General features: G+C 39.2%; 1 protein-coding gene across 1 annotated transcript; it reads left to right on the top strand.

The window, feature by feature from the left end:
- The first annotated feature begins 35,369 nt into the window (after window positions 1–35,369).
- LOC143600279 (protein MICRORCHIDIA 7-like) lies at window positions 35,370–43,785 on the top strand. Its single transcript, XM_077078015.1, has 20 exons — window positions 35,370–35,764; window positions 36,987–37,061; window positions 37,145–37,179; window positions 37,267–37,345; window positions 38,535–38,627; window positions 38,713–38,797; window positions 38,907–38,982; window positions 39,377–39,505; window positions 39,617–39,715; window positions 39,798–39,899; window positions 41,215–41,376; window positions 41,470–41,565; window positions 41,654–41,705; window positions 41,798–41,909; window positions 42,026–42,090; window positions 42,170–42,438; window positions 42,514–42,590; window positions 42,686–42,773; window positions 43,001–43,123; window positions 43,520–43,785. The coding sequence occupies exons 1-20, from the start codon at window positions 35,422–35,424 to the stop codon at window positions 43,607–43,609; spliced, it is 2,250 nt and encodes a 749-aa protein (XP_076934130.1). The 5' UTR covers window positions 35,370–35,421; the 3' UTR covers window positions 43,610–43,785.
- Window positions 43,786–72,089: the final 28,304 nt, after the last annotated feature.

The following is a 72,089-nucleotide window of genomic DNA, read 5'->3' as shown; positions in this document are numbered from 1 at the left end:
GTTCTAGTAAAGTAGTCAATTCCATGATTGAAAATCAATTATGGTGGAAAGAAAATGAAGGTGAGGGTATAGGATATAGTCACGTACCCCCACCATACAATGACAACTATACTGGTCTTCCTCTTATCAAAGAGCAGGAAGAAAAGGTAAAAGACATGAAGTATGGTAAATTAGCTAAAAATGACAAAGTCGACTCAGTAAAGGCTACTGCGTCCGCTTCAGAAGTGAACGATTCTAATATGCTTGCCTCATGTGCAGATAAAGTAATCATTTAGGATTGGACTGATGAGGATGATGATTCATGTATTTCAATTAATTAAGACATTAATACTGATGTTCCTTTAAAATTACATGTTTTGAATTATGTTATTCCGACTGTTTGTGTGAGCCCTGTTTTTAAGAGCAAAGACAACTGTGTGGTTGATTCCGTTAAAACTTTGAATTCTAGTGATGTGGTTTTTAATAAGTTTAAAAAATCAAAAAATTCTTATAAAAACTCATTGCCTAAGTTTGTCAAAGAGCGATGCTCTAATGACAAACATGGTGATAAGCCAAACAAAGTGTCAAATAGTAAACACCAGGCAAAGCAAACTGGTCCACACATGTAACAACTCGGGTTTTAAAATTTATATTTTATTAAATACCCGACTCGATTCAATTTTCGGGTAATTTTCTTATTTCGTTGTCGAATTAGTATTTAGTTATTTATAATTTATCTTTATTGTTCTTACACTTTTAACCCAAAGTGTAGGTTTTAAATCCTTTCGTATCCAACTGCAAACTTCAAGGTCCAATCTATAAATATATTACAACCCATATGATAATCTGGATATCCTAATACCCAAACACAACCCATATTAGTTTTCTTGGACCCGAATTCAAATTCCACTAACTTGGACCTAAATTCTCGTTTAATTGATGGATATGATTTTGGAAATCGTTTACATATATCAATTTCGGCCTTAACCGACACCCTAAACGAGTTAACAATATCAATTTTGATCCGTCCTTCCGTTATTAACCAAACCGACAACCCTAATCCCCAAATCTATATAAACGATCATTATAATTCAATTAAACTCACACAAAGCTTCCTCTACCCGTCACCAACCAAAACCCCAACATTAATTTGATTATAGTCGTCTGTTTGATCGTGTTCTTCGTCATTCTTGCCGGCCACTGTTGAGCAATTCACCCTCGTCTGGTCATCAATCAAGGATTTAACGTTCACGTGAGACTTTTCCCGTCTTCTCATTATCTAAATCATCTTTTGTTAGTCTTTGAGGTGAGTACCACATTCCCCTATTTTACTTGTTTTCCACGTTTTGGGTACATATGCGTAAATATATTTCTCATTATATACTTATACTTAAAACTGCAACTTTGTCTTATGTGTTAACAACTTATACCTTACTTGTTTATGTGCTTATTTGCTTTGTATGCTTTCGCATTCGGAGAGGTTCAACATAATCTCAGTCTAGTATGATCATACGCGAGTCGTTATAGCTTTGTGCTTCTCGACATCTCAGTTATACTTGCTCATTTGGTTATTTTGTTATTCTCATATGACTTGTTGCAAATACGTATTTTTATTTATACTTTGAACTGGTGTGTTGCTCACTCAACCTTGTGTTGACAAAACTATATTATTTTCAACGCATATGCAGGTATTCGTTTGATGTGAAGTACAAGATCACTTAAGGATTTACGCTAGAAGAAAAACTTAATAAGATATATTGTTATTGACTGATATATGTACCCGTGTATTTGAATTTGTATGGATAATTTTTATTTGGAAATTTATTTAATAGATATCGACACTTTTAATAATGCATGATAGTAACCTTGAGAGATGTGATAATCAGTTCACGCCCCGACATTTCCGCCATAGGTTGGGGTGTGACAGATTGGTATCAAAGCCGAAGGTTTAAGATATGTCGTTAGAAATTGCATTAGACACATGTTTAGGAACCCTATACGTGCTATCTGTTTACCTTTATGTGTTTAAATTAAATTGTTTACAGCTTCTTAGATAATTATTTAATGATTATTTATTAGTTATTGTTATGCACACACACACACAAACTCCGAGGCTATGCCTCAACATTCAAGGAAAACTTTTCGAAAAGTAGATTGCTTTTATTTTCGGGAAATTCCTTAACAATTCCCACCTGTTGTTTTTGCTCGTTCTCCTTAGGACTAGGTTATATGGCATTGTTCCTATCATAAGAAAAGGGGAGAGAAACTGTGAGTTGGGCATTGGCAAAACGGTTCCAAGAACCAAAGGTAAGACGCTAATCCTTACCTGGGTGATAACCTGACCGCAGTACTCAACCCTATGGACCCGAGCGAGACCTATGAATGCCATATGACCGACACCCTAAGCTGTCAACCGTAACCACACTAGTGGTTGCATTCCTATATTTTTAAACCGAATCACGGTGATTCGTGGCTTAAATTCGGTAACTTTCTTATTATGGTTTTTACGTTATTTTAAATGGTTAGTCGGGAATCCCGACTATTCATTTTTCACTTTGTTTCACGTTTTTGTTGGAGTCATCATATTGGTGATTCACGAGATACTCCAACTACCCAAATTTTATTTTGATAGTTCGTTATTTAGTTTGGTCGGTTAAAACGCCATGTAACGCTCATTGGGCCGACAAACTCCATTGCATTGTTAATTCGTTAATTAGTTGGGACAATCAAATTGCCATGTAACGCTCATGGGATGTCCAACTCAGTTGCTATTAATCGTTAGGTTCGTTGGGCCATTCAAATTGCCATGGAAAGCTCATGGGAGGCCAACACACAATTTATATTTTGTTGGTTTAATCTAAATTTAACTTAAACAAATAAATTTTAAACTGACTTAACTCCTTATGTAGTCATCACACATTAAACTTATTCACTACATCATTTAACAACTATTTACGCAATGTACCCCCCTCATCTTATAATCTTTTACATTTAATCTTTGTGGTGAAAATCCTCTCACTTCTTAAGACAACATTATTATTTTTCACATAATTAAACATTTTACCATTTTTATGATTTCCTTAATTTATCCTCCATCTTACAAATCCTCATTTTTGATCCCTATAGAATGTCCTCACTAAGAAATCACCGTCGTCACCAACGTTCATCCGGTTCACACGATCGCCGCTTGGCTGCTTGAATCACAAAGGAATTTGCTGCTGCAATGCCCACAATCATCACTCAAATCCAAAGCCTTAACTCCAATGGATCTACTACTTCGGCCGCTTCAAACAATTCCGATTTCCGCAACTTCCTGAGCACTAAACCCCATCCTTTCTTGGTGAGGAAAACACCACCAAATTGCTACAATGGTTTGTAGAGATGGAAAATATTTTCATCCATTGTGAATGTCCGGACGCCAAATGGACTAAGTTCGCCTCTAGGAAGTTCGAGGGTCGAGCTGTCATATGGTGGAATGCCCTGAGGAATGACCAAGGGTCTGACTTGGTTGTATCCATGCCTTGGGAAGAACTTAAGGAGGCAATGAAGAAGGAGTTCTGCCCGGAACACGAACTGCAAAGACTTGAGACTGAGTTTTGGGAACTCAAACAGGTTAGTGGGGATAAATCTACCTACTCAAACCGTTTCCGTGAACTTAGCCGAATCGTACCTCACCTTGTAACCCCCGACAACCGCGGCATTCAGAAATACATTCGCGGTTTACCAATCATTTTCCGTGATGCTGTGATGAGTCGTGATCCCTTAACCATCGGTGAGGCCATGGACCTAGCTGCTTCCCTCACCGATAGTCATGTTAGGGATGGAACCTTGTCTCGCAAGGATTCCAAGCCTAATCCCGACAAGACTGAAACCGACTCAACATTTGATGCTAAAGCCGAAACCAAACCTGCTTCCTACAACAACAATCACCGCAACAACAATCACCACAACAACAAACACAACAACAAGCGTAAGGATTATGCCATTAACCAACCTAATAACCAACCTAATAACCAACCTCCACCTAACCAAAACCAAACTGCCCCAAACAAAAAGACTTACCTTGGTCCTCATCCCCTTTGTGCCAAACGTAACTTTCATCACTCTCCCCAAACCCCGTGCCGACTATGCACCCAATGTAACCTTTATGGCCACCTTGCTAACACTTGTCGTGTCCCGCATGCTCAAGCCAGTACTCCTAATACCCATGCTTGCTATCATTGTGGAGACCCAAACCACCTTCGTAATGTGTGCCCTCAACTTATCCATGCCCATCAAGCCCAAACCGTGACCACACCCTACTACTTGACACATGCTCACCAAGTTCAAACTCAACCACCTCATGTCCTTCAAGCTCCTCCTATCAATTCAAGTTAACCTTACTTAACCCAACACTATCAAGCTCCGCACCCCCAAGTTCAAGTTTACCAAGCCTACTTTGCTCCAACACCTGCTATGCAAGCTCAACCTATTCAAGCTATTCCAAGCCAGTCTACCTCAACTGCTCCTGCTCATGCAACTCCTCATGGTGCTTCAAGTCAAGTCAATTAAGCTACTCAGTGACCATGAAGACTTTTGTCGTTCTCTTTATCTATCTTGATCATTTTGTCCTTTTCTTAATTATTGTAACGCTTCTTTATGGCCTTGGATCATTTATCATTTGAACTATTTATCTTTTATAATCTATCTTATGAATAAAGTTCCTTTTGGTTCAATAGATTGTTTATTAATGTTTACTTTTATCTTATTTACCCTCATAAATGATGTCTTCTTCAAATACTTATATTTTGCGATGTCTTAAGAAAAATCCCACTGCAACTTTTGGAATCATTTTATACATTGAGGTTTTATAATTTAAAACTCCTTAAAAAAACTTTGTTCCCTTAAAAATCATGTTTTACATAAACGTTTTGTAACCCACACAATGGGACGAGCCATGTGGACCATCCGACGATCTAAGTAATTATGGATGCATACATAATTACCAAAGTCCTTTCATGGAAATCATGATCCGAATAGTTGTGTGTCATAATAAAGAACCGAAAGTAGTTGAGATAACGGTACGAATGCAAAGATGATAAGGACATGGTGGATACGCCGCTGGTACATCCTATATATAATTGCCCTTATCGGATTTTCATTTGAAGTGTTACTTCAACCATCTGAAGTTTTATATTATCTATTTTATTTCAATGGTGTTGTTTTAGTATTCTTTAATTTCGGGACGAAATTCCCTAAAGTAGGGGAGACTGTAACAACTCGGGTTTTTAAAATTTATATTTTATTAAATACCCGACTTGATTCAATTTTCGGGTTATTTTCTTATTTCGTTGTCGAATTAGTATTTAGTTATTTATAATTTATCTTTATTGTTCTTACACTTTTAACCCAAAGTATAGGTTTTAAATCCTTTCGTATCCAACTGCAAACTTCAAGGTCCAATTTATAAATATTTTATAACCCATATGATAATCTGGATATCCTAATACCCAAACCCGACCCATATTAGTTTTCTTGGACCCGAATTCAAATTCCACTAACTTGGACCTAAATTCTCGTTTAATTGATGGATATGATTTTGGAAATCGTTTACATTTATCAATTTCGGCCTTAACCGACACCCTAAACGAGTTAACAATATCAATTTTGATCCGTCCTTCTGTTATTAACCAAACCGACAACCCTAATCCCTAAATCTATATAAACGATCATTATAATTCAATTAAACTCACACAAAGCTTCCTCTACCCGTCACCAACCAAAACCCCAACATTAATTTGATTATAGTCGTCTGTTTGATCGTGTTCTTTGTCATTCTTGCCGGCCACTGTTGAGCGCAATTCACCCTCGTCTAGTCATCAATCAAGGATTTATCGTTCACGTGAGACTTTTCCCGTCTTCTCATTATCTAAATCATCTTTTGTTAGTCTTTGAGGTGAGTACCACATTCCCCTATTTTACTTGTTTTCCACGTTTTGGGTACATATGCGTAAATATATTTCTCATTATATACTTATACTTAAAACTGCAACTTTGTCTTATGTGTTAACAACTTATACCTTACTTGTTTATGTGCTTATTTGCTTTGTATGCTTTCGCATTTGGAGAGGTCCAACATAATCTCAGTCTAGTATGATCATACGCGAGTCGTTATAGCTTTGTGCTTCTCGACATCTTAGTTATACTTGCTCATTTGGTTATTTTGTTATTCTCATATGACTTGTTGCAAATACGTATTTTTATTTATACTTTGAACTGGTGTGTTGCTCACTCAACCTTGTGTTGACAAAACTATATTATTTTCAACGCATATGCAGGTATTCGTTTGATGTGAAGTACAAGATCACTTAAGGATTTATGCTAGAAGAAAAACTTAATAAGATATATTGTTATTGATTGATATATGTACCTGTGTATTTGAATTTGTATGGATAATTGTTATTTGGAAATTTATTTAATAGATATAGACACTTTTAATAATGCATGATAGTAACCTTGAGAGCTGTGATAATCAGTTCACGCCCCGGAATTTCCGCCGTAGGTTGGGGTGTGACAACACAACAGGTCAAGACAGGTAGTTGACCACAATAAATTCTCTATAAAACGTCAAACTTGTTTAATTGTGGCACTCCTGGTCATATTGCTAGAAATTGTCCACACCATCCATATGTCCCATACTATGGATGCTATCAACGGAATATGTCTCATAATACCTATCGACGAGATTTCAGTTATCACCAGACTAATCCCTCTGACGGTGAATGGAACAGAAACAAATCTGGTAGGTTTAGTCCTCATCATACCAAGCCTAACATGTTTCGTAAAGGCGGTAGAAATGGTGTTTCGGTCTCAAAAACGAACACGGTTTCTAAACCGAAACATGTGAGAAAGACATATTCATTTTTGTCTCCCACTTGCAAACCAGAGACCAAGTCATCCATTCGTACAAATAATGCCAAATATTACAATGGTATACATGCATGGTTGCCTAAGTCTCCGGTGAAAGAGGCATCGAATTCCATATTAGATGATCGGAAAGACATGTCATGGTAACCCGTGACAACTTTAGATGAATCAGGTTCACCCAGTGTAACTATGGACAAGGTTCTAGAGTCTAACTAATCTCACACATCGTGCAGGAACATCTATGGAGGAATATCATCAGACCCTAGTATGTTGATAATGGTTGTTCCAGGCACATGACAGGATACATTTCCCAGCTACATGACATTCAAATCTTTAACGGTGGGTATGTTTCCTTTGTGGGAGGAGAGAAAGGGAAGATTACGCAGAAGGATACTGTAAGTAATGGTGTCATAAGATTTGAGAACATTACCTTTGTTCCTGAGCTGAAGCACTGTAACGATTCCGATGAAACCAGTTATACCCTAACCGGTAGACAATAGTTACGTCATATTTAATGTCGGGTACATGAATTACCATAGTAATTATACGAGAATACATGGTTCACTGTATTGATTGTACGTGAATATATAATTCATCGTATTGAATATGCGATTAATCGATCGATAGTTATTGAAACCCAAACGAATCGAGGGTTCAATTATAGACGATATCTATAATATTTAGTGATTTTACGAAGCATTAATGCTTCGGGATAAGTAAAGTACGGCACAGAAAAAGAATTTTCGATTTAATGGTACGTCAGTACATTAAACGAAACCTTTAATACCAAACCGAGCAAGAGACGATCGATCAAGCCGAAAAAGATGTGCAACTATTAATAATATGATGTTCTAAGATAATAAATGCCATGGTTTAAGTTTTTAAAGTTTTTAAATCGGTTTTATATAAATTTCATTTTTTAAGCCGAAAACGACCGTTTTAACCTCGTTTTAAGCCGAATTAGACATTTAACCGAAAAACGAACTGAACCAGATTATCCAAAACATTATCCAGATTTCGGAAATCCAAACATGTGGCTAAGATTGGAGAAGTGGGTCCCACCCCACCCCCCTAACTACACCGATCGGACAAGGGGTATTCCCCCTTGTCTTGTTATTCTTTTTTTTACACAAACAAATCAACAATCTTCCTTTCCTCTCAAGATCATGAACTAAAAACCGAGAATTGTAGCAAGAACAATGAGGTAAAGATCGAGTTATCTACGTTTTCACCGTCCTTTCTTGAGTTTATTTGCAAGAAAATGAGGTTTCAAAGATGAAAACCGATTCTTGCATGATCAAGTGATGTATACGGGTCATACAAGGGATCTTGGTCCAAGAAAGGAGTTAAACGAACCAAAAACGAATTTTTACGGTTTAAACTTTAGTTTTGAAACAATAACCGAAACTATAGTGTAAGAGGCTTGATTGTGAGTGTAACTTGCTTGGTATTGTGGTATGATGGTTGTAGGTTCTGTGTTTAGTGGTAGATAAGGCGGAAAGACGAGTTTGTAGCTTGTAGTGGCGGAAAACAAAAGGTATATTCGGTTTATGTTCGGTTATGGATTTTTGGACAGATTGTGGATGGTTTAGAGTTAGGTCATGAAATTTTACAGAGGTGTTAAATACATGAAAATATGAGTTCTGTGAAAATTTGGTAATTTTTGGATAAAGGATGAATATTTGGTGAATTTAATGCTCGGTTTTGGTTAAAAATGGTGAAAAATAGTCAAATATCATGAAAAATTCTGGAAAATTTCAGATAAGTTTTTTATAACATGTAAAATTCACACACAAAATTTTAGGTCAGTTGGAGAAGTCTAAGTAGGCTTTTCGGTTAAACGAGTTCTAGGGTTTTCTAGCTCGGTTTTAGTGAAAATGGCATGTAAAAAAAGATTTTGGTTCTGGAAAAATTACAGGGAACTATGGAAATGGCAGGGGTCATTCAGAAAAAATTTGGGATTTTTCTAAGTTCGTTTGGTATTTACGACATATTTAGTGTTTAAATGGTGTTTAAAAATAGATAAATAAATTTTAAATATAAAAATTAATTCTGGAAATATTTTTATAAATTTCCCCACTGTCAAAATGTTATTTGTGCAAAATCTCAAGATCCGAGGATGAACAGATATTTATTTGGAATAAAAGTGAACTTTTATAATATAAAACGCGTAAACCAGCAAAGTTCGGGTAGACGAACTGATTGGTGTATAAAAACCCTAAAAATGAACAATTTTCATATAACTGAGTTAAACAAGTAAAAATAAATCATCCGAAAATAATTCGGATGATTTGGGTAATTTTAAACGATTTAACAGTTTCCGGTGCACTAAAGACGGAAACGGGTCCCGCGGCCAATCGGGGCGTCTAAACCGAGCTCTAAATTCACAACTTTAATTAAATTATCAATCAACAACTATTTTCGGGTCGTGTGTGACCAAACTCATTTTTGAAACGTAAAAACGGATAACCGTGCTAGGCACGCAAAACGGGAAAAACGACTAATAGTGATTTTGACTAGTGAACTCTAATTGATATCACAATCTGAGTCCGGAGAAGTGTTTCTGGGTTAACATTGCCCCCGGAACGGTTACAGTACTGGGTTAACAGTGTCCCCAGATGTACTGGTTAACACGGTTAAAGATTATATAAACTATAATTGTATAATAACGATCGTAGGGATCATATTACAGATTGGACGTGTTAACTGATAATGATTGTTGTTACCTGCTTGCATGTGCTAAGGTGAGTTTCACGAGCCCCTTTTTCTGAATTGTTTTTAAATATTTTCCCGGGGCGGAAAGCATGTTACTATTGAAATGTTTAAGTACATACTGAACGCATGGATTTGCGTGTATTTATAAATATTTGATTGTACGGGAATCGTACGGAATGGGTACAGTACTGGGTTAACAGTGTCCCCAGATGTCCCTAGAAGTGTTTCTGGGTTAACATTGCCCCCGGAATGGGTACAGTACTGGGTTAACAGTGTCCCCAGATGTCCCTAGAAGTGTTTCTGGGTTAACATTGCTCCCGGAATGGGTACAGTACTGGGTTAACAGTGTCCCCAGATGTCCCTAGAAGTGTTTCGGGGTTAACATTGCCCCCGGAACGGGTACAGTACTCGGTTAACAGAGGTTTCACTTGCGGGCTCAGCATAATTACATCGATAATATTATATTTTGATAATGATTTATCATGGTTTACTCAAATTGTGAAACTCACCAACTATTCGTAGTTGACCCATTTTCTCACATGTTTTTCAGGTACAATTAAGATGAAGTGATTGCTTACGTGCTAAGTGCTTGATGTGTGTAAGATTTGCGTGCGGGATGTTAGGATACATTATAATAAAAAGAATTATGTATCGTATTGTATTATGTGTGTATCACCTAGACGGTAATGAAATACGAGATAATGTAATTTGAAGTATATTAATGTATTCAGTTTTCTTTATAAACAATGTGGTTGATATCAGAGGTGTCTGTTGCATTCCGTTTACGTTTCCGCTGCGGTTACGGGGTGTTACATAACTTGGTATCAGAGCCATTGGTTATAAAGAATTATGATGTCTTTAAAAGATACCTTAAATATAACCAGTAGCTCAAGTATTATAGGATCTGAATATCAACTAATAATTGATAGTGACGAGATCTGGATGAACTTGGATGGACAAGTGAGTTATTATGGTCCGGAACATAATAACAGACTTGTCCGCACGAGGAAATTCAGGGGAAGTCACGGGGAACATTAATAGGTAAAAATGGCAACATATGTGCAAAGTATATAATATTATTTATGCGTGCTAATGTGTATATATATATATATGTGCATATATTGTGGGTACATGTATTGAGAAATAGGACCCGGATAAGGAACCGGGGGATGAAATAATAAAAAGTACCGAGGATGCTGAAATTTCTAGAGCATCGGTTGATGATAAGTCTGACTTATCGGGCTATAGTTATGATAGTACCAAGTTAGATCTCCCGTTTGACATTAACCAGAAATATCTAGTAACCGTCACTCCCAACCAAAATTGATAAATCCCTTACCCTACCAATACCGGTACCGTATATCCTAATAACCCCCTATGTTCGCCCGAACCGACGACCCTCACGTACGGACGGACCTGTACCTGAACCCATTCTTATTCCGTTAAGGTAAATAAATAAATAAATAAAATAAAATAAAAATAATAATAATAATAATAAATTTGATAATAAATGAGCAGATAAAATAATATATAGAAATATATAAGTGTATTTCTCACTCTTTAACATATGAGACATACCACCTCCAGATCGAGAATTACCGATTTTAGTGAACCTAGAACGCCTGAGAACATTGACTGAGCAAGTGATAGAGTTTCCCATAATAGTAATTGATAATATTTGAAGGCAACCCATGTTGCGCGATTACCTTGAACCTTGCAACTCCTTATGTTATCCTTACATCCGTTAGATGCCTATACCCATGCATACTCGAATAGAATGATTACCCATACACAAAGAGGTGTTGGAATCATTATAGCATAGTTGGTTGTTCGTTCGTAGGTGGTATACCGTGTATGCCGGGTATACAAATGGACACGGATATTATAACTCCGTGGTACGTAATCGTTTGGTGCTCACGGTGAGCATGTATCGGTTATGCTGACATGCAGAAGGATATTGAAATCAAGTATATTAAACAATAATCTTTGTTGAGAAAGATCTATATGTCAGTTGGTGACAAGAATTATGAAACATACTTAAACGTTAACCGACGTTAGGTTAAGTCCATATGCTATTATATTTGTGGGACATATATACTAGATACTGGTATGTGTAACATGTATGATAATATTTTGTGTGTATGTGTACCTGTTGTTATGATTGAGCTGGTAACGAGTTATACGGTGAGATTAATATTGATTACTGCGTACGGGATGAGTACGGCAGAATGACATAAAGGGAGTAACTCCAATGATGGAGATTGATATGATTCAGTTGATTGCTCAAAGATAGCAGATGATGATACCGAATGTCGTATCACAGATCACTGCTAGTGTTGATGCAAATGTGATCGCAGAATTATAGATCGAGCAATCACATGAATATGAATATTTCAATTCTTGGTGGTATTACTAAGAGTGATAATGTCCCACCGAATACTATTATGACTACAAGTATTAGTTATAAACTAAACATGAATAGTAGTCGTAATGAATTAGATCCGGTATGATGGATATGTTTGTGGTTGTGTTAAGGAAATTATTAATAGTTTACTGATGGTAAAGGGAGGAATAGATTAGCAAGTGGATAGAAAAGATCGAAATGGTTAAGGATATTGGTAAGAGTCTAGAACATTGTGTAGTGAAATATGCTACAGATGTGTTGGTAGATTATGTTGTATCGTGATGGAACACGATGGTACAAAATTATAGTTAGAAAATTATTACTCAGATGATATGGTCAGAATTTAAAATTCTTGTGCTAGAGCACTTTTATTCGAGTAATTAAGTTCAGAGATTGGAAACTGAACTATGGAAGATAGAAATGTTGTGTGCTGATCACTTAGAACACGCTAATCGTTTGAAGGAATTGTCATGTCTGGTAACATGGCTAATTACTCCTGAAACTAAGCGAAGTGAGCGCTATATTGGGGACTAACTCCATCGATAAGGAGTATAGTCAATCTTGTAAAATATACAACCTTTGGAAGGGTTGTGTCACAAGCCAGCATTGATATATTTGACTCTATGGGAAGCGGACTGGAAGGACGTTAGGTGAGACGTCGAGTGTTAAAGAAGAGAAATTATAAACGTATAGTGCAAGATAGGCTTTTGAATAAGTAGGTAGGTCCTACAACCAAGAATTATACTAAAGACTAGTTCTGGTGTGAAAACATGAACCGCATGAAGGGTCCTTCCCTAAGTGTGGAAAATATGGTTATCGGCAGGAAGAAGAATGTCGAGTGATAGTAGGCCACAGGTATGGTAAAGATGGACGTAATACCCCAATTGTAGAACCAATTGAAGCCATGTGAACCGGCAACCCCAACCCATTCGTGTACAACCACTCCGAACCCAACAGTTTCAATAACAATCCATCCAAAGAAACCAAATTATGCCAAACAGTTGTACTTGCTATGAATATGGCAGTACAGAACGTTTCAAGAGTAATTGCCCGAAGTTGAACCAAGGTGTCGTGGGAAGACGAACCTCATGACAAGCATCAACCTCTGATCAAGCAAGGAGCCGTGCCTTTGTGAGTAATTCGAATAAAGCACGTCATGATCCAAAGGTGGTATTAAATATGCTGTAGTTTTAAATCAATAGGCTTCAGTGATATTTTTACGGTCGCCGATAGAAGTTAGTTCCTGTTAACCTCCTACCATTTGGAAAGATACCGATTAGTGAAACTATAAAACCCTATACTGTAGAATCGCTAACGGTAAATCCCTAATGGTTAACTAAATTGTTCGGAATTGTCCTATTATTCTGAACGATTAACCTTTCCTTATTGATCTACGACCAGTAAAGTTAAGAAGTTTTGACGTAATAGTTAACATGGGTTGGCTAACTCAACATGAAGCTGAAAGCAAATATGAAAAGAAGATGATTAGAAGCTCTCTTTCGGACGATGAAACGATTAGATACAGAGAAAAGTATTTAAAAGAAAACATATAGAAGATGTTTTGGTGATACGTAAATATCCAGAAGTTTTCCCAGAAGAACTTCCTGGATTACCGCCAACCCGACAGGTCGAATTCGGAATCGATTTAATACCTCAAGCTGGCCCTGTTGCTAAAGCATCTTACCGACTTGCACCAACTGAAATGCAAGAATTATTGGATAAGGTTTTATACGACCTAGTTAGTCACCATGGGGTGCACCAGTGTTATTTGGGAAATGAAGGACGGAAGTGTTAGGATATGTATTGGTTAGGGAGAATTGAATAAAGTGACGATCAAGAATATGTATTCACTTCTTCGAAGTAAATGATCTATTTAATCGACTGCAAGGGGCGATTTATTTTTTAGAAAATTGATCTTAGATATAGTTTTCACCAAATGAAAAATCCAAGAGGAGGACATTGCAACAACAACGTTTCGGACTCGTTACGGCCATTATGAATTCTTAGTTATGCCTTTCGAGCTAACGAATGCGCAGGCAGTGTTCATGGAACTCATGAACCGAGTCTGTAAACTTTATTTTGACAAATTTGTCATTGCATTCATTGATGATATTTTGATATATTTGCAACGTAAAGAAGAGCACGAACGACGGTTAAGGAAAATTGTGGAAGTGATAAAGCAAGAGGAGTTGTACGCGAAGTTCTTGAAATGTGATTTTGAATACAGAAAGCATAATCCCTTGGTCATGCTATAAAGCAACAAGGATTTCACATAGATCCAAATAAGGTAGAAACCATTAAAATTGGCAGTCACCCAAGACGCCAAAGGAAATGCGCCAATTTTTAGGACTAGCCGGAGACTATCAGCGGTTTATTGAAGAATTTGTAGCATTACCCAACTCATAATCCTTTGTGCGACGCAAATGTACAAATTTTATAGATGATAAGAGACCGCAGTCTCATATTCAACGAAGATGGGTCGAGTTGTTAAGCGATTATGACTGCGACATCCGTTATCACCCCAGCAAGGCTAACGTCGTAACCGATGCCTTGAGTAGGAAAAATCGGGTTAAGCCATTGCGAGTGCGGGCGCTGGGGATGATAGTCCAGTCGAACCTTTCGGACCTGATTCGAGTCGCTTAACGTGAGGCGTTGAAAGAGGAACAATTGGAAAAGGAGGGACTTTTCGGCAATGAGAAGAATTTCGAACAGCGCGTGGACGAAATTCTCTATTTCAAAAATCGGGTTTGGATCCCAACCCTCCATGACCTTAGTGAATTAATCATGGACGAAGCGCATAGATCGGAATATTCCATACATCCGGGATCAGATTAGACTATTGATGATACGAATATCTGAAAGGATTTTATTAATGGCCGAGTTTGGAGAAAGATATGGTTACGTATGTTGGTGAATATTTAACTTATGCAAGAGATAAGGCTGCACACCGAAAACCCTAGGGAACGCCATAACGACAGAAAATTCGCCAATAATAGTGGGAATAAATTACTATGGATTTCGGGACGCAAATTCCCAAGATATATCAAATGCATGATGTAAATTGGGTAATCGCGGATCGATTAACCAATCCTCGTCTTTCATCCCAATCCATGACGATTACCACAATGAATTCTCGCCCAAATTCCTGTTGGTGAAAGGGTATCTCGTCGTGGAGTACCATTTTCAATGATCTCAGATCGAAATAGTCATCTTACTTCCATTATTGGAAGGAGGGGAAGGAAGCATCGAGAGCTTGAAGCTTTCTATGGGTGAAGTAATTATCACCAATTTATTAAATTGAAAATGGGCGTCACTCAAGCCATAAGATTTGAATTGATGCGAGAAACAACCAATCGGAATTATAATACTTAAGATAAGCTGAAAGCAACGCGAGATTGGCAAAGGATTTATGCCAACATTCAAAGGAAACCATTGTTACCGGAAAGAGGTGACAAGGCAATTTTAAGGCATCACCTCCGAGAGGTGATATAAGGTTTGGCAAAACCGAAAATAGCTCCTTAATATATTGGACCTTATGAGACTATCTCCATGATTGGTCATTTAGTTTATCGATTAAAGTACTCCAGGGGCTAAGTACTATACATGATGTTTTGCCATGTATACGGATTGAAAAGTACCTAAGCGATGAGGCAACGAAAGTACCAGTAATGGAGGTACTCATAGAAGACTTGCTTGATACCATAAATAATTCCGTAGAGATAATAGACGGGAAAACTAAACAGTTTGGACATACCAAGCTTTATTGATTAAGATTAAGTGGAATTCACAGCGAGGACCAGATTATACCTGGTAACGCGAGGGTGAATTCTGAAGGAAAAACCCCCACCTTTCTCTCGGAAGGGGATAGTAAGCGTGTAAAATTTCGAGGACGAAATTTCTTAACCGGGGGAGAATGTAACGATTCCGACGAAACCAGTTATACCCTAACCGGTAGACAATAGTTACGTCATATTTAATGTCGGGTACATGAATTACCATAGTAATTATACGAGAATACATGGTTCACTGTATTGATTGTACGTGAATATATAATTCATCGTATTGAATATGCGATTAATCGATCGATAGTTATTGAAACCCGAACGAATCGAGGGTTCAATTATAGACGATATCTATAATATTTAGTGATTTTACGAAGCATTAATGCTTCGGGATAAATAAAGTACGGCACAGAAAAAGAATTTTCGATTTAATGGTACGTCAGTACATTAAACGAAACCTTTAATACCAAACCGAGCAAAAGACGATCGATCAAGCCGAAAAAGATGCGCAACTATTAATAATATGATGTTCTAAGATAATAAATGCCATGGTTTAAGTTTTTAAAGTTTTTAAATCGTTTTTATATAAATTTCATTTTTTAAGCCGAAAACGACCGTTTTAACCTCGTTTTAAGCCGAATTAGACATTTAACCGAAAAATGAACTGAACCAGATTATCCAAAACATTATCCAGATTTCGGAAATCCAAACATGTGGCTAAGATTGGAGAAGTAGGTCCCACCCCACCGCCCTAACTACACCGATCGGACAAGGGGTATTCCCCCTTGTCTTGTTATTCTTTTTTTTACACAAACAAATCAACAATCTTCCTTTCCTCTCAAGATCATGAACTAAAAACTGAGAATTGTAGCAAGAACAATGAGGTAAAGATCGAGTTATCTACGTTTTCACCGTCCTTTCTTGAGTTTATTTGCAAGAAAATGAGGTTTCAAAGATGAAAACCGATTCTTGCATGATCAAGTGATGTATACGGGTTATACAAGGGATCTTGGTCCAAGAAAGGAGTTAAACGAACCAAAAACGATTTTTTATGGTTTAAACTTTAGTTTTGAAACAATAACCGAAACTATAGTGTAAGAGGCTTGATTGTGAGTGTAACTTGCTTGGTATTGTGGTATGATGGTTGTAGGTTCTGTGTTTAGTGGTAGATAATGCGGAAAGACGAGTTTGTAGCTTGTAGTGGCGGAAAACAAAAGGTATATTCGGTTTATGTTCGGTTATGGATTTTTGGACAGATTGTGGATGGTTTAGAGTTAGGTCATGAAATTTTACAGAGGTGTTAAATACATGAAAATATGAGTTCTGTGAAAATTTGGTAATTTTTGGATAAAGGATGAATATTTGGTGAATTTAATGCTCGGTTTTGGCTAAAAATGGTGAAAAATAGTCAAATATCATGAAAAATTTTGGAAAATTTCAGATAAGCTTTTTATAACATGTAAAATTCACACACAAAATTTTAGGTCAGTTGGAGAAGTCTAAGTAGGCTTTTCGGTTAAACGAGTTCTAGGGTTTTCTAGCTCGGTTTTAGTGAAAATGGCATGTAAAAAAAGATTTTGGTTCTGGAAAAATTACAGGGAACTATGGAAATGGCAGGGGTCACCCAGGAAAAATTTGGGATTTTTCTAAGTTTGTTTGGTATTTACAACATATTTAGTGTTTAAATGGTGTTTAAAAATAGATAAATAAATTTTAAATATAAAAATTAATTCTGGAAATATTTTTATAAATTTCCCCACTGTCAAAATGTTATTTGTGCAAAATCTCAAGATCCGAGGATGAACGGATATTTATTTGGAATAAAAGTGAACTTTTATAATATAAAACGCGTAAACCAGCAAAGTTCGGGTGGACGAACTGACTGGTGTATAAAAACCTTAAAAATGAACTATTTTCATATAACTGAGTTAAACAAGTAAAAATAAATCATCCGAAAATAATTCGGATGATTTGGGTAATTTTAAACAATTTAACAGTTTCCGGTGCACTAAAGACGGAAACGGGTCCCGCGGCCAATCGGGGCGTCTAAACCGAGCTCTAAATTCACAACTTTAATTAAATTATCAGTCAACAACTATTTTCGGGTCGTGTGTGACCAAACTCATTTTTGAAACGTAAAAACGGATAACTGTGCTAGGCACGCAAAACGGGAAAAACGACTAATAGTAATTTTGACTAGTGAACTCTAAACGATATCACAATCTGAGTCCGGAGAAGTGTTTCTGGGTTAACATTGCCCCCGAAACGGTTACAGTACGGGGTTAACAGTGTCCCCAGATGTACTGGTTAACACGGTTAAAGATTATATAAACTATAATTGTATAATAACGATCGTAGGGATCATATTACAGATTGGGCGTGTTAACTGATAATGATTGTTGTTACTTGCTTGCATGTGCTAAGGTGAGTTTCACGAGCCCCTTTTTCTGAATTATTTTTAAATATTTTCCCGGGGCGGAAAGCATGTTACTATTGAAATGTTTAAGTACATACTGAACGCATGGATTTGCGTGTATTTATTAATATTTGATTGTACGGGAATCGTACGGAATGGGTACAGTACTGGGTTAACAGTGTCCCCAGATGTCCCTAGAAGTGTTTCTGGGTTAACATTGCCCCCGGAATGGGTACAGTACTGGGTTAACAGTGTCTCCAGATGTCCCTAGAAGTGTTTCTGGGTTAACATTGCCCCCGGAATAGGTACAGTACTGGGTTAACAGTGTCCCCAGATGTCCCTAGAAGTGTTTCGGGGTTAACATTGCCCCCGGAATGGGTACAGTACTGGGTTAACAGAGGTTTCACTTGCGGGCTCAGCATAATTACATCGATAATATTATATTTTGATAATGATTTATCATGGTTTATTCAAATTGTGAAACTCACCAACTATTCGTAGTTGACCCGTTTTCTCACATGCTTTTCAGGTACAATTAAGATGAAGTGATTGCTTACGTGCTAAGTGCTTGATGTGTGTAAGATTTGCCTGCGGGATGTTAGGATACATTATAATAAATAGAATAATGTATCGTATTGTATTATGTGTGTATCACCTAGACGGTAATGAAATACGAGATAATGTAATTTGAAGTATATTAATGTATTCAGTTTTCTTTATAAACAATGTGGTTGATATCAGAGGTGTCTGTTGCATTCCGTTTACGTTTCCGCTGCGGTTACGGGGTGTTACAAGCACAGTCTGCTGAGTCTTTCGCAGATCTGTGATAAAGGTTTCTCAACTCATTTCATTAATAAAGAGTGTATGATTTTAAAACCTGGTATTATTATACCAGAAGACTGGATTCTTGTTCGATCACAAAGAAAAGATAACGCTTATGTGATCGACATGAACAAAAATGTTCCTGATGAAATAGCATGCTTATTTTCAAAAGTGTCAGAACATAATTCCATGCTTTGGCATCGTCGTCTTGGTCATGAAAATGTTAAAAATTTAAATTGTCTTGCGAAAAACGACTTGGTTCATGGTCTACCTGTCAAAGATTTTCTGACTATTGAAAAATGTGTGGCCTGTGCCTTGGGTAAACACAATCGCAAAACTCATAAGCCAAAACTGATTAATACCATTTCATCAGTGTTTCAGTTATTGCATATGGACCTGTTCGGTCCGGTTTATGTTTTGAGTCTTTCTCGCAGCTCTTATTGTCTCGTTATTACTGATGACTACTCACGTTTTACTTGGGTGTTTTTCTTGTCAAATAAGAGTGAAACTGCATAATTGATCAGAAAGTTCGTGGTGCTTATGGAGAATCAACTTAATTTAAAGTTGAAGGGCATTCGTTGTGATAATGGCACGGAGTTCAAGAATGCTTCATTGAACTATTTTTGTGCAGAGAAGAGGGTACTTCGACAATACAGCTTTGCTCGGACACCGCAACAAAATGGTGTCGCTAAACGAAGAAACATTACTCTTATTGAGGCGGCAAGAACCATGCTGTGTGATTCAAAACTGCCATTATTCTTCTGAGTAGAGGCTGTTAATACGCCATGTTATGTTCAAAATCGTGTGCTGATCAACAAGTCACAAATGAAGACTCCATATGAGATTATCTATGGTCACAAGCCCACGGTTGCACATTTTAGTGCGTTTGGCTGTCCGTGCACTTTACTGAATCTCGAATCGACTCCAAAATTTGGAGCCTAAGCTGATGACTGTTATTTTGTCGGGTATGCTGGCTGTACTTCCTGCAGAGTTTACAACAAGTCAACTAAGCAGATAGTAGAATCGTATGATGCTCGTTGGTTGGAAGAAAATGAGACCGATGCTCATGTTGGTCCCGACTGGTTGTTCGATTATAATGAACTCTTTAAACCCTTCAATGTGTTTCCGGTCAATGATACAGAAGTTTCGGGTGTTGATGTCTTAGATTCTGAGAAAGAAAGATCACCTGTTGTTTCCCATATATCCCCAGTTCTGGATGATGAGACCTCAAAATCAACCGATACCACGCTGCCATTGTCAGACAATCTGTAACATTCGTCAATTTTCAGACTCGAAAACCCGACCCGTTTAATTTTTCTATTCAATAAAACTGACGGTTTTGTTTTATCTATATTTTATTAATGTCATTACACGCCTCTTGAAATTATATTGTTCGTTAACGAAACTATAGAAAGTATTGTTTATGTGCAATTTTGACCTTAATTATGATTTTGTTTACACTTTTTGAATATTAGCCTAAAATATAGACTAATATTGTCATTACACGCCTCTAGGGACTTGTTTGCAATTATGTCAAAATATTTGTTTCTTGTTCTTTCTTCCTGTCGATCATTCTTTTCTTTTTCTTTTTTTTTTCTATTATTTATTTATCATTATATATTTAATTCTAGTTCAAGAAATAAGCCCGTAATCACGGAATTGATCATATTTACTCGTTAATTGGACAACGACGCGTTCCACTGACACCCTAATTGTAGTAAACCTCAACCAATTGACAGCTAATTGATTCGTTTCCAACCTAAACAAGCCGCGGCTCCCTTGACAACGAATCACTATAAATACACATCGAAAGTGCAATTAACTGGTCCCTTATACTCTCCATCTTATTCCGCAACAAAGCCCTATAGATAATTAGTTTAATTTGTTCATTTAGTTGTTCGTTTTTACACACCTTGAACCGGCACTGTTTTGATCCCGTTCACCCTCATCTGATCGGTGTTAGAGGTAATTAAATACACGATTTGAATCGCGTTTACATGAAGATCAAAAGCCCTAAACTTTTTTTGATCAAATATAAACGGATTGATCAATTTAAATTTCTAGGGTTCTTGATCATCATGGTCAATACCTGTGTGTGTTTTTAAATAAACGAGCTGGACTTATGTTACACTTCGCTATGTAGCTCAGCTGGGTAACACGTGAACGTTTGGGGGTAGAGGTCGCGGGTCCGACCCTCTGCCACCCCGTTTTTGCCTTTATTTTTTAGTATTTTGTTTAAATTAATCAATTCTTATAGTTTTAAACCTTAATACATGATAAATAATTTATATTTTATTAAATCAACATATTAACTCGTCGTTTTCAGAATCTCGGTTAGAACTGTATATATAAACATATAAAAATTATTAAAGTATAAGGGTTTTTGTAATAAATATTTAAAAAGATTTTGTTTAATTTGAATACGTAAATTAAGGTATATAATATTATTTTACATAATAATTTGGCCAAGTAATTTATAAAAAAATGGCATTTTGATAAATATATATTGTTACCGCTTTAATAATATAAGTACGAATATTTTATAAACAATTATATTTTATGCAATATTAATTTATAAGTAATCTTTATTAATTATAAACTTTAAATAAAATATTGTATACTCTCGATACAAGTTCATATCTCGTTTCTCTCTTAGTCCCTTTGTTAATTCGGTTGCTACTCTAAGGTGAGTTTACATACCCCTTTTTCCATCTTTTATATTTTGGGGGTAGCATGTATGCCATATTCAAGTTTACTTATGTTTTATTCCCACATCTATTCATAACACAATTCAATATATGTATTTGTGTGATTATTGCATGCTTTATGATAAATGCTCTATGTGCTTAATTGTTTATTTTATATTTGGTGGTTGGTATCTCATCCTCATTTATCATCATCTAGTATGATCATACATTTACCCAAGTATTTTGATTTTGTATCAATAAGAACGGGTCCACTTCTATTTAGTTGTTTGCATTTTCATAAGAATTGTATTACTCATCATTTACATATGAATTGTGATTTATTCTGTATATATATATATATAAACTAAAACCTATGTATCCTCACCAACATTCGTGTTGACAAACTCTATTTTCATATATGTTACAGGTACAAGTAATTTACACTGTTCAAGATTGAAGATATTAGTTTTTACCTTAGGATATTTATTCTAAACCCAAAAAGTATGATGTATTTATTCTGTATATTGAATTTGTGTACTTGTTTTAATGTTAATGAAATTAAATAATTATTGTCGCTTTAATTAGTGTCTTCTGAGCTACTCTCCAATCAATACGTTACGCCCCGGCATGTTCCGCCAATTGTCGGGCTGTGACAGATTGGTATCAGAGCCGAATGCTATAAGATAGGTGGTTAGATATAACGGCCTAGTAGCACGCTTAGGGTCCCTTTACGTGATATGCCTTTACGTGTTTGCACCCTAAATTATATTATTGATTGCTGTAGCTTAAATACTATTTAATTATTTAATATTATTCTTGTACACAAAATCACACACTTAATCCGAGGCTATGCCTCACTCTCAAAATTGTTTTCAAAACTTTAGGACGATTTAAAAAAAAAAGAAAAATGGGAAATTCCTTAAGAAATCCCGTCTTTTTACTCCCCTCTCCTTGAGGATGATTCGTGGGACGGATATGTAGTAACTGTAAGAGGGACGCACTTGTTTACCGAACTCTTGACACCAAGGCTTGCGAGCCTAAGGAAGTGCAATGCGCATAAATCTCAATCAACCGCGAGACCTGGTTGCCTTCCTGGAGTGTTCGGTAAGGGTGTGAAACTTATTAGGCCAAAGCATATCACACCAAACGTACCCGAATCTGCTACCCTCATTGTATCAAACGTGGTCATGTGACGATCACACTCTTAAATCAATGATGATATTTTTCCCTAATTTTTTTATTAAGAATGAATATTTTATCAAATTAGCAATTTCATAATTACTCTAAGTTAAGGTTATTAAAATTTTATTTTGTATTTTCATAAATTTTCACAAAACTCTAAATTTCACATAGTTATACAATTTTTTTTTCCAAAACATAATAATTTTTTTTTCACGTGTCGTAATTGTAGCATATCTTCTTCCCGCCCTATCAACCATAACCGTCGCACCGACAACTCATGCGTAGAATGTCATCCCACGTCGCTAAGGGAATCGTGGAAGCCCTCCCAACAATCATCTCTCAACTCCAAATAGTGAATGCCATTACATCATCCACAACAACGAACCCAATTGCTTACCCCTAAAACAATTCAAGAGCGCCAACCCGCCCGAATACTTCGGTATCGACGGTGCTACCATTCTCCTCCAATTGTTCAAAGAAATGGAGAGCATATTCCTCCATTGTGAATGTCCCGAGGACAAGAAAACCACTTACGCCTCGAGCATGCTTAAGAAGAATGCCCTCAATTTGTGGAACGGTGAGAAGCGCACGCTTGGCGCTGAGGTTGCCATGGGATGACCTCAAGAAACTCGTGCTCAAGAAGTTTTGCCCGAAACATGAGCTTCGGAAGTTGGAAGAGGAGTTTTGGAATTTGAAACAAGAAAGTGGAAATGACACCATCTATAACGATCGTTTCCATGAACTAAGCCTTCTTATCCCTCACATGGTCACTCTCCTTGAACGTGCAATCGACAAGTACATCTCGGGTTTTCCTATGCAAATCCAAGATTCGGTTCTAAGTCGTAACCCTCAAACCCTCCATGATGCCATCACCCTAGCCGGTACCCTCACCGAGAGCCACGTTAAGGCCGGGACCTTGACACGGAAAAATTCCAAGAAGCCCAATGGTAAGCCTGCATCCAATCCCACCAAAGAACCCAAGCCCGAATCTCCCAAACCCGAGTCCTCTAAGCCCGAATCCTTCAAGCACAACAACAACTACTCTCCCCATTACCGCAACAATAAAAGAAAGTCCAATTCTCAAAACTATGCATTGGCCCAATCGCAATCCCAACCCACCAAGAAGCCCTACACAGGACCCCACCCATTATGTGATACGTGTAACTTTCACCATTCGCCTAACCTCAAGTGTCGACAATGCACCCATTGCAATCGATTTGGTCACCTCTTTACCACATGTCGTGAGCGCAACTAACTCATGATGCAACCATTTACCTCACCTCTTACCCAACCTTTACCCTATGCCCAACCGTTTACTCAAGCACCCTCAACTATTAGAGCTTGTTACAATTGTGGAGACCCTAGCCATTTTCGCAATGCATTCCCAAGACTCGCACACATGAACCAAATTCAATTCTACCCAACTCAAACCACTCAATATCAAGCTTACCAAGCCCAAGTAAATCAACTTCAACCAATCCAAGCTCAACCCATCCAAGCAATTCAAGCCCAACCCTTTCAACCAATTCACGTCAACCAAACCCCAATCAACCAATCAACCTCAAGTGACCAAGCTACTCAATGACAAGTGTGTTACATCAACGGTTCCCAAGTCTAAGCCTAACCCTTTACAAGACATGCTACGCAAAAGACGTTTCTTTTATTTGGTTCTTTTCTTTTAAATCTAATGTATTGACTTCATTAAATCTCCATTTTTGTTATGAATGAGAATTTATAATGGTATTCAATCTCTCATTTATTCATATCTTGTCGACTATTGCACTATTGTGACACTCGTCAATTTCAGATTAACTCCGTTAATCCGAACTCCGTTAATTCAAACTTAAGATCACACGAACTGTAACGCTATCTCATTACATTTAAACTAGGGTTTAGACGCATGACAATCACTACACAAGTAGTCTTTCAGAATTCCATCGAGACACACACTCAAACCGTTGGTGAACAAACAATATATAATATAAACAAGTGCTCGATATAAATATGTGTTATGTTGACATATGATTGTGTGCTTGCATAGTATAACCTCTTATTATGGATATTATAAACTAGTTATGCTAGAATTAAGTTCACTTGAAGTTTAGGGGGCTATTTGTAACATGTATTATATTTAATAAATATATAAACAACATAATCACCCAACCCTAATCCCACTCTCTCCCTCCCCCCTACACGACGGCAGCAGCCCCCCCCCCTTCACCATTCTCGGCCGATTACCACACACACACATACACATACAAGTTGTTTACAGGTTGTTGAAGGATCCAAGGTGATAACTAGGTAAATAAGCTTCATATCTAATTTATTCTATCATTTAATTGTATGATTAAACCTGTAAACATAAACCCTAAGTGTTAAATATGTTGTTATTTGATGATTTAGGGTTACATGCATGATTGTTAGTTCATAGGTTAATTGTTTATTGAGTTTTGATGAAAACTGATGCTGGACAGATTATTTAATTCGTGTTTGGACGACTGTAACTCGATGTTAATATTATGTTTTGATGCGATTGTTGATTCTATACTATACTAGGTCGAGTCTAGTTTCTGAGAAGTCCTAGTTTGTAATTTTTGGACGTATAAAAGTTTGTTTTTATTATTTTACAAAACTGTTGTGCAATGCTGATTTGGGAGACCTGCTGTTAGGCTGTTTTGCGACTAAGATATCTCATAAAATACAAGACCAAATGGGTTGGTTCCACTTCTGGAAGAAAATAAATTGAGTTAGGAACCTAACCCAATTGGTCTTGCATTAATTGGATTTGTCATTTAACAAAAATTACAAATAAAATTCTGTTGCGCATGATAATGATTGTTGTGTGTTTGCTTTGATGTTTTAATCTTTGTGATAAAACTAAATATGATAAAAATATAATAAAAATAGGTTTAGAAACCTAACTCACGTGTGCTTCTGTAATGATTTTTGGTGATTTATTTGACTTGTTAGAATTTATTAATAAGAGTAATCTTGTCGAGTGAAAATCTGCATGGATAATTTAGCTGCTGTATTATTTAAATTGTCATGAAAAGTGCATAACCGATCGATGTTTGCTATGTTTTGACCAAATTGCCCTTGTGGGGGATAATTGCTAGTAATGTACAAATGTCAATACTTGACACTTAAGTAGTTGTTCACACATGTAACCTATCACCAACGTGTCTGTCGAGTCGCACTTATTTCACAAACAAAACACGAAACGCATCTCATGCATAAGTTGTATGTGTCGAGTCTAGGGACTCACTCGTAGTTTAAATACTTAGAAAATCTCGTTTTTGTTTTTAGAACACTAGTGAGGATTTTCTGTGACGCACATCTTTTCTTGGATCTTTTTGGTTATCTTCGCAAACAGTGTGTTTCACGGCCCCTTTTACTCTTTTTAACACTTTTATTTGGGGGAGATAACATACTCCAACGCTGTAGATTTTGTTAGATTTTATATATCACTTGTAAGACTAAGTGGCAAACAAACCAACTAAAGTCCTTCATAACATCGAACCGGTTAATATTTGAATAATAGCGAGTCACTGTTGAGTAGTACTACTGGGTTTGACAAACCCCGTCCAACTCTAAACTCGACTGTAGGTCGAGTGGGTGTAATTTTGGCTAACACATTACCATGGTCGTGGTTGACATGGTGGCAAGGCAATTGATAAACAGCCAGCTTCGGTGTCGAACACTTAGTAATACTTGTTGATAGGTTAGCTACCTATTGATATATAAATTGACTTAACACTATCTGGTAACGCAAACGCAAACGCAAAACGCAAACGCAAAACGTAAACGCAAACGCAAACGCTTTATTTATATAAACTTGTGAACTCACCAACCCTGTGTTGACACTTTTAGTATGTTATTCTCAGGTAGCCGAGGCGGGCGCGCGGTTTAGGACATGCATTCGCTAAACACCATTGTTTTAAAAACTGCTTTTAATTTTTGTCTTGACAACTTATGTTTTTAAGTCGTCTTGTGTGGCGCAACTGTTTTGGTTTACGATTTACGCTTCCGCATTTTTACTTAAGACTTGATGTCTTGGTTGTTTGAAAAATTTTATTTTTGGTGTTTGATTATAACTAATGATTCCGATCCTGTTAGTTCACACTCTCTACCGGTAAAACTCCGTTAGTGGATTTTGAGGGTGTGACAACTATTTATTGGTACACAATTTATTATCATAATTAAGTGGTCTATGACTGGTTGTTTACCGGGACTATGTGCATGGCTATGCGCATGGTTATCTAATAGCACCTTATTTGTATAATGAACTACCTATGACCGATTCCTGCAAACGTTTTGGAAATTGGGACTATGAACATGTGTTGTACATAGTTATCTAATAGGAGTCAAATGTACAAATTTTATTTCGATATTTTAATACATGGCTACCCAAACCCTCCAAACTCACCACATTCTCATGGTACTCTTATCTCATCCCATCGATTTTATGATCTTGATTTCAACCCTCAACTATTATTATATTCATAATTCATGTGATTTACATCGTATGTGTAAGTTACTTATATAATTTTCCTCTATCTATGTATTTCATTTTGTTATCACTTTTGATGGTTAACTTCAACAATTTCGTTAATTTTTATTTTATTTATTTATTTATTATTATTATTCTTAAGATTATTTACTAGTTATTTATGATCATTAAATTTTCCATATTTATATATATGTTCATTACTCTTGATCAAATGATTCTATTTATATATATATATATATATATATATATATATATATATATAAAGGGAGTTTTCTTTTACACATGTTTTCAAACCCGCACAACGGGACGAACCATGTGCATCATGCGACGATCTTAATAATTATGAGTGCACGCATAATTATCGAAATCCTCGCATGGAACTCATGTTGAATACGGTTGTGTGTCATAACTAAGAACCTAAGCTGATTTTAGATAACGATACAAATATCGATGTGATAAGGGCATGGTGGATACGCCGCTGGTACATCCTATATATAAGTGTCCTTATCATGCCTTCCGTTTGTAGCGTTATTTAGGTCACCTGAAGATCTGTGTTATTTTTTTATATATTTATATAAAAAAATCTCTTGACACTTACTTTATTTCTTTATGTTATGATTTTCTATAATTTCCGAACGAAATTTTCAAAAAGTGGTGAATACTGTAACATTCGTTAATTCTCAGACTCGAAAACCCGACCCGTTTAATTTTTCTATTCAATAAAACGGACGTTTTTGTTTTATCTCTATTTTATTAATGTCATTGCACGCCTCTTGATTCGTTAACGAAACTGTAGAAAGTATTGTTTATGTGCAATTTTGACCTTAATTATGAGTTTATTTACACTTTTTGAATATTAGCCTAAACTGTAGGGACTTGTTTGCAATTATGTCAAAATATATGTTTCTTGTTCTTTCTTCCTGTCGATCATTCTTTTCTTTTTCTTTTTTGTTCTATTATTTATTTTTTATTATATCTTTAATTCTAGTTCAAGAAATAAGCCCTTAATCACAGAATTGATCATATTTACTCGTTAATTGGTCAACGACGCGTTTCACCGACACCTTAATTGTGGTAAACCTCAACCAATTGACAGCTAATTGATTCGTTTCCAACCTTAACAAGCCGCGGCTCCCTTGACAACGAATCACTATAAATACACATCTAAAGCGCAATTAACTGGTCCCTCATGCTCTCCATCTTATTCCGCAACAAAGCCCTATAGATAATTAGTTTAATTTGTTCATTTAGTTGTTCGTTTTTACACACCTTGAGCCGGCCATGTTTTGATCCCGTTCACCCTCATCTGATCAGTGTTAGAGGTAATTAAATACACGATTTGAATCGCGTTTACATGAAAAGCAAAAGCCCTAAACTTGTTTTGATCAATTATAAACGGATTGATCAATTTAAATTTCTAGGGTTCTTGATCATCATGGTCAATACCTGTGTGTGTTTTTAAATAAACGAGCTGGACTTATGTTGCACTTCGCTATGTAGCTCAGCTGGGTAACACATGAACGTTTGGGCGTAGAGGTCTCGGGTTCGACCCTCTGCCACCCCTTTTTTGCCTTTATTTTTTAGTATTTTGTTTAAATTAATCAATTCTTATAGTTTTAAACCTTAATAAATGATAAATAATTTATATTTTATTAAATCAACATATTAACTCTTCATTTTCCGAATCTCGGTTAGAACTATATATATAAACATATAAAAATTATTAAAGTATAAGCGTTTTTGTAATAAATATTTAAAAAGATTTTGTTTAATTTGAATACGTAAATTAAGGTGTATAATATTATTTTACATAATAATTTGTCCAAGTAATTTATAAAAAAATGACATTTTTATAAATATATATTGTTACCCCGCTTTAATAATATAAGTACGAATATTTTATAAACAATTATATGTTATGCAATATTAATTTATATGTAATCTTTATTAATTATAAACTTTAAATAAAATATGATATACTCTCGATACAAGTTCATATCTCGTTTCTCTCTTAGTCCCTTTGTTAATTCGTAGTATTTCCCGTTAATAGACTTGTTAGGCTTTGATTTTGCTACCTCTTGAGCGCGACGCTTATTCTCCTACCAATCTTAATGTATGTTATTCGGTTGCTTATTCTCTAAGGTGAGTTTACATACCCCTTTTTTTATCTTTTATATTTTGGGGGTAGCATGTATGCCATATTCAAGTTTACTTATGTTTTATTCCCACATCTATTTAAAACACAATTCAATATATGTTTATGTGTGATTATTGCATGCTCTATGATAAATGCTTTATGTGCTTAATTGTTTATTTTATGTTTGTTGGTTGGTATCCCATCCTCATCTATCCTCATCTAGTATGATCATACATTTACCCAAGTATTTTGATTTCGTATCAATAAGAACGTGTCCACATCTATTTAGTTGTTTACATTTTCATAAGAATTGTAACACTCATCATTTATATATGAATTGTGATTTATTCTGTATATATCAATAAAAACTAAAACCTATGTATCCTCACCAACATTCGCGTTGACAAACTCTATTTTGATACATGTTACAGGTACAAGTAATTTACATTGTTCAAGATTGAAGATATTAGTTTTTACCTTATGATATTTATTCTAAACCCAAAAAGTATGATGTATTTATTCTGTATATTGAATTTGTGTACTTATTTTAATGTTAATGAAATTAAATAATTATTGTCGCTTTAATTAGTGTCTTCTGAGCTACTGTCCAATCAATACGTTACGCCCCGGCATGTTCCGCCTTTGGTCGGGGTGTGACACAATCAACAAGAAAAGGTTACCGAAATTGTGTCTTCACTAACATCAGCAGAAAACAATCCAATAGTTGAGGGGAAGAGTCCTGTTCGTCAAATTTTCAGAAGTACCTTATTCCCAGATGTCATTCCTAATGGATACATTGCTAGCACCTCGTACTCACACAGTACAGCGACGTCTGGATGGAAGAACCCTCTCACTGAAATCTTCGAAGATCTATCAAACTTACATTCCACCAGTTCTGTTCCCGAGCAATCAATTCCGTCAAGAATTCAGCGAGATCATCCAATTGAAAATGTCATAGGTCCTCTTGAAGCAGGTGTGTCCACCAGAAGCCAGATCGGACACATCAACAGTTGTCTGTTTTCTTGTTTTATCTCTCAAATTGAGCCGAAGTCAGTGGAAATGACACTTCAAGAACCAAGCTGGGTGGATGCTATGCACGAGGAATTGAATCAATTCGATAAGCTCAAAGTTTGGAGATTGGTTGAGCTGCCCGTAGGAAAGAAAGCGTTGGATACAAGATGGGTTTTCCGAAACAAGCAAGATGACACAGGGGTTATTGTTCGAAACACGGCACGGCTCGTCGTTCGTGGTTTTCGTCAGGTTGAAGGCTTAGACTACACTGATTAACCAGCTTTTTTGTTTCACATTACTTTGTGATCTTCGTTCATTAATAGGTGAAGAGACAATAAGGACAACATGTTTCGTCTACTATAACGGGCGTTTACTTGAGAATTGATTTGTGTTCATATGATAGATTTTAATTAGGATGGACTTTTGATGTGGTTAAGATCTGGGTTGGAATGTATTAAGGGTACTTGCAGGTTTTGGTCTTTAATGGTGATTTCGGCTAAATGGAGATGACGACCCGGATTTCAATGGAAAGTTCAAAGGGTTTTTCTCTTCCAGATAGTTTGACCGAGAACACTTGGTCAAACTATAAGTTCTCGGTTGACTAGTTGACCGAGAACTCCCCTCATTGACCGAGAACTCTCTTGTTTTCGGTGGGACTGGACAAAAAACCCTAATCAGACCGAAAAATCAAGATAGAAAACTAAACCATGGACCGAAATCTCACTGTGTGGATAGAAATCACCTCTCAGGACCGAAAACTAATAAAAAATCATTATTAATTTACACTTATGATTCTTATAATATGTTTTTATCATGTTTGGTCCCTGATGTCTTGTAAATTCAATTTGTGTCCTCAAAATTTTAAGATTGTTGATTAAGTTGAGTATTTACTAACTTGACTCGTTGGTTGCAGTAATGGCCGATCAAGGACCATTAAAGTTCGTTGATACTCACAAAATAGTTGGATGCCTGTATGATATTATGATCCACCTCTGGCACACAAAGAGTTCAAATCCATGATCGTGGGGCTCAACACTTGCAGGATCTCTCATGCTATACGAGAAACTCCAGTTATATGCAAGAAGATGATCACAGAGTTCTGGAATAATTCCTCTCTTAGTCAACAAAGTGGAGTTGTTACTATTGACTCCACAGTTCAAAGAAAGGCGGTAGTCATCTCTAAGGCTGTTATACGTGAAGTTCTTTTATTTGGCGATCAACCTGACTACCCAACGGAGTATTCAACTAATGTCGTTACTGATATTGAAGTCAGAATGGGTTACGAAGGATCCTACCCTCCAGCTATAAAGAAGCTCTTTCATCCTTACTGGAGGTTCCTGATACACACGTTCTTTACATGTGTGTCTGGACGTAAAGGGGGATCAGATGAGATTAGTCACATTGAGATGTCGGCTGTCGTTGCTCTGATCATGAACTGGAACTACAATTATTCAAAATTCGTGTTCGATGAGATGATGAGAAACCTAAAGGGAAAGAAGAAGGAGATGTTCCTCATGTATCCTAGGTTTCTACAGATGATTTTTAACTCACATTATTCTAACCTTGTTAAATCTGTAAAGACGTTAGATCGGTTTGCTGTGACCGAAACTGCTCCGGCTAGTGCTCAAGTTGCTGATGAGCACGTGATACTTGCTCAGAGGTTCACTGCTGCGTTTGAAACTATTTCAGACAATGATGAACCTGAAGATTCTCCTATACAACACATGGAGATTGAACACCAAGAAGCTGAAACCGCTCCTACAGCTGATCAATTAAAGGATTTTGAGAAATTCAAAGAACAGCTCTAGTCAACTTCATTGAAACCTCCTCAGTCAGTTCCTGAGACACAAGATGAAGATACTCCTGAAGAACCAGCCGCCGATCTTATTCCGCGAAAGCGATGAAAGAAAGATCCAAGACTCGGCGTTCTGGTTCTTGAAACTACAACAACAACTACAAGCCAACAACCAGAACGTGAGTCAGAAGCTGCTGAGACTCACATTGAAACAAGTCCATCCTCAGCTGAACCTCAAACTCAAGAAAAGATTTTTGAAGACACTGCTGATGAGTTTGATTTTGAAGCTGAAATCCCATCCTTTGACGAGCCATCGGGATCATCTAACCCGATTGGTCAGTCGAGCTCCGGTGCTACTGAGAAAATTGCTCACAGATAAATTTTTTCAAGATAAGGGCAAGGGAATTACACTTGAAGCTGAACCCGTAGATGTGCAGGCTTAGCAACGTCGAGTCTTTGAACTCGAACAAGATTCAGTTGTGAAGGATGTGCGCATTCAAAAACTTGAAGCCAGCAACACAGATAAAGATTCAAGGATCAAAGAGCTTCAATCTAATATGGGTGGTCTTACTGCCATGTACCTGGATCTCCAACAAAAACTTATTCAAAAGTTTGGAGATGAATTTAAATGCAGTGAAGACGTTGCATCAAAGACACCCGTTGTTGATCAAGGTGGCAGTTCCAGTGGTCGTCCAACCACAAATATAGATGAATTTGGCCCACTGGAACAATATATCTCTGCACCTCCAAGAACAGATGAACAATTCGACAGACTCCAAAAGAAGATTCTTATTATGAAGAACTCTAATCAGAACGTTGAATCTTCTGTCCATCCAGATTAGTTTATCCTGAACCTACAACATGGTTTTTCTGACAAATATGGTGATAGGTCCGGGATTATGTCATGGGGATTCGATATTGATAAGTCTATGTGGTGGGTGAAACAAAGGTCCGAGACCACTGAGTACTACAACAAGATGAAGGATTTTGGATCCTGGACAAATGTGGATCTCAGTGACCTCATCAATGCTCCCTTCCATAATCCAAATCATGACAAAAGAGCCACCAACTTCTGGAATTATTTGAAGAGGCAAGTCGATCAGGGATTCCCAAATATGACTACTGCTGAGTTATTCTTGAAGAAAGCTAAGGTTGTTCGGGATCCAAAGACTGAAAAGACACCGGTGAATGTGATGTGGCCCGCTACCAACAAGGCTACTCATATTCCTTTATCTACTTTGATTCCGGAAGGATCTCTCAATGAGATGAAATTCTGGACATACGACAGTGAAACTGCCACTGTTGTTGTTCGTCTAAAGAAGGGGCAATATCGTTTTATTGACCCACGTGATCTATTGAAGTTTCATGAGCGAGACATCAAGACGTTGAACAATTTTCAGATTATTGCCGAACCATTATTTGAAGCTGATGCTAAAGAATATACAAGAATGGTGGCATCGATAATCAGAATGGGTTTGTGGTATGGCGGATATAGAGAGGCTGACGCTAACATTATGGAACACGATTAAGAGACAAAGATACAAACCAATGGGGAGATTGTTGGGTCTATTTAGTTTGGTTTGTACTTAGTCTATGTTTGGTTTTGCTTGTATGGTTCATGCGTATGTAAACCAAGATCATCTTGTGATCTCGGTGGGCTTGGGCTTGTTATGGGTTTGGTTGTAGTTCCACTATATATAGATATGTTGTGTATAGGGTTTTGGTTGGCCGTTCATTGTGCAAGAGTTGAACGAGAATTTGTGTAACAAGTGCTTAAGCATTAGACATTAATATACGTATGTTTTGAAGCATCATTGGTTTTATTTACGTGTTCTAAGTCGTTTGTCTTGAATCATCTCGTGTTCTATTTTGCAATAACATCGAGATTGTTGATATCATATTGAAAGATCCGTTCTTAGGACTTACACTACCAGTCTCAGTGAAAACTTAGGGATCTAGCGACAACTTACTAGGTTAGCGAGAACTCTAGATTTGAGTTCTAAATAACATATGTGAACGTCTGATCCTTGAAACTGATCCAAGGTACCAACTTTATGAATCCTTGATGCTTGAATATCATTCCCTTGTCATTTCATGTAATTCCTAACACAAAATCATAACCTTTATGAAGAAATCATACATTTTTGTCCAATCAAACACTCGAACCAAATTTTGATGTTTTGAACTTTTAAATCAAACCTTTCCCATGATGAAATGCTATAAAATCTACTACCAACCCCTTTCAACCATAAATCGGAAAGTTGGGTTCTTGGCTTTCAACCGATTTTCTCTCTCTACCTCTACCTAGCCGAAAATTTTAGAGGTGAAGAAATGAAATGTTTTGTAACAATTAGGGTTATCCCTTAATTTTATCCCTTAATTACCAACTAACCATGTTTCACCTAGCCTCTAGCACTTTCCAATCCTATAAAAATTCCAAGGTAATAATAAATAAATAAACTTTTTTTATCCAACTAAAATTTGGGATATTATAACCGTTCCAATATCAATCGAACCGGTACCATCCAAACACAATTAGTACCGGCACTAGTACAAGCCAAAAATGGAAAGGCTCGGGGGTGAAGGAATTGTATGTTTTGTGACAATTTACTAGGGTTATCCGTTAAACACCACCTAACCAAGTGTCACTTAGCCTCTTGCACATTCCAATTCTAATAAAATTCCAAAGAAATAAATAAAAAACTTTTGTTTATCCAACTAAAATTCCACATGTTACAACTGGTACTAGGATAACAAAACTAGTCCTTGTACTAGTACCGGTACATGTATTGCTTTTTCATGTTTACAGTATCAGTCTCTTTTGACTTTATATTTTTTAAAAATTCAATGACATACCAAATAAGAAAACCGTTACAATATTTTTATCTCGACTTTTAACTTTAACCCAGTGACTATCAATAAAAGGAGGGGTAGGTTTAGCAACGCTCACAACTTTCTAACACTCTAAAAATTGACCACCACATTGCACGGAAACAGAGGCGACTGATTCGCCGTCATTTCCGGCTTCCTTCATACCGGAGGTCCGTCACTCACCTCACAAATCTATATGCCGTTATGGAACCAATCCGAGTCAAGCAAGAAATCATAAAACAACAACAATTAACTAATAACAACAACAAAAGCAATGCTGAAGAATCCTCTAAACGTAAGAAGAAGAAGTCAGAGGCTCCGGTCATTGACCTCGATAACTCCGACGACGATTCTTTCAGCTCCGGTAACAATAAGAGGTCTAGGGTTTCCGATGATGATACGAGGAAGAAATCGAACAACGACGTTGTTCTGCCAGCTGGGTTTCTTGATCCATTGCCGCCCAAGGATGTTACGCCCAGCTGTCGGAATTTTTGGAAGGCTGGTGATTTCGATGAGGCTTCTGATGCTAATTGGGATACGTCCTCTGGTTAGTAATAATAATGTGGATTCCATTGAACATTTAGTGTTATTATTCAATTGAATATATGATGATCACATTAGCTACTTCTGATTTTGAGTCTTTCTAGGGTTTCTAAGATGCTTTGCTTTAAACCCTTTAAATTTTATCTTAATTTTCATATTTTCCCCAATTGTTTTTTCTAGGGCTGTCGTGACATGTCGGACACGACACAATAAGACACGGCACGATAACTAATCGTGTAATTTTTCCAAGCACAAACACGAACCTGTTTAGTAACAGGTTAATCTGTTAAGACTTGCTAAAGGACATGTTTAAAGACACAATGAATATTACACGTGTAACGAAACCAAAATTTTCAAAATGAGCATAATAGTCTTGATTAATAGATAATTCATAACGTATTTGAAACAAAAAACCACAAATCCATAACATACTTGAAACAAAAGACGATTAATCCATAACATACTTTAAACGAAAAACCATATAAGTAAATCTCAACATCCATAAAAAATATAATATCGGGTTCAGACGGGCATTAGTGTAATGTCGTTTGTAAGTATGACTTTAGGTTAAGACTTTAGGAGTGTATATATATTTATTTTTATAAAATAAAAAAAAATACACAGGGTACTAACATGTCAGCAGGTCTTTATTCCGTTAGGACACGGATTTAAACATGTCTTAAACAGGTCGACCTGTTTAAGACATGAAACCTGTTAAACTTAAACCCAAACCTGTTAAAATCCGTGTCGTGTTGTGTTAATAGGTTTGTGCCATAAATTGACAGCCCTAGTTTTTTCACAGTTTGTTGCCCGTTTACATGCCACTTTTATTGTAATTTTTTTGAGTTTAACAATGAAAACTGGGCTTTAAGAAAAAGAATTTAAAAAATTAAACCTTGAATTTTCATGTTAATTTCCATATTTCCCCCAATTTCTTTTGCGCGTTGTAGCTTTTGTCTGGTGAGTAACAATATGGGCTGAACTTACGTTTAAATCTTATAACCTGGAATCGTGTTATAGTTAATGGCAATCATAAGAATTAAAGATGTTACAAGTGAATATATGACGATCACAATATTCATTTCCGATAACTAGTTCCGGTTTTAGCAGAACTTTATTCGATTTTGAGTGTTTTCAGGGTTTCATAACGAAAAGTGAAAGGTTAAATATGCTTTGATATAAACCTTTAGTTTTCATGTGCTAAATCTGTAGTTTTCATATGACAGGTGGCATGGATCATGTAAGGGTTCATCCTAGGTTTCTACATTCTAATGCAACTAGCCATAAATGGGTTCTTGGTGGTAAGTTGGATACTTGGTGTATATTTTTATTTACTTTCATTGTTTGCAGACTTATGGATTGTTGTGTTTGTATGCTCGTCTAGCTTTTGCGGAAATTTTGGATAATTCTCTTGACGAGGTAAATTTCGTAATTCTGTTTATTATACTCATTACTCAAACTCGATTGAATTCTTGATACATGTTACGTGTATGTTATTCTTTTCAGTGTTGTAATGGTGCTACTTATGTCAACATTGATATGCTCAGAAACAAGAAGGATGGAAATAGAATGTTGCTAATTGAAGGTATTTGAATTAATTATATGTTATGGCTGAGACTAAACAAAGCTTGAACGAAAGGCTAGAGGAGTGGCGTGTAGCTTTAGAGGATAAAGGTTTAAGAATTAGTCATTCTAAGACAGAGTACCTTTGTTGTGACTTCAGTGGTGTTGGTGATAGCGAGGACACCCAGATCACTATCGAGGACCAGGTGGTTCCGCAGATAACGAAGTTTAAATATCTAGGATCGTTTGTCCAAAGCAATGGAGAGATAGACAGTGACATAACCCACCGCATACAAGCTGGATGGTGTAGGTGGAAAGCAGCCATTGGGGTTTTGTGCGACAAGCGGTTCCCATCTAAATTAAAGGGGAAATTCTATAGACTCGCAGTTAGACCTGCAATGTTGTATGGAACAGACTGTTGGGCCATCAAGAAGACACGGGAGCGCAGGATGGAGGTGGCAGAGATGAGGATGCTGAGGTGGATGTGCGGACACACTAGATTAGATACGATTAGAAATGAGGTCTTTAGGGAAAGATTAGGAATAGTTAGCATATCAGAGAAAATAAAGGAAGGGAGATTGAGATGGTTTGGGCATGTGAAGAGGAGACCGACAACAGCGCCAGTTAGAGTAGTGGAAGCCTTCATTGTGGAAGGAAAGAGGAGTAGAGGCAGACCTAAATTGACTTGGGATGAGAGAATTAGACATGACTTGACAGAGTTGCACCTCTCTGAGGACATGGTCCAGGATAGAGATTCATGGAGACGTAGGATTAAGGTTAGCGACTTCTAGGGGAAGGCACCTAGTTAGCTTAGCTTTCTATTTAGGGTCTAGTTGGCTAGTCTTGATCCTTGTTGTTTATGAATATTTTTTTGTTTTGATGCTGCTTTTTGTTTCTTATGCCCTTTTCTTAGTAGGTTACAGATTCCTTGCTTTTTTGGTAGTTTGTTATCTATGTATTGCTAAGTGTCTTTTGCTTGTAGGATGTATGTTTACTATGATTACCTGTATGTAGCTTTATGAGTCGGGGGTCTCTCTGGAAGCAGCCTCTCTATTCTCTCGGATAGAGGAAAGACTTGCCTACATCCCACCCTGCCCTGACCCTACCGATAGCGTGCTATGCGGTGGGATATACAGGGCTTGATTGATTGATTGATTATGGTTGACCTGATTTCCTTTGGTGTTAACTGTTTGTGCTGCTATTTACATTAGATAATGGTGGTGGGATGGATCCTGATAAGATGAGGCAATGTATGTCACTCGGGTATTCTTTGAAAAGCAAGGTTGCCGACACTATTGGACAATGTAAGTGACATTATCCTAAATTTGATTAAAAGAAGCACGCTGGCGTTTATGTTTATACATCTTTTCTGTTATTTATGTTTTATAGATGGTAATGGTTTCAAGACAAGTTCCATGAGGCTTGGGGCTGATGTTATTGTTTTTTCACGATGCGCTGCAAAAGATGGAAAAAGGTTGGTAATTTCTATATATTATAAATGAATATTTATACTTTAAATATCACTAATTTATAGTTACCACAATCGTGGATACACATTCTTAGCAGTTTTATTTGTCTTGCAGGTCTACACAGAGCATTGGACTCTTGTCGTACACGTTTCTAAGAAGCACAGGAAAGGAAGATATAGTAGTTCCCATGGTAATTTTGTTAAATACCCTAAGTTTGTTTATTATTAGCTAAATTGTAAAAATACAGAGATTATCAATTCTTGGTATACATTGATGCTCCAAGAAAGGTAAACTGGTTGCAACTTAAAATAAATATTAGCAATTTGATGTTGCTGTAAGCATGTAAACAAACCAAACGTTCAGTGAATCGTTCGGCTGGAAGTTCGTTTATTTAATAATCATGTTAGATTGGTTGTTTGGTTAAAGTTAAATGGATGAACACGAACATGCCCCGCTCCTGTTTGGTTTGTTTACAGGCCTTGATGTTAAGTCTTATTCAACTACAATTTTGGAACATATATTAATATATCATCCATCTTTTTAACAATCGGCTCATCTTATTTCTGTTGATTGCAATTTAAAAGCTTGATTATGTAAAAGATGGTGGTGAATGGAAGAAAATTATTCGGTCATCACCTGGTGACTGGAATATGAATCTTGAGGCAGTCACTCATTGGTCTCCATTTTTATGTGAAGCAGATCTTCTGAAACAGGTAAATAATATTCTTTATTTTCTGTGTTTTTTTGCTTTGTTCAGTCTACATGTTAAATTTTTTTAATAATATCTTATATGTTATTAATTTTTTTTACCTTTTCATTTGTAGTTTGATCATATGAAGGGTCAGGGCACACGCATAATTATTTACAATCTATGGGAAGATGATCAAGGACAGTTGGAACTTGATTTTGATGCTGATGAAGAAGTTTGACTTTCTATATTTTGTTAATGGTACATGGTTTATTTTTTACTCGTATTAATTTACATTTAATGCATTTTTTATGAAGGATATTCAAATAAGAGGTGTTAATCGAGATGAGAAGAATATACAAATGGCCCAGAAGTACCCAAACTCTAGACACTTTCTTACATATCGTCATTCACTGAGAGTAAGTTTTTATAGCTGCTAATAATCATATTCATTAATCGACGTGCAGTTTTTTGGTTATGTAAACAAGCCGAACGTTTAGTGAACTGTTTGGTATGCGGTTAATATCGACGATATATAGGGGGAATATCGGTGATATATCGGTTTAAATATCGGTCAGAATAGATATTCGGAGATATTGACCAATATTTTGGATGCCTTGGTTGATGTGGACTCGGAGGAAGATTTCACGGCTTAAAATTAGATCATGTTTCAAATATTGACACTTTTTGAGTTTTCTACTTTTGATATTACTATTAATGTTATTTATGTTTACCTTTTTATACATGTATATATATAAATTCTGCATGTTATTAACATTATCGGTATCCCACCGCGATAACCAATATCTCAAATATCGGTCCTTGACCGATATACAAGTTTTTATCGCATTAATTGCATTTGTTTATTTAATAAACAAACAAACATGAACAAATATATGTGTTCCTGTAATTAAATGTACCAACATGAACGCATGTCTCGTCCGTTCGTGAAACTACGTTCATTTATGGTCGGTCATTTACGTGCATTAATGTTTGTTAGGTTATGCTTATTTAAGTTATTTCATCTATGTTGGTTTATATGTTCATTTAAACTATTTAGGCCCATTACGATTTGGTTAGTTTTATGAAATTAAAGTATCGCCTCTTAACATTTAGTCTTGTTTCATTATAGTTTTAGCGCCACATGTTGACGTTTATTTTTACTTGTAACTGGTGCTCACTTGGTTATGTTTATTTATATATTTGTTCGTTTGTGTTCGTTACCTTTGTGAAACGTTTGTTCATACCATTTAACGAATGAACATAATGAACACACTCATTTCTTTAACAAGTGTACATCAACAAGAAAACCTTGTTCATTTAACTGTTCATGTTTGTTTGTTTATTTGATTAAAGTTAAACAAACAACAGTATGTTTACAAGCCTGTGAGTAACGGGTCAAAATGGGTTTGTCAGAATATGTAATTGTTAAGTTAAATGGGTCAGGTTGAGTGGCAAACAGTTTTTAATTCTTTTTCTTCTTTTTTACAAATAATTAATGCGTTAAACATCACTGAAAAAACTGTATTACTTGACTATTAATATAGTTATTTTGGATAAAGTGATAAGAGGCTGGAAGAGCCAACTTTACTGTATGCACAAAGATTTCCACCGTTCTCATCTAAAATGAGCTTATTATTTAAGTATTAAGTAAATATTTGTATTCTTTTGATTACAACCATCATGAATCTGGATTTTAGTTTAATTATGAACCCATTATACTTTCCTTTTCAGAGTTACGCATCCATTCTTTATCTAAGAATTCCACCTGGATTCCGGATGATTCTTCGTGGAAAAGACGTTCAGCATCACAATATAGTAAATGATATGATGATGACAACCGAGGTCACATATCGTCCCCAGCCCGGTGTTGATAAACTTTCTCAGGATTCAAGTGTAATGTTTTCTTCTTGTTTAATAAACTAGGTTGTAGCTTATGCTTTATTCTATTTTTTATAATTAGTGTCTGTTGTTTTTTGTAATTAACAGATAGTTGCAATAGTTACCATGGGATTCGTCAAAGATGCTAAATCTCATATTGATGTTCAAGGATACAATGTTTATCATAAAAATCGGTTAATTAAGGTTTGAATGTTTTTCCTCTAATGGGTCACTCAAGTTTTCTGACCACAAATATTAAAATTATGTTACACTGCTTATTTTTATTTTACAGCCATTTTGGAGACTCTGGAATAGTACTGGAAGTGATGGTCGTGGAGTAATAGGTCAGATTTCTTTCCTAATTTGGTGGCTTTATGATATAAGAAACATCTGTTTTTTTGTGATTTTTATTTTATTTTTTTATGCTGTCAATTAGGTGTGTTGGAGGCTAATTTTGTGGAACCAGCTCATGATAAACAAGGTTTTGAACGCACCATTGTTCTTTCAAGACTTGAAACACGTCTTATACAGATGCAAAAGACATACTGGTATGCTATATATTATTATGTACATTTGTAATGTATTATCTCTACTGGGTCATACGCCTTTTTTGCCACCTTTTAACAATATGAAACCAATAATACGTTATCACCTTTTGATTCAGGCGTACTTACTGCCATAAAATTGGATATGCTCCACGAGTCGGTAGAAACAGCATGGATGATAGAGGTACATGATAATTTAAATTCATTTTCAATCTTTTTTAAAATCAGTTTCTCGATCTTTATATTTTTTATTGTTATTACAGAAACTTCTCCCGACTTTTCCCGTGAAACTTCTAGAAAGAAGAAAACTGCATCAACACCACCAGGTTCTCTTTCCAAGAAGCATCAGAAACCAGGACCAAGTTTACAAAAGTCAACACCTTTTACTGGGAATCTCCATGATGATGACCCGCAAACTACCTCAAATTTGAGACATGCAGATAACAGTTTTTATAAAGAGAAATCGGCTAATACTTTTACCCCAAAGGATCTTTCTTCTAATATGCAAATTGTCACACACACTCAGTCAAGGGTAAGTTTGTCACTTCATATCAGAGGGTAGGGTGTAAACAAGCCTATTGGTTATATAATTTTATTTGATTGGTAGTTTCAGAATGTTTTTGAAGATGCAAGCACACTTGATTTAACTCAGTTGTTGGAAGAAAACCGCCGATTAAAAGAGAGGTATGTCACTTTTATTCTAATACACATGTACATAATAAAAAATATATTGTAAGCACCTATAACCTAATTTATAAATCTGTTGTTGTTCTTGTTAGGTTGGAAATGCCGGATGAAGATATCTTAGGCGATCTTCTTCATGATTTAGAAAGAGAAAGAAATCGTCGCAAGGCTCTTGAAGCTCAGGTATTTCATTAAAAGATAAAACCTTTTTATAACAGTATAGGAGTAATATAAATTTACCTATTTTGGCTATTTATCTTAGAGTAACATAGTCTATGAGATCTTAATTTCATTTTACAAAATGCCTCCTTTATTCTTGTACAAAAGGTCATTTTTGTCATATGACATCACAAATTACGTTACCTATGTATATTTCGATCAAACTTAGTTTGGTTATGATTTTTAATCAGATTGAGGAATTAAAGGGAAAATGTGAGAATCTCAACAAGGAACAAGAAATTGCAATAGACACATTTGCAGCGCAAAGAGAGAGACGCGATATCGAGGAAGAGGCTTTAAGAAAGAAGTTGAAGGTATGTTTTTCTGCAATGATGATGTGGCTATACCAACTCGTTTATGTATAGTTAATAAGCAAGTTGATTAAGACATGTAGTTGAGGTTCAAACAGGTAAATTGAGAAAAGTCAGCTAAAAAGAAAACGAGTTAAATGGTTCATGTTTCACAAAGTTGCTTATAGAAAATAAAGGTGTAAACAAGCCGAGCCAGTGCTTGGCTAGCTCAAGCTCGGCTTGTTTAACTTACGAGACGCACTGCTTCAAGCTTTATCTTTTAAAGCTCAAGTTCGGCTCTTTTAACTTACGAGGCGCACTGTTTCGAGCTTTATATTTTAGCTCAAGCTCGGCTCGTTTATTAATTATCAATAATGTAATGTAATTGTACATTTATAATTATTTTATATATATTTGCAGGAGGCAACAACTGTGATCCAAGATTTAGTTGAACGAGTGAAACAATTAGAGTTAGAGAAGGTGAAAAGCCGCAACTGGAGCGTAGTCTAAAAAATTGACCGACTGTTTGTTAGATTTGGTTATAAAATCGTAAATAATAATTAGGATTATAATTTGGTGTTGGTGCCAGGTTTTGGATTTAGAATAAGAGGATCTATGTGGATGTAGATATATACTTTTTAAGCAAAGGCTTAGTATATCGAAGTTTAACAAAAGGTTGGAATTTTTGTTTGTTAGTTTTTGTTTTTTTCCACATGATTTGGCAGATTTGCTAAGAGGTGCACTCTATTTAACTCATAAAGTTGAGGTTACTCAAATGATGAATTAATCTTGGGAAAACACTATAAAATAGTAACCAAGTTTCAAGTTTGTTTCAATTAAGTTACTTATATAAGGTTCACTATACCTTAGATAACATAAAATGTCCTCACCTGTAAACGTACTCTCATATAAGTTCCCTTAAAGAAATAGAGAGCATGAATTTGGAAAACTAGGGGTGTTGACGCTACTAAAGAGCTTTTGGCCTAGTGGTATTCACAAGTTTTGTAAAATGGTGGCCCTTTCTAAGAGGTTGTGCCGTGGCCCGTGGGGGTTCAAGTTCTGGCGTGAATATTGGAATAATATTAGAAGTAGATTATATTGTTGTCAAAAGAAAAACATGTGTGGGCTGAGGGAAACATACAACCTAGGTTAGAGCACATACTAACCAAATAGGACCTTCACACTAAGTTCCTTCTATCCGAGGTGAGTCGGACCTAAACGGCAACATGTAAACTTTCGTAAATTGTATTTTAAAGATACTTCAAACATTTAAGCTCCTTACATCAACATATGAAATGTAATATAAGTGCCCCCATCAAACGCTTCTCATTGAATCTACATTCACTACTCACTACTCTCCTATACTTGATCTTAAACAACACTTCTTGCTAACGAGCTTCTGCATTGAAACTCCTCCTAGATCAACAATTCCTGTATAATCTGACCTTAGATAAACTATTGTGATCTATCGACCATCTCACATCCTTTGGATTTACTTATATGCTTTATTATAGACATGTTCATCTTCTTTCGAATTCTTTGTGTTGCAGCTTGAATTCAAATGTAACATCATTTCTTACTCATATTTCCATCTATGCCCCTAGATGACCAACATAAAGAAAGAAGATGTGGCCAAACCAATTTTTGGCTCCATAGATGCAACAAAATAACATGTAAATTATGAACATAAAGAGAAAATATAATCAATCAATACCATGTACATGAGCTAGGAATGTCAACACAAAACAATGATTTCGAAGTAAATACAACAAACATCATCTAAATGAAGTAATATAATGTGGGAGACGTCATTGAACATCATTCTATGGTGGTGTGACGTCACTAGTGTCATGGGCGACACCAATAGCTCACACCCTAAAGATCAAGATTTCAAAAATATTTTGCAAACACATCAATAATATAGGATGATATCTCAAAGGAAGCGAACAATAGTGAATTATCACAACAAAGAGGAACGAATCATATTCAAAAGTCATACTCTTACTACTAATGACCCAGAAAGATGACAATATCTACGACAGATGACCAACAAAACATATCATGAAAATTAAGAAAACATGGAATCGCAATCTACAGAATGAAGTATTATAACACAATACAAACTGCACGGTGTGCATGTTTAATCCTAATTGTCCATATGTGAAAGGATTTAATTTGTAATTGTGTTGATCTAGTATGGTTGTATGCGTTTGGATAAATGTCTTTCTAGTTGTTTAATCTTCCTACTTATTAGGAGTTAGAGTTTTGTATTTGTTTATTAACTAGTTGGTTGTCCCAACGCGTCGTGGCAGAAGACCTGTACCCCAACCTGCAATGTTGCTTTATTGTTACTGTCCGTGGATTTTTCTATTGTTGAAGAGCATTTGACTTATATATAATCCCCCAATCAATTAAAACTTCCATATGTAAATGCAAAACATATACCTTTGGGTACATAATTTGAAAGTATGTTGACTAATTTCTGAACCTGAACAATTTCTTCATCAAGAAAATTCACGACAGTTGGTTTCAGCATAAATAGAGATGCCGGGGTATTTAAGTGTGGTCTTTGTTGCCCCTAATAATATTGAAAAGAATGCGGAGAGTTTCTGCACTTTATCGGTGTGATATACGATTCTGGGTCAACAATATAGTAGTATATATATCTTGAAAATCAAGAAAACATGGAATCCTTATCTAAAGGGTGAGGTATATTATAAATTTATAACAACAGAAAGTTCAATGAACCAAAGAACGATAGTCCTTAAGTTAAGGAATTAGGATACGTGGATTTCAATTAAGGTGAATAAAAAGAAGAGTTGAAACTCGAGTCGAGTTATCCTTGAAGATTGTTATTGTTATGGTTGAAAGTTATTTAGAAAAGTCACGAAACATGACCTGGAGATGGACTTTTGTGTTTCAGTGTATTAAAACTTGAATTTAATAAATGGAAAGGAAAATGTTGAATATTGCTTTTGCTTGGGAAATGATAGAAGTGTTTATGGGTACGGTGTCCCTCCTACAAATGTGAGTTTATAAGTTTAAATCCTTGCAAACATGATGTAAACGTGAAATTTTGTTTATAAAAAAAGAATAAAAAGGATTCATACCGCACATTATTACAACAATTTTAGTATTATTTTTATAAAATCATAATAATTAGCTAGCAGCGAAACGTGTATTAAATAATACAATGCGTTAGTATTTTATAATATTATAACCTTAACCTTTATAAAATTTAATAACTTTTATTAAAGTAAAGTTATTATAGTTGCTAACTAGCTACTTTTCTTTGGGCGATTACAGAAAAGGAGATTGACCCGGTTAAAGTAAAGTGTGAAGACTGAAGTGGGCAAGTTTGGATTTTATTAATTAATTAAAGGTAGATAATACATGGTCATCGTTTGTTGCCAACCAATATACTAAAACTGATTTATATGTTATCTAAATATGTAACTTCGTTTATGCCAAATTTAAATGCACAATATTAATGGTAACTCACATTTTAAAGTCTTATCGCTACCTAGTGAAGGAGGCATGGCACGCTTGCCATTCGATCCAACATAAATTACTACATTAGTGATTTGTTTGTAATTATTATACATAAATTGAATTGTACATCTTTAGTCTGATTCAAACAAGCTAAACCAATTGTTGTTTCAAGAAATTTTCTAGTATGGAAGTCCTGAGATATTTGTCCGCTCCAGTAAATAAATAATTAACATCAACATTAAACTCATTTACATAGTAACATCAGTTAGCTTCTCTATAGAGAAGATGCTTAGTCCTTAGACGTGAGAAAAAACATTAATTAGAGAAATGAGAGTGGTAAGTGATAGGTAATTATACTCTCTAGAGTTAACTAAAGACTTATTTAGAGTGTAGGAATTACCAATCGGTTATAGTGACGTAGTACATGGTCCTATACATGGATCAATATGATAGTTCTCTAAATCAGAGCCCAGTCAGGTGAACTGGAATGCCATCATGTTCCTTGGACCACCCAATTTTGAACCGATTAGAGGCGCTATCTCTTTAGTGATAAATTAACGGGAAAAACCGATTAATAACCGATATATTTCTAAAACATCAGTTTTAAATAATTTACAAACTAATAATAAGTTAAAAGCCCAAATCAATTTTAAATAAAAACCAATTCCATGAGCTTGCGGTGGAGTGGTACGTAAAAGACTTGGTATTCAATATGACCCATGTTCGATTCCCGCTCCCATCATTTAGTTTCGATGACACCGGGGTATGATGAAAGACCATGTTAGTATGCAACGTTATGTTATCGGACTAGTGTTCACGAGTGTTGGTCTTAGGAGAAGGTTTTTCCTCGATCAGAAAATGGGTGTATCCAAATGTAATAAATTTAGGAAGTAACCAATTTAAAAAAAAGTAAAATTAACAAAATGCTATAATTCTTTTTCGACAACATCACATCACTAAATCACTCATCCAAAAATTTCAAATTAACCAATCAATCAATAAACTTCCACCGCCATCACCACTTTGGTGGGATGGTAAAGGCTTTGGCCTTTGGGTGAGAGGTCCAGGGTTCGATTCCTGGCATTGGCGGTATAATGTAAATGGTAGGAGGAAAGCTTGAACATTCAAAAAAAAAATCCACCACACGTGAGAATACAATACCTTCCCATTTGCAACCCAAACTTAACCATGGTTAACCCTCACACCCCACTTCCATACACAGAGAATAAAACCCACGTCCACAAACGGACACCCTTTCCGAAGCCCTAATTCTTTCTCTCTCTCTACATTGATATATACACAGACTTATGCTTACATGCACACTTCTCACAGCTGATTATTGACACTCTCTCTTTCACAGCCACAGAGTCAAAGGTTCGATCCGCATCTTTAACCTTCATTTTGCATCGATTTTGTCTATAAACGATCCTCTCTGCCACTTTTGTCTATCCTATTTCAGCCTTCACTACTGTATACATTAGCATTTGCATTATTATTACACAATTACACAGTTTTACGACCAAAATTAGGTCAAAATTGACCGGAAATACTTTCCGATTAATCTGTTCTAAGTTGGCTCTGTAACCGAGGTAATTTTAATAATATAATAATTTGAACTTATTAGCTTGATGAACAAGCTTGTAATTTCCATTGAATAAAGCAGAAACTCTGTAGTCAAAGTCCTCCATGATTCGGCGGTAGAATTTTTAGGAATTTGATTGATTCGATGTTTACGCCTATACTACTATACTGTGCGTACTAGTAATTATTATTATTTTAAATTTGTTCTCTCGTGTGTTGATGCAGCTAGTACAAGTAGTCAAGTACCAGTCGCCATTTCAGTACCTCCATTGCTGTTGTTGTTATCTATAAAGTCAAAGATCTCATCCTCACGATTATTTCTTCGTACAACCTATATATATATATATATATGTATGTATTAGCCTTGATTATAGCTACGGTTACACTCAGTTTAGCTTCTCAATTTTCCGGCGAAAGTATAGTTTCCGATGACTCTGACCTCCGTTCACAGTTTCACGACGAGAATATTATTGCTGCTAGTGGTAGTTGCGTTCGTTACAGGTGTGTTAATTATAATTTTGTCTTAATAAATTGTATTATCAGTTGTTGATGAATAGATTTATTGATTTTATCATGTACGCTTCAATACGGTCCCCATTTAGTGAGTACTATGACTGTTGCAGAGAGTACAACACACAGCAGCACGATGAATTCGAATCTGTATCGCAAGCTTCTTCACAATCATGGTAACCTAACTCTTAGATCATTTAATTTGGTAATAATGTACTTTATAATCATCATTTAATAATTATCATTTAATAATTGTGAATTGAATTAATATGGTATCTGTGGTAGCATCCACGTTGTGTCCGTGTTCTCCGGTGATCTTTTTTCTTGCTTAAACGCTGCAACACTGCACTGCACCACTGGTGAAATGATGCAGAGCCTCTTTGCAAGTAGTACTATTAACTGATGGTGGTAGCGGTGGTGGTGCACGTATGTTGCATTCCACCGGTTAATTCTATTACACGCTGGGTCTTTATTAGGACACCCCATGCATATACGATTTGGACTTTTCCTATACAAATCGTAACATAATCATTTTAGATATCTATGACGATTACACATGGGTGGGTGGGTGAAATACAGGTAACAAGTTAATTGTGATAAATAAACGGCTTGTTGTAAATAAAATGTTAATTGTAATTTATTTCAAATTGTCTACTGTTAATTTTTTATTTTTATGTTAAGGTTGATTTAAAACAGTTATATATAAGTTTCCAATATTATAGATATTATACACATAACATCTGATTTATTTAGGAGTAAAGTTTAAAATGTTAGGAGTTGTCATTTGTAAAAAAGAAATTATATGAATTTGACTCAAGTTGCTTGAAATTGTGTTTGACGTGTTTGCAAATAATTCACTATTCTGCATATATTATTTGATTAGCATATTATTTATTGTTGATTTGTTTTTCATTACCGTTAGACTGAAAAGTGATAAATGAATTTTTCATTGAGTTGTTATACTAAAAAGATGATAAACGATAAATGTAGACTAAAAAGATGATTCGCGTTTTATTTAGTGTTTGCAAATGATTCACTCTTATACAAAAGTACTTTTTTTCTTATTAGTTATTGCCTGTATGTTTTTTAAACCGTGAGTCTAGAAAATGTGAGAAACGAGTAAAATGTTGATGCCTGAAGAGGTAGGTCCCAGCAGAACACAGTTGGACCCGCAGAACTCACCTTGAAGAGGGGGCGTTTGCGCAAGGACCAACTGGTTCCGCAGGACCCACCATGCTCAGAGATAAAGACCTTACGCGCAGTACGCCAGCTGTTCCCGCAGGGAAAGCCTCCCAATGGTGAAGTATCCCGCCTGTCCCCGCAGCTGCGGATACAAGCCATCAGGGAAGGCTACCCGCACTAATAGCAAGGCTACACGCACAAGGCACTCAATAATTCAGTGTCACCTGAAGGAATGAGCAACGCGGGAATACTCCCGCCCAAATGAGCCAGTCCGTATGCTTCTGGAAGATCTTTTGTACTATACCTGCCAAGGTATGGACAAAATAAACAAGATCTGACCAAAGCAGCCCATGAACCAATCACAGGGTGACAGCTCACCGACAACAATACGAGGAGGAGCATGCTCTAGTACTGTTTGTCACTATTAGCCGCTGCCTACTCACCAACCCTTGTCGTGGCACACACATAGCCTGCAGTTGGTGGAAAGGGAACAGTATACAGCCGGCCTTGTCACTATCAGCCGCTGCCTACCCACCAACCAGCATGGCACGTGCGTAGCCCATAGTTGGTAGAACAGGAATATTATACATCTCGCTGTACCTGCTTGGAAACCTACATTCGGCTATAAATACTCCAACACCTTGGAACGGTAGGATCATCTGGTATTTTACCTTCACTAGCTATTTCTCTCTATATACAATTATATTCAGAGCAATCTAGTATGATTCTCACGCCGGAGGGTGGTCACAAGGAGGAAGCCCCCCCCTCTCAGTGACGAGCTCACGGTGTTTGTTTTGCAGGTCATCTGAAGAACATCCTTCTTTACCAGACCTGACCCTCGTGGGAAATATCTATTTAACCCCCAGATTATCCGTAATCTGCCCGGGGTCGATTAGTGTTTCTTCATTGGCGCCATCCGTGCATAAAAGCTAGAACTAATTCTCAGTTTTTTCAAAATTTCTGAAGAAATGGTTAACGTTACTCCGATCCCAAGGCCAGTAAGTAACCAGGAAACCCCGGTAACCACAACCCCAGCCACTGGGAGGAACACCGGCGGTTATACAAATTTTACGAACACTACCCCGGTTACCCAAGCCGGGACAAGTGCAGTAAACAATATTTCACTGGGGTTCACTGATGCCCAGTTGGATAAACAGACGACGCTCCCTCGCCAAACACTCGATCAAGTTAAGGCGTGGGCCGAAGCACGTCAGAAAAAGTTCCAAGCTGAGTTGGATGAACGTTTGCGTTCACTCCAACAGGCTGACGAATTCGGAAGTACTCGACAACAGCTCAACATGAACAGTGAGTGCGAGTACTCAGACGATGATCGGGAGGAATCCGACACCGACGCAAACCCTCGCCACAGGGCGAAAGGGAAGCGTAAGGAAACGGACTTCCAATCAAGAAGGAATTTTGGAGAAACCTTCAAACCAAGGAACGCGGGAGGAAACCCACGTGACTTCTCCAAAACCTTTAGACCAACTGCCGCAAATGCAGGAAAGTCCAAGTTTGCAAGGGACATTGCGGAAGCAATCGCCCCGAAAAGTGCCAAATAAATGTCCAACATCGGCACCTATGATGGTATGTCCGACCCTGATGATCACTTGAACAGATTCATAGCGGGGGCAACCGTCAGCAGCTGGACGGAACCCACGTGGTGTTATATGTTCCAGATGACGCTGGTTGGAGCAGCCAGGGCGTGGTTCGATCGTTTACCGGTCCACCACATCTATGATTGGGCGGACTTTCAGCACAAGTTCAGCCAACACTTCAGTCAACAGAGGAAATATACTGAAGAACAGTGGACAATCCTCAACTGCGTGAGAGAAGAGGATGAATCTTTACTAGACTTCATCACTCGCTTCAACTCCAAAAAGTTGAGTCTGGGCGACATAAGTGAAGATCTTGTTCGCGCCGCTTTCATCCAGGGCACCGAATACCCAGAGCTTATCCGCACGTTGACGGGTAAGGACGGCATGCCATCAACATGGGATGCCATCATGACGGCGGCTAAGCGCTTTGCCGAGACGGAGAAGCAACTGGGTAGGGACCTTCCCCAGAGTACACATCTCTACACGCAGAGGACCAGAGAAAACAATGTTCGGATCGCCCGGCAGAACAAAAAGAGGAAGCTAGGTATTTGGTAGTCAAGGATAAACTTTGACACCTCACCCAGCTCTCGCCCTCTTGTTGGCGGAAGGGATAACACGCACCCTTCAAGCCGAAAACACCGGTGGACGCCACTCACCAAAAGTGTCACGGAGATATTTGCTACCGAAAAACTCCCATGGCCAAAAGCTCCGATGATCCGGCAACGACCTAATGCGGATCAGAGCAAATTCTGTGACTTTCACGGGACAAAGGGTCACAGTACAGAGGAGTGTACATCCTTGAAGGATGTGGTTGAAACATTCGTCAAGGATGGAAGACTTGCACACCTTGTGGCATCAATCAAGAATGGAGGGAGGAATGACAAATGGTACAAAGGCAATGGACGAAAGCCCGTTGACATCAGCATCCACATGGTTCATACTAACATCACAGGAAGAAAAAGACGAGCGACAGAACCATGCGCGTGGAAGGAGGCTGAAGTGCGCTTCCCGCGAGTGCCAGGAGGACCCAGCAAAGAAGGCCCTATCGTCATCAAAAGCCAGCTGGGGCACTACATCACTTCACGCACTCTTGCTGACAATGGCGCCTCGTCAACGGTGATGTACAGGCAGTTCTTCGACAAGCTAGATGACGAAGACAAGGAACGCTTGGAAACGGTCTGCGCCTCGATGGAAGAGTTCGACGGCAGCACAAACACCCCCTGGGTATCCTATCTTTCCCCGTCACTCTCTCGGACGGGAAACACTCCCGCACAGAAGATGTGGACTTTGTCGTAATGAGGAAGCCACACCACACATACGACATTCTCTTTGGGAGAGACGGGATGGCAAGATTCAACGCCGTGGTATCTTCAGTCCACAGCATGATGGGGTGGCCAACAGCTGAGGGTGTAGCGATGATCACCGGCATTCCCCAGGTATGCATCGCATCAGTCTCATCTAAACCTAAACCAAAGATGGCTAAACCAACCATCACCGAACCGGAAGAATGGGGCCTTCAATGGCAAATACCCGGACCAGGCCGTTACCATTGGCCCATCAGTCATTGATCCCCCGCGCACCTTACTCAAACGCTTACTACTGAAAAACGCTGACATCTTCGCATGGACACCAGCTGACATGAATGGTGTACCTCGAAGTAAGGCAGAGCATAAGCTGAAGTGTGACCCGGCTTTTACGCCAGTCATACAAAAGCGCAGAGTAATGGGGGGAACAAGCTAACGCGTGTAGAACCCAAGTCAAGGAACTCCTTGACGCGGGCATCGTACGCGTTAGCAGATATCAAACATGGGTTGCAAATCCCGTTATGGTACCGAAGAATAACAAACAATGGCGCATGTGCATAGATTTCAAAGACTTAAACAAAGCATGCCCCAAAGATTGTTATCCGTTACCCGAAATTGATCTTAAGGTAGATTCGTTAGCACCGTTTCGCCTTAAATGCTTCCTGGATGCGTATATGGGGTATCATCAAATCCACATGGCCGTTGATGATCAGGACAAAACCGCTTTTCGGACGCCCGATGGCACATTTTGTTATCAAATGATGCCATTCGGACTTAAGAATGCCGGGTCCACATATCAACGACTGATGGACAAAGAGTTCATTGCCCAAATTGGGAGGAACTTGGAAGTCTACATGGATGACTTGGTCATCAAAAGCCCTGACGCAGAAGCAATGTTGAAAGACATCGAAGAAACTTTCGACACGCTCAGGAAGATAAACATGAAGCTCAACCCGAGCAAGTGTTCCTTTGGGATGGAAGAAGGGAAGTTCTTAGGGGTCATCGTCACTAAAGATGGCTTCAGAGCGAACCCTGAAAAGGTCGAGGCCATTATCAAAATGGAATCACCTACTACCATCAAGCAAGCTCAGACACTGAATGGACGACTAGTTGCACTTAACCGCTTTTTGGCAAACCATGCGGACAAGTCGTTTCCTTTCGTGTCAACATTAAGGAACTGTTTGAAGAAAACACACTTCCGCTGGACACCAGAAGCGGAAGCAGCTTTTCAGGAGATTCGGTCACGCTTGATTGAACTCCCAACGCTCACAGCACAAGAAGCAGGGGAGGAATTAATCCTATACCTTTCCGCCACAGATAGAGCAACCAGAGCAGTCCTGCTAGCAGAGCGGAAAGGCATCCAGATGCTAATCTACTATGTTAGCCGTGTCCTGAAAGACGTAGAAACCCGGTACTCCACCCTGGAAAAATTAGTCTTAGCACTTGTACAAGCTTCACGCAGGCTGAGACGATATTTCCAGGGTCACCCAATCACCATTCTCACCAACTTCAAACTCACAAACGTTCTAGGCAAACCCGAATTATCGGGACGTCTAGCCAAATGGGCAATTGAGTTGGGGGAATATGCGATAAAGTACAAGCCAATACCAGCTATGAAAGGCCAGGTCCTGGCCGACTTTATTGCAGAAGTCCCCGCTTCACGGGAGAAAGAGTGCCAGGAGGAGGCTAAACCCTCCCCAGCACAGGACATCAATGATGTCTGGCGACTCTACACTGATGGAGCAGCCAGCAACGAGGGTTCAGGCGCAGGGTTGAAATTAACCAACCCAGCAGGCCAAGAATACACTTACGCTATTCGATTGGACTTTCCAAGTACGAATAACGAAGCCGAGTACGAAGCATTCTTGGCCGGGCTGAGAATTGCGCGTAAAATGGGAGTGAAAAACTTGGAAGCCCACGTAGATTCCATGTTAGTGGCCAATCAGATAAACGGAACGTACACGGCCGTGAACGACACAATGGCCCTATACCTCGCACAAGCAAAAACCCTTATGCGCGATTTTAATGATTGTAAAGTCATACACGTTAAGCGTAGCGAAAACAAGTCTGCGGATGCGTTAAGCAAGCTTGCGTCATTAGCCTTCACCCATTTGGGAAAGGACATCCGCATTGAACTCCTTGAAGCACCATCAGTCCCGCACAAGGAAATTTGTGTCATCCAAACCGGTACAGAAACGTGGAAGACACCAATAATAAATTACCTTGCAGCGGGTATACTACCAGAGTCGAAAAAGCAGGCAAGAAAACTACGTTGTAAGGCACTGAACTATCAACTCATCGATGACATCCTTTACAGACGTAACTTTCTTGGTCCACTCCTCAGATGCGTCGATGACCAATATGCCGACTACCTCCTAAGGGAAGTACACGAAAGCATCTGTGGGATACACGCAGGTCCACGCGCAGTTGTAGCTAAGCTAAACAACGCGGGATACTTTTGGCCGGGGATGCATACAGATGCACTGGCATACATCAGAAAGTGTAGGTCTTGCCAACTCTACGCACCCAACACGCATCGCCCGAAGAATGAACTTGTTCCAGTCACCTCTTCATGGCCATTTCAGAAGTGGGCCATTGATGTGACAGGCCCATTTCCCACAGCAGCAGGGAACGTTCAGTATCTAGTGGTCGCCATCGACTACTTCACCAAGTGGATAGAAGCTAAACCCTTAGCCCAAACAATCGCAAAACATATCAAAAAATTTATTTGAGAATTTATTATTTGTCGTTTTGGACTTCCACAGAATCTGGTGAGCGATAACGGCACCAACTTTGCTGACAAGAAGCTACAACAGTGGATGAAAGAACTTCAAATCACCCACACCTTTACTTCAGTGGCACACCCGCAAGGTAACAGTGAGGTGGAAAGAGCGAACAAAAGCATCGTCGAAGGCATAAAGAAAAGACTCCTGGAACACAGATCCGGTTGGGTAGACGAAGTTCCACACGTCCTTTGGGCAAACAGAACGCTGAAAAAGGCCAGTACGGAAGAAACCTCGTTCAGCCTCACTTATGGCACTGAAGCCATGGTCCCAGTCGAAATTGGTTTGCCCTCACCAAGGGTCTTGATTCAGCCAGATGACAATGATGCGGAAAGACGGTTAGACCTTATGCTAACCGAGGAACGCAGAGACTTAGCCGCAGCGCGTGAAGAAAACTACAAGCGACAAATGCAAAAGTACTACAACACGCGGGTAAAACTCTGCAACTTCAACGTAGGAGACTACATATTGCGTAACAACGAGGCTTCAAACCAAGAGCGCCCAGGAAAACTGGCACCGGTCTGGGAAGGACCATACATTATCAAAGAAGTTTTGGAAAAAGGCGCATACCGGCTCGAAAGGCTCGATGGCACTCCTATCCCAAGAACATGGAACGGAGCTCAATTACGCAAATGTTACATGTAGATCAATTCCAAATTTGTAAAGAAAAGGCCTAGAGCCACTTCTAATGGAAATGATTCTCCTTTCACATTGTGTTGATAGCCTTACCTTTATACTTATGAACTTCCCACGCTGATATGCCGGTATTCACCGCATAAATATGGGAAGAAGTAAGTCGTTGCGTGTGGAAGGCGGCAAAACCCGCATAAACACAAAACGGTAAAAATTTCTAAGGAAAACCTTCACGCAGGTCAGCCATAGGTGAAGTTTGGTCATCCCAATAAATGAAAGTGACGGTCATACCCGCACAATCATGATAAAGGAAACTGAACATTGACCTATTGGCAACCGCGTGTCGAAATGTTAACTTATTTAAAACACTTAGAAAATTTCAAAGGAAAAGATGAGGAAAACTTCCACGCAGGTCAGATATAGGTAAAGTTTAGCCATCCTACTAAGTGCAATTGACGGTTTTATCCGCACAATCACGAAAGAGGACGCAAAACTTTAACTTATTATCTGCTACGTTGAAAAGTTAACTTATCTAAGTACTAAAGAAATTGCTAAGTTAAATCAAAATATGCGTGAAATAAACAAGGCAAGGCATTAGCAAATAATCTTTATTCCATCGAAATTTAAATATTACAAAGATTGCTGGGTACATACCCGCATACAAAAGAAGCTATACAAAAATAAAAAATCTATAATGGTGGAAAGGGATCTTAAGGATCAAGCTTCAGGACCACTTCCACTTGGACCCGCACCATCAGTAGAATGTGGCGGTTCAAGGAAAGCTAGCCCATCATCAGCAGCAGCAATCTCGTTCACCTTCTCCACCACCGGATGCGGGAAGGCAGCATACCGATTCACTGCTTGGTCATACGCAGCTTCAGTATCCACATTGTAAAGAGGGAAGTTGGAAGGCGGGATGCCTTGTTCAACAAATCCTAGACCAAGCAGGAAGCCAGCCTTTTCCCCATCCTCATGAGAAGCGTTGAGGGCTGCGCTCATCGCATCGTCATATGATGTGTTCGTGAACACCCGATGCACAACCTACAAAACAGAAGTTTGTCAAACTCAAGAGTAAGGAAAAGCGTAAAGTTAGAAGTTAGGAAGTTGCGCATACCTGCGACAACGCTTCTCGAAGAAGCCATTCCTTGGCAACCAGAGCCTCCTGGAGGGCAGCTTGAGCTTCATTACGGGCGCGTTCGGCTTCGTTCTTTGTGAGGTTGGCAAGCAACACATCTTTGGCTGCAGCCTCTTCGACGCCCTTTAGCTTACGCTCTGTGTGGTCAAGCACCCCCCTCTGGTCCAAGATCTCTTGGAGCTTCTTGGCATCTTCCATGGCCAAGGCATCATGAGCCTGCTGGAGCCTCTCTAATTTGGCTTTAAGTTCCTCATTTTCGATGCATAGAGGCTCAGCAGCAGCTTCAGCCTTGGTGGCCCTCTCGGTTGCGTTCCTGGCAGTTTCCTTGGCCAGCCGAAGCTGTTCGTTAACAGCTTGGGCAGCCTTGGAACGGGCCTCCAGACGAGCCTGAACGTCAACCTCAAGGGCCTTGAAGGCCTTCTCCATTTCTGCAGCAACGGCTGCAAGAGCCCGGATGGCCCGCGCCTGAGCCACTTCAAGGCTACGCGCCGTCTTTAACTTGTCGTTTTCACGACAAAGTAGCTCGACGCGCGGCTGCATCCGGGCGAGAAGGATTCTGAGCTCGTTGGACAGCCTACTTTCCTGGTAGCTGGCCATGGCCTCCCCCAGCGCATCGCTTGGGGCGGCGTGACGCGCCCATTCCACGCAGTCCTCAGTAGTGCGGAGGGTCGTTCCCCGGCGGATCTTCCACCGAGGAGCGTACACCTCGTTAGAATCACGAACTGCAATAAAACAAAAAACGGTTAGAGAAAGAAATGATGAAAGGGATATAGGCCAAAATAACCCTACGCACCTGTAGGGTCGACAACAGGCCGATAGCCACCAAACCCGTCACCTGAACCTAAAGGATATCCATCCAAAAGGTCAAGGAGACGGGAAGGAGGCAAGGGTTGGCTAGACGCCCCAGCCCCAAACGTACCTGAAGGACCGGCCGTAGTCGCAGGCGCCGGAGGAGACGTGGTGGAGGTTGCCGCGGCGGAAACCAACGGAGGTGAACTCACAACCGTGGCCGCGGCTGCGGAAGAACCCGCAAGAGATATCACCGCCGGCTCAGTGATGGATTCGGTAAAAATGGCACTGACAGCCGGCGGGGATAAGGTTACAGCTGGAACAGTTGGCTCAACGGGATGAGCAACTGAACCAGTACTGCAAGCAGGCGTAGCCGCCTGGGTCATCGCCTCGGGTAGGTTGACCAAACCTACCTTCATGGGTCCAGAGCTGCTCCCTCCCGCTCCACTTTGGAATGCCGTAGCATCCACGCCTGCACGAAGACAAGATATATAAGTATAATGGCGGAAAGATAAGAAGTTAAAATTATGAACACTTACGGGTCTTTTTGAGCCTGAAGGAGCGAACAGGCGGGGACGAACCCGATGGAGCAGGCCTCTTCGTACCGGTTATCGTCGTCGTCCTGGGCTGCTCGGAGGTGACAGCCGTTTCAACCTCCGGAGCAGTGGTCTTAACACCACCGGGGTTCCTCGCCGCCTCTTCACTCTCGGTCTCTGACTCGGACCGATTCACCGGATCGGCAGCGGAGGCAACCTTCGCCTTCCCCTTCCCGCCGGCAGCCTTCTTCTTCCTCGCCAATAAAGGACCATCTGCGGATTCCTCAGAAGACGATAAAATTAGAGGAATTCCCGCAGAGGTTTCAGCATTGACAGGGCGAGGGTTAAAAAGTTCTTTACCTGGCCGCCTGGCGCTCAGGATCTCATGCCCTGGCGGGTAGACCTCCACGAACCGATCCGCCGTCTGCTCAAGGATGGGCAACTCGTTCTCATCCAGAGCACGAGTACCCATCCGAGCGGGACCATCACTCTCCCGCGGCTGCAGGAGAGACTGCAAGTCGTTTCCTTCTGAAAAAAAAAAAAAGAGAAACAGTTAAAAGAAAAACCTATATCAACAAAGAAGACAGAGCATACCATAAGGGACAGAGTTCAAACCGTATTCGAGGACGATGGGAATCTGGGACGCCTCCTTCCACTCCCGGCTCATCCCGAACATCACCATCCCGGACTCCGCAAAGCGGTACACTGGAGTCTGGATCCGGGAGATCTTGGCGAACCACTCCGCCTCCTGGTGGTTGAGGGCGTGAAGGGCGGGGAGTGCTCTCCCATTCTTAAACGTCATCGCAAGGGGGACGACGCGAGCGGAGATAAAGAAAAACTCCCGCTTCCACGACCGAAGACTGCGCTCGGTGGCGCAAATCTTCAGACCCTTGATCCGGTTGACCAGGGTGTACCACCCTTGGATGCACCTCCAGGAGTAGAAGGTCATCAGGCGGTCGACATGGGGCTCTACACCCATAATGAGGCACACCCACTCGAAATGGCGGATCTTCGCGATCGCCATTGGGTGTACCTCCGTCAAGTGTACACCGTGTCTCTCCAGAACACGGTACACAAACTTCGTCAATGGGAACCTCAGATTCCCATAGACGAAGAATGCAGCGTACACCCCTATCTTGCCCTTGGGGGCATCGTACACCGTCTGATGAGGCTCCGGAAACTCAGGCTCGAAAGGCTCGAGCATGAACTTCCGGACGATGTACTGGTAGAGGTCAGTAGGAAGAGCGCACTGGCACTCGCCGGCAGTGCTCTTGTCGTCCTTTTCGGACGTCGACGTCGGGTTCTCGACGAACAACTCAGCCTCCTCGACAGTGGCCTCAAAATCACGGGTAGAAGACATGTTTTGGATGTACAGAACAACGATTTCAGAAGAATGCTCGACGGAATAGTGAGTATTCGCCGGAAATCGTTTTAAGAAGATGAAGAGAGAAGTGAAAGTGTGAACTAAGGTGCACCCTCTCGCCCTTTATATACTCATCGCAATTAATGCGATGAATTTAATGCGGAAGAGAGAGAAATCGCAGGTGCAATGAAACTATGACACGTGGCAAAGAGCAAGCTGGCAACAGCTGTTGAAAGGATGCGTGCCATTAATTTTGCGGCCACGCGCCCGAAAAATCGCGCCCACGCGCCTGAAAAAGCGCCTGGAATGACTATATACTGTCACGTCGCCATAACTTTCTGCACGTCCTGACACTGTCAGAAGAAACCGTCGGACGACGTTTCAACAGTTTGGACTGTTCTTATCATTTCACAAACTCTTCGAATTTCAAAAAGATTCAAAAGTAAGCGGGAAAATACCCCCTACCTTGGCAACCAAGTAACTATAAGACGAGTGCGGGTACAGTGTCAAGGCGAAACCCTTCACATACTTAGTACTCGCAGGGAATTGAAACCAAGAAGGATCTTCTGGGCCATGCTTGCGGAAAGGGAAATAACATCCCCGCATAGCGGGAACGTTGAGAACTAGATTGTTTGAAGCTCCAGGATGGAATTGGTTCTTTAACATAATTGATCACTATGTTTAAAACTACCAAAACCTCGTGGAGAATCTACAAGTGAAACTCAACGCTCCTGACTTGCGAGGAGGTTACACACCTACCCGCATCATACCCAAAGATCAAGCAGAAAAGTCGGGAATTTCTGCACGTGACATTAGGGAAACCGCGGGAAGAATCCCCACGGACAACCTTAAAACTAAATCATTTTCAAAACCCCTTGCTTAAGTCCAAAGTTCACCTCACTTATTAACAATTCATGAGAAGAACATTGGACTGGGGGGACTTGAAGAGGTAGGTCCCAGCAGAGCACAGTTGGACCCGCAGAACTCACCTTGAAGAGGGACGTTTGCGCAAGGACCAACTGGTTCCGCAGGACCCACCATGCTCAGAGATAAAGACCTTACGCGCAGTACGCCAGCTGTTCCCGCAGGGAAAGCCTCCCAATGGTGAAGTATCCCGCCTGTCCCCGCAGCTGCGGATACAAGCCATCAGGGAAGGCTACCCGCACTAATAGCAAGGCTACACGCACAAGGCACTCAATAATTCAGTGTCACCTGAAGGAATGAGCAACGCGGGAATACTCCCGCCCAAATGAGCCAGTCCGTATGCTTCTGGAAGATCTTTTGTACTATACCTGCCAAGGTATGGACAAAATAGACAAGATCTGACCAAAGCAGCCCATGAACCAATCACAGGGTGACAGCTCACCGACAACAGTACGAGGAGGAGCATGCTCTAGTACTGTTTGTCACTATTAGCCGCTGCCTACTCACCAACCCTTGTCGTGGCACGCACATAGCCTGCAGTTGGTGGAAAGGGAACAGTATACAGCCGGCCTTGTCACTATCAGCCGCTGCCTACCCACCAACCAGCATGGCACGTGTGTAGCCCATAGTTGGTAGAACAGGAATATTATACAGCTCGCTGTACCTGCTTGGAAACCTACCTTCGGCTATAAATACTCCAACACCTTGGAACGGTAGGATCATCTGGTATTTTACCTTCACTAGCTATTTCTCTCTATATACACTTATATTCAGAGCAATCTAGTCTGATTCTCACGCCGGAGGGTGGTCACAAGGAGGAACCCCCCCCTTCTCAGTGACGAGCTCACGGTGTTTGTTTTGCAGGTCATCTGAAGAACATCCTTCTTTACCAGACCTGACCCTCGTGGGAAATATCTATTTAACCCCCAGATACCGTAATCTGCCCGGGGTCGATTAGTGTTTCTTCAATGCCGGATGATTAAATAATGTAAGATTTATCTACATTTTTAAACATATTTTTGTAACTTTCTATTTAAATAATGCATGTAAATGAAGGTAATTTTTGAGATAGGTAGCTAGGCTAGACACGTCCATGATCTGTCATTGGTTTATAGGAAATGTTAAAGCGTTATTATCCATGTTTAATGATGGTTTTCTGATTGATTTAGATATCAAGAAAAGCCTGCTTTGTACTTTCATTTGTGTATATAATTATCATTTTTAAATAATGGATTGTCATAAACATACAGTTGTCCATACATATGCTAAACGTCCATTTCTTTAAACATAAAATATATATAAAGCCTTACATAACCTTAATGTTCTTTTTGAATAACAACCCATAAAATATTAGACACTTTAATTAAAAAGAAAAAAACTTTTAACACATTTACTATGAATTAATAATAAATGTTGACTTTTCTGTGCTTTTGCCGTTTTTGTGTAAATGAAAGCAACACAAGCTTTATCCTCTCTCATTCTCTCTTTTATTTTGTTTGTATTAACTTTGTTCAGCGACACAAGTGGAACCAAACCGAATATGGGGGGACAAATGTTCAAAGTCCGACATTGTCATTAACCAGGGTCCCACCGACCCCTTACCTAGTGGCATCCCCACTTACACCGTGGTGATCATGAACGTCTGCACCACAGGCTGCGACATCTCAGGCATCCATCTCACTTGCGGCTGGTTCAGCTCCGCCAGACTCATCAACCCTCGCCTCTTTAAACGCCTCCATTACAACGACTGTCTCGTTAATAACGGTGGGCCCTTGGTTAACGGCCACACGGTCTCGTTTCAATATGCCAACACGTTCCGTTATCCTCTCTCCGTTTCCTCCGTTATCTGCTAAACATCGACAAACAACAAGGAAAGTACAATATGCCGCATGTGTCGTTTTCATGAATATTACCTTGGAAATGATACCAAACACCAAAGGGTATGAATGTAATTTTGAGCTTCAAGGGGAGGAGGGACTTATTGTACATGAGATGAATATTAGAGGTGGAATTTTTGTAGCTATAATTCCTATTATTAGTATACAAAATGTCAGGTTTTGGATATGATTTTAGTATTATTTGATCATTAACAAACAAACGTACACAATCAAATCGTATTCATAATGAGGCTGCTTCTTAGGCAACTCTAAAAGGGACCCTTAATTGGAATACATAATGCAAATGCGTAGTAGGCTCGACAAAACAATTGTAGCGTGTAACTCCAAAAAGAACCCTTAACTGGAATATCGACCACGGAGTTTAGAAGAGTAAAGGTAATTGTCAATTGAACACTTTTGATTTTATTTGTTATAATGTGACATTCAAATGTAAAAAACCATAACTCTGACTGGGATATTTGTCCGCTCCAATAAATAAATTATTAACATCGAGATTTTTTCTGACGGCATCACGTGATTAATCTTTTTATATCTTATTTTTCTAAGGTTAAGACTAAAACAGTAAATTTACAGGAATTTAATAGAAAAGTCTAACTCAGTTATCTTTTTCTATTAAGGATGAAAGAGAAGAAGGCAGATAGGTATTGCAGATGTAAATTTTATACATTAAGTACAAAACAATAGAGATTATCCATGAAATTTACTCTTTAATTTTAACATATTTAGTTAGGACTCAGGTTATTTTGGTTAAGGGAGCAAAAGCAGTACATCCTTAAATCAACCAAGCTACACACCCAGAGGCAGTTATAACTCAGTCAAGTTGAAAGCAATTGAAATGCGAAAGGCATTGTCAACTCAAATCACATAATATGAAGAAGGGTGTGACTAATTGAGAAGTTTTGTAAAAATAGTATATTTTGAAAATTGGGTAAGGTTGAATTTAGGTTCAAGACCACAAACTCACTACCATATATGTTTCTTTTTCCCAATTTTAAGTTGGTATAAATTACTATAGTAACTAGTTGTATTTATTACATATCAATTAATCAAAATACTAAAGTATAATTTGATATAAATTTTGATGAAACAATAGTAGTATTTTAGAGTTCATAAAATCGGATTTTGGTCTAACCAATTCAGATTGGTTTAAAAACTGGCATATAAGTGGAAGAACCAGATCATTATGAAACCAACTTGGTTCGTTTTACCGGTTGCAACCAATATTCTCAAACAATTACCACCGATAGAGCGGATTAAAACCAGTTTGTTGATCAGTTATTCATGTAATATCAAACCTATGAACCTGTTACAGCAGAGAGAGTAGTAACCGCAGCAGGGTATGATTTAGTCGACATGTTTGCCATCTTGATCGAGTTCCCCTTTAGGATGTATAGTTAAGGACGGTGTTAGGGTTCTTGAGAGGAACTCGGTTTAGAAGAGAGGAGACACACAAAATTGTTATGTGTGTGTGATTAGGTTATGATGTTAATATTTATCTCTCTCTATATATATACACCCAAGGGGAAACTCTTTATTAGTTAATTATAGGTAATATGGCCCATCAACAATTACCAAACTAATATATAATAAGGTATAGTTAATATTTTGATCTATATAATATAAATGATTATAATGCTCATATATAAATATATATAATTATATATTTAATCTTACATTCTCCCACTTGGCCGAGTAATCATTTATTATGAGTATTAGATAATCTTGATCAGGAGTTAACACTCATTTTAGCTTTAAACTTAAACTGGAGCAGAGAAATACAGTCATTGAATTGAACATCATCTCAAAACTCCCATTAATCATACTGCAATCCTTATTTAAAACCTAAGTAGTTATGATCAAAATTTTCAAGTAAGCCTTCAGAACGTTTGATTTGTATATTAATTCGTCTATATGTCATTATGCATGCTAAACATATTAAGAGACGTACAAAATCAAAACTAATGAGGAAATTTAATTTAATCATTCATACTACGATATGCAGTTGTACGCGGTCATTAATAAACCACTCATGATTATAAGCGCTTTCATAATACTTATGGGTAATAGACCTTTAGTTATAGGATCCTTAAGCATATCATGAATGTATTCGATATGAAAATTTAGATTCCTCAATGCGTTCATAAACGGATAATTAATTTCATATCAAAATTTAATGCAGCACCTCTTAAAATGTTACTGTTTGAGAAAACATGATAACTGACTTTATCATAATAAGTCTTCAATATATAATTTATATGGAGTTTAATAAAACTTATGAGTCCACTAATAAATGTTCAACAACATTTATTGACAACAGTGTTTTAATTAATCAACATATTATGTCGTTATGACTTAGGTCGTTGTTATCAGTTCATTATGACTTCTTCATGAGATAGATTTGTCTAATAACATAAGAATATATCCCCAAAATTACATTTTCTTATCTCTGAATATGACAAAGTTTAGAGTAATCTACCGGTTTGAATTCTCACTTCTTCTTTTAAATTAAGTCTTTCGTTTCTGTTAAAGATATCTTAGTACTCTTTTAGATGCTTCACATTAATCTAGACATATCTAGTGTGTTGAAATTTTGAGTAATATCTAAACGAGTATAGACTTGAACTTATATAAGGCTTCTACTTAATGAAGCATAAGGAAATTATCTATGTATTCCTGTTATTCTCTAAAGTAGAGCAGTTTTATTTGTTACATGTATAAGGTATATCTCTGAGATCTATAATATCAAAGTGTGTGAACACTGCTTTGACTTATGTAACTTATACTTGTCAGAAGAATGTCATCTATATAAGGACAAGTTTACTGGTAACCTGGGGGTTAGATAGATGTTTCCCACGAGGGGTTAGACCCTCGGAAGATGGTTCTTCTGATAACCTGCAAAACAGACACCGTGAGCTCGTCACTGAGAAGGGGGGGTTCCTCCTTGTGACCACCCTCCGGCGTGAGAATCAGACTAGATTGCTCTTTAAATATAAAAGTATATTAAGAGATTGCTAGAGCAGATATCAGGTATAATATGATGATAATGTGGTAAGATATGATAAGATGAGATGGTCATACCATTTGTGGTATTTATAGCCGAAGGTAGGTTTCCAAAGAGGTATGGCCGGCTGCAACAGTGTTCCTGTTCCACCAACAGTAGCCTACGCACGTGCCCTGCTGGTAGTTGGTGGGTAGGTAGCGGCTGATAGCGACCAGGCTTGCTGTATACTATTCCTGTTCCACCAACTGACGGCTACGCACGTGGTATGGCAGTAGTTGGTGAGTAGGCAGCGGCTAATAGTGACATACAGTGCAGGAGCATGCTGCTCGCCATACTGTTGTCAATAAGCTGTCGTATCTTTAGTCAGATCTTTTTCCCATACCTCGTCAGGTACAGTACAGAAGATCTTCCTGTATCGTACGGACTGGCTTATTTGGGCGGGAGTATTCCCCCTCCCGCCCTTGTGCGGGATTGTTCCCGGCTTCGCTCATTCCTTCAGGTGACACTGAGTGAGAGCTAAGTGCCTTGTGCGTGTAGCCTTGCTGCGCGGGTGGCCTTCCCTGATGGCTTGTATCCGAGGCTGCGGGAACAGGCGGAGTCCTTCACCATCGGGAGGCATTTCCTGCGGGACCAGCTTGCGTACTGCGCGTAAGGACGTCACGTCTCTGAGCATGGTTGGTCCTGCGGATCCAGTTGGTTTTTGCGCAGACGTCCCTCTTTTAGGTGAGTCTTGCGGGTCCAACTGGGCTTTGCTGGGACCTACCTCTTCAAGTCCCCCCTGTCCAATGTTCTTCTCATGAGTGTTTAATAAAGTGAGGTGAACTTTTGGACTTAAGCAGAGGGTTTTGAAAAGGGTTTTTCTAAGGTTTTCCATGGGGATTCTTCCCGCGGAAGTCCTTGTCACTTGCAGAAATGCCCGAGTTTCCTGCTTGGTCTTTGGGTATGATGCGGGTAGGCTGTAATCTCCTCGCACGTCAGGAGCGTTGAGTCCCACTTGTGTGGATTCTCCTTGAGGTTTTGGTGGTTTTGAACATAGTTATCAATTATGTTAAGACCACCAATTCCATCCTGGAGCTTCGAACAACGTAGTTCTCGACGTTCCCGCTATGCGGGGATGTTATTTCCGTTTCCGCAAGCATTGCCCAGAAGATCCTTCTTGGTTTCAATTCCCAGCGGAGCGCTAGGTATGTGAAGGGTTTTGCCTTAACACTGTACCTGCGCTCGTCTTACGGTTATTTTACTTCCAAGGTATTCCTGGCGTCAATTCCCTGCGGGTGCTAGGTTTGTGAAGGGTTTTGCCTTTACACTGTATCCGCACCCGTCTTATAGTTACTTGGTTGCCGAGGTACTTGGCTTCAATTCCCTGCGGGTGCTAGGTATGTGAAGGGTTTTGCCTTTACACTGTACCCGCATCCGTCTTACGGTTACTTGTTCGCCAAGGTTTTCTTGGCTTTAATTCCCTGCGGGTGCTGGGTATGTGAAGGGTTTTGCCTTTACACTGTACCCGCATCCGTCTTACTGTTACTTGTTTGCCAAGGTAAGGGGGATATTTTCCCGCCTACTTTATGATCTTTTTAAATTTTGAATTTTGAAATTCGAAAGGTTGGTGAGGATAAGAACAGTCCAAACATCTGAAACGTCGTGCGACGGTTTCTTCTGACTGTGTCAGGACGTGCAGGAAGTTATGGTGACGTGACAGTACACGGTCATTCCAGACGCTTTTTCAGGCGCGTGGGCGCGATTTTTCGGGCGCGTGGCCGCGAAATTTCTGGCACGCGTACTTTTTACAGCTGTTGCCAGCTAGCTTTTTGCCACGCGTCATAGTTTCATTGCACCTTCGATTTCTCTCTCCTTCGCATTAAATTCACCGCATTAATTGCGATCACTATATAAAGGGGAAGATGGTCATTTGTAATTCACATCTTCACTTCTCTTTCATCTCTAAGGCGATTTCTGGTGAATACTCTTATTCAGTTGAGCATTCCTCCGAAATCGTTTCTTCTTCCTTTGCAATATGTCTTCACATGATACTGAAGCTGTAGTCGATGATAAGAGTACTGCTGGCGAGTGCCAGTGTGCTCTGCCCGGCGATCAGTACCGGTATGTTGTTAGGAAGTTCATGCTCGATCCTCTCGAGCCTGAGTTTCCTGAACCCCATCAGACCGTGTACGATGCCCCCAGTGGCAAGATCGGGGTATATGCTTATTCTTTGTCTATGGGAATCTTAGGTTCCCATTGACAAAGTTTGTTTACCGTGTCCTGGAGAGGCACGGTGTGCATTTGACCGAGTTGCACCCCATGGCGATCGCCAAGATTCGCCACTTTGAGTGGGTGTGCCGGATTTTGGGCATTGAGCCCTATGTTGACCGCCTGATGACCTTCTATACTTGGAGGTGCATCCAGGGGTGGTACACCCTGACAACCCGGATTAAGGGTTTGAAGATTTGCGCCACCGAGCGCAGTCTCCGATCGTGGAAGCGGGAATTCTTCTACATTTCTGCCCGCGCCGTCCCTATTGCCATGAAGTTTAAAAATGGCCAAGCCATTCCGAGCCACCACGCCACCAACTATCAGGAGGCGGAATGGTTTGCGAAGATATCCCGGGTCCAATCTCCGGTTTACCGGTTTGCGGAGTCCGGGATGGTGATGCTGGGGATGAGCCGGGTATGGAAGGAGGCGTCTCAGGTTCCCATCCTTCTCGAATACGGTTTGAACTCTACTCCTTATGGTATGTCTTAGTCTTTCTTGCTGATATGAGTTTGTCTTCTAACTGTTTCTTTTCTTTCAGAGGGGAACAATTTGGAGTCGCTCCTGTACCCGCGGGAAGCTGACGGTCCCGTGCGGGTGGGTACTCGCGCTCTTGACGAGAACGAGTTGCCCATCCTGGAGCAAACAGCGGATCGGTTTGTGGAGGTCTATCCGCTGGGCCACGAGATCCTGAGCCACCGGCGGCCAGGTAAGGCGTTATTCTCTCCTCCACCCCTCAGTGCTGTACCCGCTGCTGGGATTCCTTACATGCTGTCTTCTTCTGAGGAATCCGCAGATGGTCCTCCGTTAGTGCGGAAGAGGAGGGCTGCCGTCGGGAAAGGGAAGGAAAAGGTGGCCTCCACAGCTGATCCGGTGCTTCTATCTGACACCGAGTCAGATAGTGCAGAGTTGGCGGGGAACCTCGGTGGTGAGAAGACCACTGTTCCGGAGGCTACGACTGTTACCTCCGGAGAACCGATGACGACGACGGTGACCGGCATCAAGAGACCGGCTCCATCGGGTTCGTCCCCGCCCGTCCGTACGTTCAAGCTCAAGAAAACCCGTAAGTACAACTCTTAGGCTTTTATCTTCGTAGTTTAATCTTCCAAGTCTTTTAACACTTTTCTTCTTTACTCAGGTGTGGATGTTGGCGCATTCCAGGGTGAGGGGCCGAGTACTACCTCTCCGCCAATGACGGTAGGCTTGGTCAGCCTACCTGAGGCGTCGACCCAGGCGCCTGCGCCTGCCTCCGCTGGTTCAGTTGCTCATTCTGAGCCGACTGTTCCAGCCGAGATGACGTCACCGCCGGCTGTGGGTGCGATTTTTACAGCATCCTTCACAGAGCCGGCGGTTACTTTTGCCGCGGATTCTGCGGCAGCGACTGCGGCGGCTCCCACCATGCCCCCGCCACCGGCACCGACGGCCGGCCCATCAGATACGCATGGGAGTACTCGCCAATCTTTGCCACCTTCCCATCTGCCTGACCTTTTGGATGGGTTTCCTTTGGGTTCAGGTGATGGGTTCGGCGGTTATCGGCCTGTTATAGACCCTACAGGTGCGTAGGGTTCCTTTGGCCCTTTTTCACTTTTATTTTTTATCATCTTTTCCTAACTGCTTTTTTGTTTTTTGCAGTGTCGGATTCCAATGAAGTGTATGTTCCGCGATGGAACATACGCCGAGGAACAACCCTTCGTACCCCTGTGGAGTGCGTGGAATGGGCTCGCCACGCTGCTCCCCATGGTGCGTTGGGGGAAGCCATGGCTAGCTACCAGGAGGGTAGGCTAACCAATGAGATTCGGGTTCTCCAGGCCCGGATGCAGCCGCGCGTCGAGCTGCTTTGTCGTGAAAACGACAAGTTAAAAGTAGCTCGCGCCAAGGAAGTATCTCAAGCGCGTGCTCTTCGGGAGGAGAACCAAAAGTTGGCCGCAGCTGCTGCGGAGAAGGAGAAGGCCTTCAAGGCCCTCGAGGTTGAGGTTCAAGCGCGACTCGAGGCCCGCTCCAAGGCTGCCCAAGCTGTTAACGAACAGCTTCGGCTGGCTAAGGAGACTGCGAGGAACGCAACCGAGAGGGCCACCAAGGCTGAAGCCGTTGCTGAGCCTTTACGCGTGGAGAACGAGGAGCTCAAGGCCAAATTGGAGGCTCTCCAACGTGCTCATGATGCCTTGGCGATGGAGGATGCCAAGAAACTTCAAGAGATCCTGGACCATAGGGGCGTGCTTGATCACACCGAGCGGAAGCTTAAGGGCGTCGAAGAGGCTGCCGCAAAGGAAGTGCTACTTGCCAAACTTAACAAAAGCGAAGCCGAACGTGCCTGTACCCAAGCTCAAGCCGCCCTTCAAGAAGCTCTGGTTGCCAAAGAATGGCTTCTTCGAGAAGCGTTGCCTCAGGTATGTTTAGCTTTACATCTTCACGCTTTCCTTTGTAAATAGAAAAGGTTTTAACACTTGTATTTTTTCTTGTAGGTTGTGCATCGGGTCTTCTCAGAGACATCTTACGACGATGCTATGAGCGCAGCCCTCAACGCTTCTCACGAGGATGGGGAACGAGCCGGCTTCCTGCTTGGTCTAGGGTTCGTTGAGAAAGGCGTCCCGCCTTCCAACTTCCCTTTGTACAATGTTGATACTGAAGCCATATATGACCAAGCAGTAAATCAATACGCCGCCTTCCCGCATCCAGTGGTGGAGAAGGTGAACCAAGTGGCTGCTGCTGATGATGGGTTAGCTATCCTTAAAGCTTTCCTCTAACCGCCCCGTTCTTCTGATGGAGCGGGTCCAAGTGGAAGCGGCCCTGAAGCTTGATCCTGAAGATCCCTTCCCATTGCTAGGATAGTCTTGTACAGATGTATTTATTTTCTTTTCGTAGGCGGGTAGTTACCCGGCCATTCTTGTAATAATTCGTTTGTGAAATATTAATCTTTTTGCGTATAGGATTGTTATTTCCTTCTTTGGGTTTATTGCTTTATAAACTTATGACTTGCATACTTAGTTTAAATTAGCAATTTTCCAAGTGTAGAATAAGTTAACCTTTTGAACGTGGTTGATTATGGGTTAAAGTTTTGCTTCCTCTTTCGTGATTGTGCGGGTAGAACCGTCACTTGCACTTAGTAGGATGGCTAAACTTTAACCTTCATCTGACCTGCGTGTAGGTTTTCCTCATCCTTTGAGGATAAGTTAACCTTTGAACGTGGTTGATAATAGGTGTGAAGTTTTGCTTCCTCTTTCGTGATTGTGCGGGTAATACCGTCACTTGCACTTAGTAGGATGGCAAAACTTTACCCTTATCTGACCTGCGTGTAGGTTTTCTTCATCTTTTGAGGATAAGTTAACCTTTGAACGTGGTTGATAATAGGTGTGAAGTTTTGCTTCCTCTTTCGTGATTGTGCGGGTAATACCGTCACTTGCACTTAGTAGGATGGCAAAACTTTACCCTTATCTGACCTGCGTGTAGGTTTTCCTCATCCTTTGAGGATAAGTTAACCTTTGAACGTGGTTGATAATAGGTGTGAAGTTTTGCTTCCTCTTTCGTGATTGTGCGGGTAATACCGTCACTTGCACTTAGTAGGATGGCAAAACTTTACCCTTATCTGACCTGCGTGTAGGTTTTCCTCATCCTTTGAGGATAAGTTAACCTTTGAACGTGGTTGATAATAGGTGTGAAGTTTTGCTTCCTCTTTCGTGATTGTGCGGGTAGAACCGTCACTTGCACTTAGTAGGATGGCAAAACTTTACCCTTATCTGACCTGCGTGTAGGTTTTCCTCATCCTTTTAAGAATTTTGTTTTGAACCGTTCGACGCGCGGTTGTCAATAGGTTAGTGTTCAGTTTCCTTTCATGATTCATGCGGATAGATCGGCACTTTCATTTAATGGGATAATTGAACTCATCCCCTTTAACTGACCTGCGTGAAGGTTCTGTCCTGTTATTGGGTTTGTGCAGGTAGGACCGCCTTCCCACGCAACGACTTCACGTAATTATGCGGTGAAAGCCGGCATACTATTGTTCAGAAAAGTAAAATCATC

The sequence above is a fragment of the Bidens hawaiensis genome, unplaced genomic scaffold, assembly GCF_021521415.1.
Source record: "Bidens hawaiensis isolate Kalapana, Puna unplaced genomic scaffold, B.hawaiensis_p1.1 tig00053891_1, whole genome shotgun sequence".
Lineage (NCBI taxonomy): Eukaryota > Viridiplantae > Streptophyta > Magnoliopsida > Asterales > Asteraceae > Bidens > Bidens hawaiensis.
This window is presented reverse-complemented; position numbering and strand designations above follow the sequence as displayed.

Coding starts and splice junctions, on each gene's coding strand:
- LOC143600279 (XM_077078015.1), top strand. CDS start 35,422: ATGGAACCAATCCGAGTCAAGCAAGAAATCATAAAACAACAACAATTA. Junction 37,062..37,144: donor CCATAAATGGGTTCTTGGTG/GTAAGTTGGATA, acceptor ATGCTCGTCTAG/CTTTTGCGGAAATTTTGGAT. Junction 41,910..42,025: donor CAGATGCAAAAGACATACTG/GTATGCTATATA, acceptor CTTTTGATTCAG/GCGTACTTACTGCCATAAAA.